Raw genomic sequence first — 72089 nt, forward strand, 5'->3', positions numbered from 1 at the left:
ATATATATATATATATATATATATATATATATATATATATATATACATGTGCGTCTACAAAATGCCATGATTTATATATATATATATATATATATATATATATATATATATATATATATATATATATATATATGGGGTACATCTACAAAGTACCGGACAATAATAAATAAAACACATAAATATATACAAAACTCACAACAGTATCAACTGAGGCGTTAAGAGTACATGATTTCATTACTTCTAGTAATCGTCCAAACAATAGAACAACGCCATATAACTTACTCGTAACATGAACATTCAGTTAGAAGGGGGGCGATAATGCTAACTTTATGATTCCTCGGTAGATACATCATGGATATATATTAATCGGGTCCGATAGATAGTAGGATGTGTGCTTTCCGCTTCGTTTCCTGTTCCTTGTTTTGTTGTGGGCTTAGAGCAGATGCACCCAGTCTACTATCTATTCGATCTTAGCTATATATATTCTGTATACACCAAGTAATCATAAGGGGTATCATGTATAGGTCAGGTCATAACATACAAATTCATTACATCGTTTTCGAGTACAAAAACATACTTTTCAGATAGAACATATAGTAGACTAAACTAGAAACTTATCAGTAGAAGGTTTTAATCCATTTTATTAAACCAGTATAACTTAAAGGACCTTTAGTGGTTAATTCTATAAAACTTTAGTTTATACATCAGGGTTATATATAATTAATATCTGATAGGCAGTTGGATGTGTGCTTTCCGCCTTACTTCATGTTCCTTGTTTGGTTGTGGGCTTAGGGCAGATTCACACAATTAACTACCCGTTTGATATTTGTGACAACCCCTAATATCTCGTCCAGAAAAGATCGATTTAATTTATGCTTTTTAAAATAAAATCAGAGAAATCCTTTTAAAAGATATTGCGGAATTGGTCCCCAATACAAAACATGATAAAAGTTTGTCAAAACCTTTCTTTAAGAAATATATAATTTCATTTCATATCAAAACCTCGGGATGTCATGTTCCGATACAGATCAAAAGCATAAACAAGACATTATAAGCCTTTCAACAGTTATTTACAACTACTGGCCTATAATCCAAAAATCTCTCATCATCCTCCGACTATGCTCGGGGTCCACTACCTGTAACATAAAAAGCTGAGTGGGTCAGGCTTGGGAGCCTGGTGAGCATATAGGGTTTTCAACCCACAATAATAATAAACTTATTAAGTTCATCAATCAACAATAACCCTGATTACCCGTTCCCGTTATTCTCACTTTACGTCCCTAAACACTTATCACAAGGGATCTAGCCTAAATAATATCATCGGGATGGACACTACTGCTAAGGGGACTCCTCAGCCATACATGTCCTAAAGGCAACCGTGAGGGGGATGGAGTACAACAATTGAACACCCAAGTTCATTAACACCTACAGGTTGCAGGCCTGCCAGCGTTCCACTGGACTGTCTAGAAAAGTTTGTGGTCGTCATCCAAACTCCGCTAGATGAATGGATCACAATCACACCGAGGCCTCTCATCATTTTATTTCATCACACATCAACTATCTACCCATGTTTTACCCAACATATTTGTAGATAAAAATACATATACAGTTTAAAACTTGTATAAAACATCTATTCAACAGTCACCTCAATTAAACAATTAATATAATTACATGTAGCACGTATTTTATAGAAAATACTTCATATATAGGTGTAAGATGAAGGTGACTATACACTCACGTGATTTGACGATAATCGGGCAGCACTTCGTTTCCTAAAACGATCGTTTCTAATAAAACCGGGAGTTTTATTGAGAAATCGGGCTCTGCAAGGGTGGGGCTTCGAAACCGAAAAGATAAATTTCTCGGGCTTCTCGGGCATTTCGGGGCGTATTCCGGGTGTTTGGTATAATACCGGGGCTTTGCGGGAAGTTAGAATGAAAGAAATATTGAAAAAGGGGCTAAAAGTGACAATTTTCCAAATATTCCCCGGGAGGTCTCGCACCCTTCTATTTATAGGGGTGAGGCTCCTGATCCAAGGGCTGAGAAGCCTCCACGCGTCAGCAGATCCGGAGCGAGGAGCACATGGGTTGCGCATGCGAGGTCCTGGTGGCAGCTTCTTAGTGGACCGGAGTCTAGGTCCGAGGCTTCGGACGTGGCACTATATGCGAAGCTCGGACACGCGAGAAAGGGGTACGAGGCAGCTTCTGATTGGCCGAGCCTTCGGTCCGAAGAGGGTGCGACACACGTCGACAGGTGGCCTCGGATGACTCAGCAGATCGGACACGCGGCATGCTACGAGCGAGGGTGACGTGGCCGAACACCAGCCATGCAAAATTCCTCGGTTTTAGCATTTTTTTCTCGATTTTTATGCTAAAACTTCTAAAATCCATAACTTTCGCATACGGGCTCCGTGTTTGACGTTCTTTATAGGCACGCGTAGGTAAAATTACGCTCTACAACTTTCGTTCAGACTTCATCGGCTAATTTTGACTTTAATTTTTATATTATTATTTTTAACAGACCGGGACAGGAAATCCGTTAAAAATTCATAACTTCTTCATCCGACGTCCGTTTTCGTCTGTCTTTTTACCATTGTGCTACTATTGACGAGACCTTCGATTCTCGTTTAGGTTGTATCGGCTAAAAATCACTCAATCTAAAATTCGAGTTTTTAGCTGTCTACTGCTAAGCTGGAACTTAGAAAAATCATAACTTCCTCATATGAAGTCAGATTTGGGCGTTCTTTTTATACCTACTCTCGGTTTAACGAACACTACGACTTTCGTTTAGATCACTAAGGCTAAAAAGTAGTTTATCAAAAACTTACTTTTTACGACATTCGGCACCCTGCCGGTTTTGTCGCAAAACTTCGACATGTCATAACTTCTTCGTTATAACTCGGATTTTGGTATTCTTTATATATCCGTAATCCTTGTCACGACCACTACAACTTTCTTAATAGATATCGGCTTTATCTAATATTTATTTTTGACGCTCATTTTTATTCTTAATTAATTAAACCCTAATAATTAAGCATAAAACACATAATTTTCACATAATTCCTTTTCATTTCTTCAAAATGAGTTACAAAGGTTAACCTAGACTATAACGTCAATATTAATGCCTAGCCTAGAAACACGGGTATTACAATTCTCTCCCCCTTATGATGATTTCGTCCCCGGAATCACACATCAGCAAACAAAAACGCATAGCGACTCATCATGTCACTCTCCGTTTCCCAGGTGAGATTTGGCCTATTTGTATGTTTCCATCGCACGAGCACTAAATCGACCATCTTGCGTCGCAACTTCATAGTCTTACGGTCATCGATTGCCTCAGGTTCTTCAATCAACCTCTTGTTTTCATCCAACCTTAATTCAGAAATGAGAATTATGTCGGGCACATCTCCCGTGAACTTTCTCAAATAACACACATGAAAGGTGTTATGAATACCCGCCAGTTCTTCCGGTAATTCTAGCTTGTAAGCTTGATTCCCGATCCTCTGAAGAACTTTAAACGGTCCAATAAACCTTGGACTCAACTTTCCCCTTTTACCAAATATTATAAGACCCTTCCACGGCGAGACTTTAAGTAAAACCGAATCTCCAACTTCGAAGGATATCGGTTGTCTTTTCTTTTCAGCATAACTCTTTTGTCGATCTTGAGCTGCTAACATCCTTTCTCTAATCACTTTTAACTTTTCAGTAGTCTGATGAACTATTTCAGGTCCCATAAACTGCTTTTCCCCAGCTTCCAGCCAACATGACGGCGTTCCACACTTTTCTCCATACAAAGCGTGATAAGGTGCCATCTTGATGCTTGAGTGGAAACTATTATTATAGGAAAATTCTACTAGAGGTAAGTGTTCATCCCAGTTACCTTGGAATTCTAGGGTACATGCTCTCAACATATCCTCCAATGTTTGAATTGTTCGTTCGCTCTGACCATCGGTTTGCGGATGGTAAACTGTACTCAAACACAACTTGGTACCCAATTCCTCTTGTAGACTCCTCCAAAACCTTGAGGTAAAACGGCTGTCACGATCGGATACAATCGTTAACGGAACACCGTGAAGCCTCATAATTTCCTTCACATAAGAATTCGCAATTTTATCCATAGACCATTTATCGTTAGTGGCTATGAAATGCGCACTCTTAGTGAAGCGATCAACGACCACCCAAATCATGTCGTGACCGTTCCTTGTTCTGGGCAGTTTAGTCACAAAATCCATGGTGATGTCTTCCCATTTACCCATGGGTACAGGTAAAGGTTCTAAACTCCCATATGGTTTCTGATGTTATGCCTTAACCCTAGCACAAGTTACACACTCGGCCACATACTTAGCAACATCAACCTTCATCATCGGCCACCAGTAATAGGGTTTTAGATCCCTATACATTTTTGTACTGCCGGGATGAATCGAGTACACAGTTTTGTGAGCTTCTTCCATCAGAAGATCTCTTACTCCTCCCGTCTTAGGTACCCAAATCCTATCTTTGAATACCTTCAGTCCTTGACCTTTTGTATCAAACACTAACGTTTTACCCAAACGTTCCTCCTTCCGGTCATTTTTCTCTAAAGCTTCCTCCTGAGCTTTCTTTATACTTTCCACAATTGTCGAGACAACTTCAATTCTCAACGCTCTTGGCCTTTTCTTTTCAAGATTTACCTTCCGACTGAGAGCATCAGCAACAACATTTGCTTTACCAGGGTGGTAAAGTATCTCACAGTCGTAGTCCTTGAGTAATTCTAGCCAGCGCCGTTGCCTCATGTTCAATTCCTTCTGATTAAAGAGATATTGAAGACTCTTATGATCAGTGAAAAGTTGGCATTTAGTACCATAAAGATAGTGCCTCCATATCTTTAAGGCGGATACTACCGCTGCCAACTCCAGATCATGAGTGGGGTAGTTCTTTTCATGCTCTTTCAATTGCCTCGATGCATACGCGATCACTTTATCCCATTGGGTCAGAACACAACCTAACCCAACTCCAGAGGCATCACTATAAACTGCGAAGTCATCAACTCCTTCAGGTAACGAAAGAATCGGTGCTTCACATAATCTCTTCTTTAACTTTTCAAAGGCTTCCTTATGCTTCTCATTCCACGCATAAGTAGCTCCTTTGTGGGTCAAAGCTGTTAATGGAGTAGCAATCGAAGAAAAGCCTTGGATAAATCGGCGATAATATCCGACTAATCCTAAAAAGCTTCGAATCTCCGTAGGACTTTTTGGTTGTTCCCACTTCATCACAGCTTCAATCTTTGCTGGGTCAACCATTATTCCTTCTTGGTTAACCACATGACCTAAAAATTGGACTTCTTGAATCCAAAATTCACATTTGGAGAACTTTGCATACAGCTTCTCCTTTTTCAGAACTTCTAGCACTTCACGCAGATGCTTTTCACGCTCCTGCTTGCTTTTCGAATAAATCAAGATATCGTCTATGAATACTATCATGGATTTATCAAGGTATGGTTTACAAACCTTGTTCATCAAATCCATGAAAGCTGCTGGGGCATTGGTTAGTCCGAACGACATAACCAAAAATTCATAGTGTCCATATCTTGTTCTGAACGCACTCTTTTCGATATCCTGCTCTCTCACCTTTAGTTGATGGTATCCTGACCTAAGATCGATCGTCGAGAAATAGCTCGAACCTTGCAACTGATCGAACATGTCATCGATCCTCGGCAACGGGTACTTGTTCTTTATTGTTGCTTTATTCAGCTCTCTGTAATCGATGCCCATTCTCATGCTCCCGTCTTTCTTCTTTACAAATAACACAGGGGCTCCCTAGGGTGATGAACTAGGTCGAATGAAACCTTTGTCCAATAACTCCTGAAGTTGTGTCATAAGTTCTTTCATCTCTGTTGGTGCTAATCGATACGGTGCTTTTGCTATCGGCGTCGTTCCTGGTAACAAGTCGATACAAAATTCTACTTGTCGATCAGGGGGCAATCCGGGAAGATCTTCGGGAAAGACTTCCGGATAATCACACACCACCGAAATATTCTGCACCTCCTTCTTTTCCTTCTTAGCATCGATCACGAACGCTAGGTATGATGTACATCCCTTGGCCAAACACTTTCTGGCTTTCATTAGGGAAATGATTCCAAAGTTTACTCTGCGTTTGTCTCCGTACACCATAAACGACTCTTTCCCTGGCGGGTTTACTTTTACTATCTTCTTCCTACACAATATTCCGACATCATTGGCGCTAAGCCAATCCATTCCTAAAACTATGTCGAAACCATTTAACTCGATAGGTAATAATTCCTCGTGGAACTTATTCCCATCCAAGTCAATGAGGATGTTTTTCATACGATGGCTAACAGGTACAAACTTGTCACTAGCAATCTCGACTATTATAGCATTAACTAGTCTATCTACAGGAAAAGCTAGTTTTCTACCAAATTCATGCAAAATAAAGGAGTAATTGGCTCCAGAATCAAACAAAATTTGGGCAGGCAATTCGTTTACGAGAAAGGTACCTGAAGTGACATCGACTTCTTCTTTTGCAGCTTCAAGTGTCATCTGAAAGGCTCTCGCCTTCGGCTTTGGTGGAAAATTGGGCTTTGCTGCATCCTTCCTCTTCGGACAGTCTTTCAAAATATGCCCTTCTTCATGGCACCCAAAACATACCCTCTGGTTGGACGGACACGCGTTGGCAAAATGCCCAGTCTTTCCACATTTGTAGCAAGTCACCCCCTCACTATATTTCCCATAGTGCTTTTTCTTGCACTTCTCACACCATTTCACTTCGCCTCCTCCTCCTCCAAACTTCTTAGACTTTGAAAATTTGCTTTTCTTGTTGGAACCTGAAGTTCCTTCAAAGTTTCTCTTTTCGCCAACTTCTACCCTCTCCAGACCCTTCTCTTTGATCTGAATCTCAACATTCTTAGCAGCCCATATGGCGGCTTTCAAAGTGGTTGCTTGCTTAACCATCGGACCAAAGTCTGCTGGTAATCCGAGGGCAAACTTGTTGACCTTGGAGAGTTCAGTTGGAACTAGATGAGGAACAAGCTTCATCTTTTCCGTAAAACTAACAGCGTATTCAGTAATGCTCATCTTTCCCTTCTTCAAATTCTGGAACTCATTATTAATTTCCAGAAGATCCTGCTCAGAGCAGTATTGCAATTTCAGTTGTACCACAAAGTCTTCCCAAGACATCTTGCTAGCTTCTCCCTTAGGCATCGAATCAGCTAGTAACTTCCACCAGCTCAATACACACGATTTTAACAGAGGAATTGCAAGTGTGGTCTTTTGTTTGTTGCTGCACTCACAACTTTCAAACATCGACTCTATTTCGGAGATCCAATCCATGACTTCCACCGGTGTCGGACTTCCAGATAGACACGGTGGTTTAGATGCCATGAAATCTTTGTATTTTCATCCGCGTCCATCACCTCCTCCATCCTGGTTGTTTTGTCTAACTACCGGTGGGTTGGCTTGACCAAGAGTCCCACTGTAGTTCCCTCCTACTGATTGCCCTTCATTCAATTCGGGCTGTTCAACAGGTATCGTAGTTTCTTCCCTATTCTGTTGTAGTAATCGCCTTGTCTCCTCCATTTGGCGATCTAACATCATCTGCATCATTGCTTGTACCCCAGCCATCGTCATTAGCTCAGGTGCAGCTCCTACAACAAGTACATGCTCAACTACTTGGGGTTGAGGTTGTTGATTCCTGTTTCCGTTTGCATTTGCAACTCCACTACGATTTCTTGCCATTATAATCTATATACCGAATAAGGCGAATTTAGGTCTTTATCCTCGATGGGTATTTAAATTCCCTTATCACTCCGAAACGTTTACATGTTAGTTCTAATATCGTAATTGTACGCTTAGAATCCTACACACATAAGGTTTCCAGATCCGGTCGGCAACAGACCATAAATCCGAACAAATACTGGCATATATGGAAAACATATAGCATTTAGCACATAATAGCATCTTAGGCATCTTTCCTAAAATAAACTAGTGCTCGTGTCTAAAATATGGTAGACACTCATCTCACAATCATCACTTAACATTATAAGTTTAAGTCTAGAAATCCTACAATTTCTTAGTTCGCTTAAACTAATGCTCTGATACCAACTGTGACATCCCCTAATTTCTCGGCCAGAAAAGACCGATTTAATTTAGGCTTTTTAAAATAAAATTAGAGAAATCCTTTTAAAAGATGTTGCGGAATTGGTCCCCAATACAAAACATGATAAAAGCTTGTCAAAACCTTTCTTTAAGAAATATATAATTTCATTTCATATCAAAACCTCAGGATGTCATGTTCCGATACAGATAAGGGGACTCCTCAGCCATACATGTCCTAAAAGCAACCATGAGGGGGATGGAGTACAGCAAATGAACACCCAAGCTCATTAACACCTACAGGTTGCAGGCCTGCCAACGTTCCACTGGACTGTCTAGAAAAGTCCGTGGTCGTCATCCAAAAATCGCTAGATGACTGGATCACAATCACATCGAGGCCTCTCATCATTTTATTTCATCACACATCAACTATCTACCCATGTTTTACCCAACATATTTGTAGATAAAAATACATATACAGTTTAAAACTTGTATAAAACATCTATTCAACAGTCACCTCAATTAAACAATTAATAAAATTATACGTAGCACGTATTTTATAGAAAATACTGCATATCTAGGTGTAAGATGAAGGTGACTATACACTCACATGATTTGATGATAATCGGGCAGCACTTCGTTTCCTAAAACGATCGTTTCTAATAAAACCGGAAGTTTTATTGAGAAACCGGGCTCTGCAAGGGTCGGGCTTCGAAACCGAAAAGATAAATTTCTCGGGCTTCTCGGGCATTTCGGGGCGTATTCCGGGTGTTTGGTATAATACCGGGGCTTTGGGGGAAGTTAGAATGAAAGAAATATTGAAAAAGGGGTTAAAAGTGACAATTTTCCAAATATTCCCTGGGAGGTCTCGCAACCTTCTATTTATAGGGGCGAGGCTCCTGATCCAAGGGCTGAGAAGCCTCCACACGTCAACAGATCCGGAGCGAGGAGCACATGGGTTGCGCATGCGAGGTCCTGGTGGCAGCTTCTTAGTGGACCGGAGTCTAGGTCCGAGGCTTCGGACGTGGCACTATAAGCGAAGCTCGGACACGCGAGAAAGGGGTACGAGGCAGCTTCTGATTGGCCGAGCCTTCGGTCCGAAGAGGGTGCGACACGCGTCGACAGGTGGTCTCGGATGACTCAGCAGATCAGACACGCGGCATGCTGCGAGCGAGGGTGACGTGGCCGAACACCAGCCATGCGAAATTCCTCCGTTTTAGCATTTGTTTCTCGATTTTTGTGCTAAAACTTCTAAAATCCATAACTTTCGCATACGGCCTTCATTTTTGACGTTCTTTATATGCACGCGTAGGTAAAATTACGCTCTACAACTTTCGTTTAGACTTCATCGGCTAATTTTGACTTTACCTTTTATAGTATTATTTTTAACAGACCGGGACAGGAAATCCGTTAAAAATTCATAACTTCTTCATCCGACGTCCGTTTTCGTCTGTCTTTTTACCGTTGTGCTACTATTAACGAGACCTTCGATTCTCGTTTAGGTTGTATCGGCTAAAAATCACTCGATCTAAAATTCGAGTTTTTAGCTGTCTACTGCTGAGCTGGAACTTAGAAAAATCATAACTTCCTCATACGAAGTCAGATTTGGGCATTCTTTTTATACCTACTCTCGGTTTAACAAACACTACGACTTTCGTTTAGATCACTAAGGCTAAAAAGTAGTTTATCAAAAACTCACTTTTTACGACATTCGGCACCGTGCCGGTTTTGTCGCGAAACTTCGATAGGTCATAACTTCTTCGTTATAACTCGGATTTTGGTATTCTTTATATATCCGTAATCCTTGTCATGACCACTACAACTTTCTTAATAGATATCGGCTTTATCTAATATTTATTTTTGACGCTCATTTTTATTCTTAATTAATTAAACCCTAATAATTAAGCATAAAACACATAATTTTCACATAATTCCTTTTCATTTCTTCAAAATGAGTTACAAAGGTTAACCTAGACTATAACGTCAATATTAATGCCTAGCCTAGAAACACGGGCATTTCAATATTAGATTATATATAGCTAGTATAAACTAAGTGATTATAGAAGGAACTATTGTGGTTACCATTTTTACTAAAGGAAATAAGGGTTTTTCTTAACGAATGTTTTCATCAAATAAAGGAACTATTACAGTTAACTCCGTGAGTACCAAATGAATCCATCAGGGTTATGTACAGTAAAGATCTAACGAACAATGGGATGTGTGACTTCCGCCTCATTCCATGTTCCTTGTTTGGTTGTGGGCTTAGGGCAGATTCACACAATCGATTGTCTGTTTACTCTAAATTGTATATAACTTGTATCCATTTAGTACTCATAGAAAGGATTGTAGAGTCATGTTACTTACCATTTATCACATAAGAAAATATAGGATTTTCTGGAGGAACAGACGAACTTTTCTAAAAGAACTTACAACATATTTTACATCACTAAAATACTTATGAACTCACCAGCTTAAATGCTGATCTACTCTTTCAAAATAACTTGTATTCTCAGGAAACTAGTAGACAGGTACGCGCACTGAGATTCAGAAGATGGAGAATAGTAGCTTCATGTCTTGTTTTGTTATTTACTTTTGGAGTTTAACTTTTGTGAATCACATGCTTTGTAAACACTTTAATATTAATGCAATGGTTGTGTGTTACTTTGATCACTATGATACATGTGTTGTGATACTAAACATGACGTCCTCCGCCCCCGAACGTTTCCGTCGTTCCGGTTTGGTGGTGTGACAGATTGGTATCAGAGCATTGTTTATAGTGAACTAAGTATATCGACCTATAAAAGATATACAACTATAAATGCAATGGGGCCGAAGTGCTCTGGATAATAATATATTTTAAAAATATAACAATACTTTATAAAAGTATACATACATGCTTATACACATATACATACTAGAACAAGTATCACAAGAAGAACAGAACAGAAGTATTTAAAGGTTGAACACTGCGGTCAAACCTGGACAGTTATGTAATCATATCTGGGATCAATATAGCCTGATCAACTATATTCATTTGAGATGTGCCCGACATGTTTTTGGGAGTGATGTGGTGTTGCAACAGTCTTAAAATTTACCTAACTCTATGCAAGGGATTTCTAGATCAGTATATAAAGTTAGAATACTATGGGAATATTTTATGATACTACAAGACAACAACAAGTTTAAAACATACCAAGTTCATTACATTAAAATACTATAGGAGTATTTTAGGCACTATAAATAACTTATGTGAGAACTTAAAAGACCCTTCTGGTAGGTCTATGATTCCGGAGTGTATACTTCCAAGGTTTATATAATTGAGATTTTATAGACTTAGAATTTGTGATCTATGCTTCACTACATGTTCCTTGTTTGGTTGTGGTTTTGGAGTAGGATCACTTATTCAAAGGTCTATTTAATCTTAAATTATATACAACTTGTATACATTGCGCAATTATAGGAGGACCCAGTAAGGATCACCCCATAATGTTTCACTTAATCTCATAAATTCTTTAGACACTTCCATTCTCGCACGACAAACCCAGATAGATGTAACCACTTCCTCATATTCGTCAGCAAAAGAGTCAAGGAGGAACAAGAGCAGGTTCATGAGAAGTTTTCAGAGAAGGATCAGCCGAAGAAACAAAACGTCTTATGCGTCACACTAATAAATGATACCCATGAATGACTTAGTGAGCTAGTGAATACACTACTCACACTATGTGTTAGGAATATTTTCTTCTTTTTCATGCAACTAGTATCAGTTATTCTATTTCCAGAGATTCATTCGAGGATAGCCACTTCTGATTCATAAAGTTTATTTTTGTATAGACTCTCTTTATGAATTGTTCCCAGAACCCTATGAAAGTTAGAACCAGATACATTCAGAACTAGGATAACTTAGTCTTTCAGCTTTCGGCTCATATCCACTGCTATTGACTTATTTCCATCTCGTCTTTGTATTCTTTTTAGCAAGATGCCTCCTCGCAGATCAAACAGGCGCACTACTCCGATAACCCCAACTCAAACTCCACAGTTCGATCCTGCTGCTCTCCAAGCAGCGATATCAGCCGCAGTGGCAGCTGCTCTAGCTCACATCAGCGAAAGTGGTACCTACGGAACTGGTAGCGGTACCACTTAACCGACCTCGGAGTTACCCACGGACACCCACGGGATTTTTCGTATAAAGACTTCATGAACTGCAAACCCAAATCCTTTAATGGAATCGGGGCAGTCATTGCTCTGATGCGATGGTTCGAGAAAACAGATTCGGTCTTCGAAATCTGTTTGTGCCCAGAAGGGAGCAAAGTGAAGTTTGCTGCATGCACCTTCTCCGACAGAGCCCTGACATGGTGGAAAAGCCATGTTAAGTCACTGACCCTATCGGTGGCTAACTCAATAGGTTGGGAGAACCTGAAAGATATGATGTTGGAAGAATACTGCCCGAGGGGCGAAGTTCAAAAGCTGGAACAAGAACTATGGGAGCACACCATGGTCGGTTCGGACATAGTGACCTACACTGACAGGTTTAGCGACCTGGCAGCACTATGCCCCGGGATGGTTACCCCGGAAAGTAAGAAGATAGAAAGGTACATCTGGGGTTTATCTACTCCGATTCAAGGAGATGTACTGTCCTCTAACCCAACTCCATTCGATAGTGCCAAACACCTGGCCCAGAGACTCATTGACCATGGAGTCCGCCATGGCGTGGAAGTCCCTGTTTCCGAGCTGTCAAAGGAAGGGGACTATAAACGAAAGTTGGGGAAAAAGAGGAAGGAGCAAACAACACAGGAAACCCTGCATGAGCAAAAAAAGGTTACTGTATACGCCGCCACAACACCTACTACTCCAGCACCTGCCAGTCGATATGTTGGAACTCTCCCAAAGTGTGGAAAGTGCAACTATCACCACACTGGAGTATGTCGGGAAATGCAATGACTGAATTGCCACAGGAAGGGCACACCGCCCGGTTCTGCAGGGCACCTTCACAACCGATCTCCCAAGTCCCCGGAGTAGAAGTAAACCAGGTCTGTTATGGTTGTGGAGAAAAAGGGCACTACAAGAGGGACTGACCGATAGCGAAGAACTCAGGAGCGGATGGACGGATTCTGATGATCACCGCAGGAGAATCTACCCCGGAGTCCCCAGCGACCAGCGGTACGTCTTCGAACTATAAATTACTTTAAAATTTAATTTATATTTATATAAGATTAAAACTTGGGGAAAACAGTTAAAAGTAATTATAATAGTTCACTCATATGAACAAGTCACAACATTCACAAGAGAACTAAATATCCGTTCAGGGAAGCTATGATGGCTTAGTATGTACATCAGGGTTGTGCATTGCTAAGATTTTGCAGACTTAGAGTGAGTGATTCCGCCTTAATTCTTGTTCCTTGTTTGGTTGTGCATTTAGGGCAGAGTTACTCAATCGACCGTCTTATTCATCTTAATTATACATAACTTGTATATGCCAGGAGATCATAGAGGTACCGAGGAGGATCATAATATAAAGTACCGACACTAGTTATCAAAACACTTGCACTATTAGTACTCGCTCATCGCGGTACGATTTATGGAAGTGGTAATATCAAGGAGAAAACAGAAAGCACTAGAACGTTTACACAGAGTACATTGTCGAACACACTCGGGATACACCATCGAATAACAAACGTTTCTTTCAAATCGGCCTAACATTTGTTTCTGTAAAGAGTCTGTTGTCATCATTCGTCATGGATTGGCGTGGTCCTCAGCATACTAAGTTCATATATTTCGAAATTTCATCGCCTTAACCGTCAGATCAACGAAACCCTCGTCATTTCGTTACGACAGCCCGACCCAGACCTTGGAATCGTCTACCACGTATTCTAAACCCTGAAATAATCATTCGAGGAGTACATTGCCCTCCGAAACCTTGCCACCGTATATTCAGCAGACCTTCCCGAACAACCACTCGTCCAACAGATCAAGTTCAAGCACACAGAGGCTAAGGACGAATACAGCCCACCTATCACTAATAAGTGTATACGTGAGGGTGGTATATAATTATGATTATGCAGATTTAGTATGTGTGTTTCCGCCCTATCTCCTGTTCCTTTTTTGGTTGTGGACCAAGGGCAGAGTCGCACATCCGACTGTCTTACTAATCTTAATTATATACGACTTGTATATACGAGGTAATGATAGATGGACCAGGTATGAATCCTATCATGGACATTAGGGCAAAGTTGCTCAGGTCTACGAGTGTGTATTCTGCCAATCAGAGGAGCACAACCCCAGTAGTACTGCTAAGAAAGCTAATTTCTGGACGAAATTCCATCTAACAGGGGGATGATGTGACAACCCAAAATTTTTTGCCTTGTAAGTCCAGCCAATCAATCGAGAGTCAGACTCATTTCTGCTATCTTTTAGCATTGTTTAGGGTCTGTTTGAGTGTTCTAAGCCTAGTACATTCAAGTTTTGGGTTTAGGGATGAGTTAACTTAGGTTCTTCGAGTTGCATTCGAGCCAAACACTCCATCAAGAGGAGTGTACGGCCGCACACATGGGTGTACGGCCGTACACTCAAGATGACGGTAAACTCACCCTCATAAGTAACATATCCCTTCATTTTCTTCATTTCTTACACTATTCACCTCAAGAACTTCCATTCTCTCTTAACTACCATCAAGAACACTCCTTCTAATTCTTCAAAAGTGGTAAGTGATTCTTACATGTTTCTTGATATCTTCCTTAGTTTTGTATCATCTCATGATTCATCCATGAAAACATCTCTTTATGATAGATCTTCAAACCTTCATCCATTTCACCAAGAACACCAAGAACACACACTTGTTCTTGGGCCGTGAACACCCTAAAGACCCTCAAAAGTGTGAATATTCCCTCTATCATCTAGTTAGACATGTTAAACACTTGATTCATAGCCTTGAAACATCATCAAACTCATGAACATCAAGAGTGTACGGCCGTACACTCTATCAATGGTCGTATACCCTTGTTAGGTTCATAACGTAGCGCCTTAAACACTTGCTAGGTACTTGTTATCCATTAGAACTCTTGAACTCTTGAATCCCTATGAATCAAGACCCAAAATGCATCCATCTTGGAGTGTTTACGGCCGTACACACTTGGTGTGGCCGTACACACCTCAAGACCCTCCAAAATGAGAGCTTTGTTCATCCTCTTGTTGTGCATTTGTCACACTAGTTTCCCCATGGATCAAACACCCCTTTTTGCATGTTTTCCATGAGTATACGGCCGTACACTCCATGACCGTACACCCCTTGGCCGTACACACCTTTGTGTGGCCGTAAACCCCCTTTGATCAATCACATGTGATTGTAACACTTTCTATCAAGTGTTTCCTAGTCCTTAAGGGTGTTTCCTTGCATGTTAGTTGTGTAAAACACTAATTACATGCCTATATATGTCATTTAGGACTCGTTTGTGTCTCGGGAATTCATTCGTGGAACTTCTCATCCTTAAACGAATATGCAATTGAATCACCCACATAAGGTGAGTTCATACCCCTATAATCAATCTTTTAAACGTTTTTAATGCTTTTAAGGGGGGGGGGAATACAAGTTGAAAACAATGATAATTGTGTAGATATTTATATGTGTTAAACACCATTTTAAAGGATTTCTTATGCTTTTATAAGTTATCAAATCATTTCAAAAACTCTTTTAAAGTTATGTTACTTTGTTGTTTATAAAACTCTGTTTTCAAAGTACAAAAATAACTCAGTAGATAAATGAGTCTTTTCTTCAAGTCAGTATCAGTTTGTAACAACGTAAATTTTAAAACAATTTTTCATTTTTCATACATGGTAAAACTCATATAATATTCTTAAAATCTCATGTGTCAAATGTCATCATAATAAAACATATCCCAGAATCTCCAAAACATAATCCTCTGCCAGTGTGTGCAAATCATGCCGACGCCTTCCCGCGATCCTCGCTGGTACCTGAAACACATATCACATAACACGGTAAGCATAAACGCTTAGTGAGTTCCCCAAAATACCACATACAACACATAAGCCACTCGAGGCTATAACTCGGTATGACCCTCCGGTCAATGTGTCTCAGCGGGACCCTCCAGTCCCGTAGCTCGTTGGACCCTCAAGTCTGGTCTAGCTTGTTGGACCCTCCGGTCCGGTCTAATCGTTGGACCCTCTGGTCCGGTCTAAATCGTAGGACCCTCTGGTCCGGTCTATATAACACATGGCATACATATATCACAAAGCACATAAACTCAACATACACATAACACATAAGACCCTCCGGTCTGCACATAGCTACCACTCTAGGTAATGTATAGTGAGAAGACTCACCTCGGGAAATCTCGGAAAGTCTCGAACTCGAATATCTGATCTAGTCTCCGCCTAATCACATAAAGCAATTATCTCTAATTAATACGGCTCTCAAAGGATAGACTAATCTCTCCCTATATCCTCTCAGAAGGGGAAATGACCATTTTACCCCTCCAATGGTCCACTGTCCAAAAGTTGACCGAACCCTAAAAGTCAACCCCAGTCAACGGTCCAACTTTGACCAGACTCGTCGAGTGCACTCGGGTGACTCGGCGAGTCCATACGTGTCCTCTGAATCCTCCTAAGGCCTCACTCGACTCGTCGAGTTAACCTTTTTCTCGACGGTTACCACTGATCACGAATCGTGGTGCAACACGATCTGACTCGTCGAGTCCGCTCATGGACTCGGCGAGTTTCATCCATGAGAATGCTCAAACGACCTCCTGAGGTTAGATCTGTTTCTCTAACTTATAGATCTGGCCTTCTAACACCCAATAATCACGTAAAGGTCTGAACTTGGTGTCCATGCATGGCATTTTGGGCATGAAATGCCAAGAACATGATTTAAATGGGGTTTTCACTCATAAATACTATCAAGGCTGAATAAAGCAGGAACCTTTGGGTGATAGAGACCTCCTAAGGTCCAGATCAGGAGTTCAAGCCTCCTCATAAACCCCAAATCCTCAAAGTCCCAAAAAGAAAGGAAAAGAAGCCCTAATCTTCAAGATAAGAGATCTACTCAAATAGAAGGGAAAGGTTCGAACTTGATACCTCTAATAGAAGCTCTTGGACGAATAAGCAGTAGATCTATCAGCCTCTTCTCAATCCTAGCTTGGAATCTTCTTTTCCTTCACCAAAATGCAATCACAAATCTCAAGTAAGGCTCAAGACTCTCTCACAAGCTCAAGGGGCGATTAGGGTTTCTTCTCAGAGAGGTGTGGCCGCAAATAAGGCTATAAGTGCCTTTAAATAAGTCCCAAACCCGGGGATCTAGGGTTTCCACTTACAGCGCCTACTCGGCGAGTCTACTCTTGGACTCGTCGAGTAGTTCATTAAACTCACGTGGTCACCCCGCTTCTACTCGACGAGTTATAGCACCAACTCGCCGAGTAGATCAATGATCCTCAAAAATAAATAATTAAAAATAACATACCTGAAAATCCGGATGTTACACAGTTCAAGTAAACATACTAGTAAACTATAATAGGTATAGTTTAGGGGTTCAGTTCATACTATAGCTAGTACAGGGAGGAACATACTATAACTATAATAGAAGAACAAATCATGATTTACACACTTATACAAATTATTCCCAGTAACCTAGGAAGGGAACGTATCATTAACTCATTGTTCTAAACAAAAGATGATAATAAATGTGGTATAAGGTTATATATATATATATATATATATATATATATATATATGTATATATATATATATATATATATATATATATATATATATGTGTGCATCTACAAAATGCCATGATTTATATATATATGGGGTACATCTACAAAGTACCGGAGTTATATATGGGTTACATCTACAAAGTACCATATTTATTTATAAAAGGGTACATCTATAAAGTACCGGACAATAATAAATAAAACACATAAATATATACAAAACTCACAACAATATCGACTGAGGCGTTAAGAGTACATGATTTCATTACTTCTAGTAGTCGTCCAAACAATAGAACAACGCCACATAACTTACTCGTAACATGAACATTCAGTTAGAAGGGGGCCTATAATGCTAACTTTATGATTCCTCGGTAGATACATCAGGGATATATATTAATCGGGTCTGACAGATAGTAGGATGTGTGCTTTCAGCTTCATTTCCTATTCCTTGTTTGGTTGTGGGCTTAGAGCAGATGCACCCAGTCTACTATCTATTCGATCTTAGCTATATATATTCCGTATACACCAAGTAATCATAAGGGGTACCATATATAGGTCAGGTCATAACATACAAATTCAGTACATCGTTTTCTAGTACAAAAACATACTTTTCAGATAGAACATATAGTAGACTAAACTAGAAACTTATCAGTAGAAGGGTTTAATCCATTTTATTAAACCAGTATAACTTAACGGACCTTTAGTGGTTAATTCTATAATACCTTAGTTTATACATCAGGGTTATATATAATTAATATCCAATAGATAGTTGGATGTGTGCTTTACGCCTTACTTCATGTTCCTTGTTTGGTTGTGGGCTTAGGGCAGATTCACACAATTAACTACCCGTTCGATATTAGATTGTATATAGCTAGTATAAACTAAGTGATTATAGAAGGAACTATTGTGGTTACCATTTTTACTAAAGGAAATAAGGGTTTTTCTTAACGAATGTTTTCATCAAATAAAGGAACTATTACAGTTAACTCTGTGAGTACCAAATGAATCCATCAGGGTTATGTACAGTAAAGATCTAACGAACAATGGGATATGTGACTTCCGCCTCATTCCCTGTTCCTTGTTTGGTTGTGGGCTTAGGGCAGATTCACACAATCGATTGTCTGTTTACTCTAAATTGTATATAACTTGTATCCATTTAGTACTCATAGAAAGGATTGTAGAGTCATGTTACTTACCATTCATCACATAAGAAAATATAGGATTTTCTGGAGGAACAGGCGAACTTTTCTAAAATAACTTACAACATATTTTACATCACTAAAATACTTATGAACTCACCAGCTTAAATGTTGATCTACTCTTTCAAAATAACTTGTATTCTCAGGAAACTAGTAGACAGGTACGCTCGCTAAGATTCAGAAGATGGAGCATAGTAGCTTCATGTCTTGTTTTGTTATTTACTTTTGGAGTTTAACTTTTCTGAATCGCATGCTTTGTAAGCACTTTAATATTAATGCAATGGTTGTGTGTTACTTTGATTACTATGATACATGTGTTGTGATACTAAACATGACGTCCTCCGCCCCCGAACGTTTTCGCCGTTTCGGTTTTGGGGGTGTGACAGTGTATATGCGAACCCTAAAGCTTTGGATCTAGTTTGTCTAATATACATGCAATAATCATCCAAAGCTCATAAACCCTAGATCTAGCATATGATGAACGATATTAACATAAGAATAGGGTTTAGATCTTACCTTGATTTTTATGTAGCAATAACAATCTCAATTCCTTTTGATGTTGACCTTTGAAAGCTTAGTGCCTCAAATGTTGCACCTCTAATGGAGTCACAAACACCATGAACAACAAGATGACCTAGGAGAAGGAGGAGGAGCACCAAAAACATCCAAGAACCCTTAGGGATTACTTCACCATGTTTTTGGGGTCGTAGGGGTTCCTTATATAGGTAGGCTATTAGGGTTTTCAACTAGGAAACCCTAATTTGACTGCTTAGGCCCTAAGCAGCCCATGGACTCCCTCCTTAGAAGCCTTGGACGAATTCTAATGGGTTTCCCCATAGATTTCGTCCACTCCAACTTCTATGGAGTCCACTAGCCCAATATTCAACTATCACACAATTGACAGTTCTAGTCCCCTTTATTTAATCAATGTCTTTTAGCCACATAATTAATTCTTGACTAATATTAATTAAACAATATGATTTCTCTCTTAATATATTATTCATATAATATATTAATAAATCATAATTAATCTTTTTTCTCCTTAGTCCATCCTATCAGTTATCAGTTGCTATGGTAAAGGCAACCCAAAATGACCATGCTCACAATCGGGTCAAGTACATATCAAAATAGTTATGGACTTAGACACCTAATCCAACTATATATATATATATATATATATATATATATATATATATATATATATATATATATATATATATATATAGAGAGAGAGAGAGAGAGAGAGAGTCCGACCAACAAGAAAAATAAAAGGAAATGAGGGGAAGTGTTGTGGTTGTTAAACTTCGACAATCTTTTAGATCCAACGAGAATTAAGCTTAGACGAGCACTGAGGTCCGGTGTCGACATAGGATTTGAGAATCTGGCCGGAGAAAACTAGAAGGAGATGAAGCAAAGGGAAAAGGTGGTAGGATCATCTAATATATATAAATATATAAAAAGATAATAGAAAATTAAAAAGAAATTATTAAGGACAAAATAGTATATATATATATATATATATATATATATATATATATATATATATATATATATATATATTTACTTCTGTCAGGGACCAAATATGCAACAAAAACCTATCGTAAGAACTGTCCGAGTTAAAAAGAACTGTCCGAGTTAAAAAAAAATTATGCAAATTACCTCAAACCATAATGATCATTCGTGTAATTTACTTTAAAATATATAATGTCTTTTTTTTTATCGTTACAGCAAACACGTTTAAAAAAAACTCTCTTTGTCAATGTTCTCAGCCATTCTTTATCCATGTCCGAAAATGGTCTTATCGAAATATCAAATGTCACCCATTTTAATCAAATGTCACATTTTTAGCTCTTATATCGTATCAATTTCCCACTTTCTATATTTCTTTAATTTCTGTAACAGATTGCAGTGAAAAACAAAACATTTTCTCTAAAACAATTGTTACTTGAACTAGGGAAGATTCCCCCCGCATTGCGGGGATTGGAAGGTATTTCTTTGTAAAGTATGTTGTTGATTAAGTGTTTAAAATGGCATGTTGATTAGTGTTACTATCTATGACATATGTTAGGAATTGGAATCTCATCTGTCATTTTGTTCTTGTGTTTTGATTATTTCTAAGCTTTTTCTGCAAAAAAATATCATAAAATTTTACATAAATATATAAAGTTATGATGAAAACTCATTCCATTCTTAAAGGCCGAACCAAACATGGTCGAATACCATTGAATCCAAATAAATACAAGCATGAAGAACAGCAAAACAATGTTGACCTGTGAAAGCAAGCAATGAATCAAGTTCTCTGAGTTTTGACTTCATGTCTTCCACATCATCTGATAATCTCAGCTCTTATGTATGCTTCCTTGATAAAGAATGTTCATTCTTCATTGCCTGTAGACAAACACCCTTTCTACTTTTCGACACCTCTATGCCCTCCTCAACCTTGCATAAGTGTCAATATAGCCGAATATTAATTATCAACATCATTTTTCTATGGATAAAAATTATGAAATTAAAACACAACTGAAAGCTCCAGAGAGAAGTCAAATTTATACAAAATTTTGTCAATATATATAATGATTGAATTTGTAATTATTTATTTCAATATATATACAATGAAGGTAGTTTGGTCAAAATTATTATACATATTAATTTCCATATAATCTAGTCAATAATGAATACCTTTACACCTGTGGGCACCACCCACTTGTTTTTTGGACCGGCTGCTCCACCGGTTGCAGTTTCATGCGTTCTCTGCTATCTAAAAGATAGCTAAGGCAATAACAATACACATAAAAGTAAATTAATTACTGAAATGGTTATTGGGTGAAACCGGTCATTTTTTGCTAATGTTGTTGGTTTCCTTGTTAAAAATGCATATAACCACAAGGATAGATGATGTAAATTCAAAACTTAACTGTACCTTTCATTGCATTGATGAATAAACAATTGAAACCAACTGGAGAATAAAATTGGTTATCTTGTTGGTTTTGGAGCAACCACAAACATACCCTGATCAATAATGAGAAGCATGTTTTTAAAATTGGTCAATTTAGGTTACTATATATTATTGAATAATGATTGGTCATGTACTAACCTTGGCAAAATTGATGTGCTATGGGGAAAAGATTTCAACACCAGTGCCCAAGTCGTATAACACATCAGGTAGATATTAAAAATAGTATGTTGATGTTAAATATTTGATAGTTATATAGAAGAACAAAGAACAAAAAGAATGATAGTGAAAAGTATATTACAAAGTAGAAACTCAATATTCTCCACCATTTGGTTTCTGCATCCATGAGTACATTCTCCTTCTTACAACACCCGATGATTAAATCATTGAAAATATCATGGTCCAACTCAATCTCAATACTCTCCATCAAAAATCCCACTTACCATCATATAAAATGTCTTCGCAGTAGGAGAAACACCTATGTGAAGCATTTCATCGAATACTTGGAATGCACTCTCCATCCTACCTGCTTTATAGTAGTTGTAAATGATTGAATTTCTTCAGAAAAAGAAGATTAAAATGAAGATGTAGCTTTGATTAATAATCATGTAAAAACCTATACAGAATAACCAAGTTGAAGTTAGAATCACCTGCTTTGATTGATAGAGGAGACATGAAACGGAGGTTTATGGAGAGAATCAAAATCCCTAGGAAGTATCGACATCTGAAAATTACAGACTTCACCGGAGACGACAAATTGAGAATCGCAGACAACACCCAAATATTGAGGTGTCAACGAAGTGGCAGTGACGGAGAGTATTCATACCAATCTCTCTTTCTCCATCCATCTACAATCAATTTCATCTGCAGGGAAGAAAAACACCGGTTAAAAATACACACAACAAATTTTGGCCTATGCTGATGTGGTGTGACAACAAAGACAGCCTGGTGTAGTGCTGCGATGGTGGTCGAAGAGAAAGCAGGATTGAGCACAGTTAGAGGTAGGGTTGGTGCTAGGGCAAAGACATACCTGAAGTCTTTTTGTAACAACCGGAAGCATAAGCAAGCAAAAGCAAATACCTAAAATCGAAAATGGAGAAGAACTTTCATCCAAGACGTCGTCGGTGGAGAAAAGTCGAAGGCGACGATGGGAAATCGAGTAGTTGTACAAGAGACGGGTCTATCAAAAGAAAAATGGAGCAGATGGAAATTAGAGTTTTAGAAATAGCTTAGATTGACATACCTGGTTTTGGGATTTCCTTTCGTGAAGGGCTACTACAGCATCGATGATATACGTCGGAGTTAATAGAGAAACGAAACAGTGGTGAGTGGCCGACGGGACAGAAGGAGAATGAAGGAGGAGAGAAGAGAGATAAGGAATAGGTCGTTTGTCGGAAAAAGGGAAGGCTTTCTTTCAAAGAAGTAATTGCAGATTGCTAGAATCGGCGGTGAAGGCCGGTGACGACCTGTAATCGCCGTTCATCTTCGTCGACAACCTCATGCCAAAAAAATGAAGATGGAGAATGTTCGACTGCTGTATTAGTTAAACAGATGAGGCGGTGGATATTGTAATTAGAGGAGAAAGGCGGTGATTCAGAGCAATGACCAAATTGCCAACTTCCAAAATTGGTGTGGCTAAATTCTGAAGTGACAAAAACGGAAGAATTAAAAGTGAACAAAAGACAAAGCTGTGTGGCAAAATTCGAAAAGCCAAAACTTCACTGTAGATAAGGCTCCCTAAAATTCATGTTATATATAATTACATACTTGTTTTTGAAATTTTAGAATATTCAAAATGTCTAATGTTATTCGTTTTTCATTCAAACGACATATTTTAAGCTCTTGTATCATATCTAGTTCTCATTTGTTATCATTATTTAACTTTTTGATAAATTTCAAAAAAAACTAATCATTTCTTGAAATTCCATAATAGTTTTTTTTTTCCGAGAAACCAAAATTTTATGTTTGGAATTTCATTTTGGGATGTAATTTTTTCTAAGAAAAAATATTTCTAATGTAACAAAAAAGTTAGTATGGATTATGGAATGTTTGAAACCGTCCATCTCGGAGAAAGATATATTTTTTCAAAAAACAAAATATTTGATAATTCCGATTAAGTATTTTATTTTTTATGATCACTTCTATCTATATATCAAATTTCAATGTGAAATCTTTATTCCTTATATTTTGACAGCATATTCAATTAATTTATAATATTTTCTTTTAACAATTAAACCCAAAAAACATGCAATTGTTTACACATTTGGAGATTCCTTATATTTTGACAGCGTATTCAATTAATTTATAATATTTTCTTTTAACAATTAAATCCAAAAAACATGCAATTGTTTACACATTTGGGATGTTATCCCGATCAACAAGTCACCAACCGATTATGATAGAAAATAAGGATTTTTTCATAAATATAATCAAAATTTAAAAGTATTTTTAATCTTGTTTTTATTATAGTAATTATGTTTAAACTCGTAGAAACTACGGTTCATAATTTTAAATAGAATCATAATTTTGATTGACAAGTGATATTATCTTATTTATCTTTTCGATAAATTAAAAATAAAAATATTCTAAAAGTTATAAAAGATTTCTTCAAAAAAAAAAGAATAAAAAACATTGTCAAACAAATACCTACTTTGTAGAAAGTTATAAAAACAATAATTTTGAAGAAAAAAATAGACTTCCACAAAAAAATTACAAAAACAATTATTTTCAGAATGAATATTCTTTGCCAGATAATATCATAAGAATAAATTAAGATTATATAATTTGTCCGACAGAAAAATATATTAAGATAATAAAATAATATTAAATAAAAATACATTTTTTTTTCTAAATATACCTTTCAATTTTGACCGTATATATAAAAAGGCCCTTATATATTATCTCTGACTGATTGTTGATTTGTTACCGGATAAAAACTCATATGTATAAATAGTTATAAGTTTTTTAGGATTAATTGTGAAAAACAATATTACGAAATGAAATTAAAATATAAAGACCGTTTTGAAGATTTTCCTATTTTCAAATACTAAGGTTGCGTTTAGTTACGGAAAAACAATTTTCATTTTCTGTTTTTCGTTTTCCCTTTTCAGTTTTCGTTTTCCGTTTTCGGTTTTCATTGGAAAATTTAGAAAACGCGTTTAGTTAAAACTTATTCAATTTTCATTTTCAGTTTTAGAAAATTAGAAAACGTGTTTAGATGTGTATTTTTCTATCGGTTTTCATTTTTAGAAAACGGTAGCGGTGGTAGGGTGGGCGTGGGGACGGTGGCGGTGGTGGGGGCAGCGGCAGGGGACATGCGGTGGTGGTGGCGACAGCAATTGTGGTGGTGGTGGTGATGGCGGCGGCGGTGGTGGTGATGGTGATGGTAGGTCGGTGATTGTGGTAGTGGTGTTGGGTGGGTGTGGGGTGGGGGTGGGTGTAAGTTTGTGGGTGTGTTTGTTGGGGTTGGTCTGTGTGTGTATGTTTGTTTGTAGGTGTGTGTGTTTGTGGGGGTGGGGTGGGTGTGGGTGTGGGTGTGTGTGTGTTTGTGAGGGTTGGTATGTGTGTGTTTGTTTGTGGGTGTGGGTGTGGGTGTGGGGGTTGGTGTGTGTGTGTGTGTGTGTTTGTTTGTGGGTGTGGGGGTTGGTGTGTGTGTGTGTGTGTGTGTTTGTGGGTGTGTGTGTGTGCGTTTGTGAGGGTTGGTGTGTGTGTGTTTGTAGGGGTTGGTGTCTGTGTTTGTAGGTGTGTGTGTGTGTGTGTTTGTGGGGGTTGGTGTGTGTGTGTGTGTGTGTGGGTGTGGGTGTGTTTGTGGGGGTTGGTGTGTGTGTGTGTGTTTGTGGGTGTGTGTGTGTGTGTGTTTTAGGGTTGGTGTGTGCGTGTGTGTGTGAGGGTGGGCTTGAGAGTGAGTGTAAGTAGGTAGGTAGGGGTGTGGTGGGTTGGGGGTGTTAAGGTGAGGGTAGGTAGAAGTGGATGGGGTGGGAGTGAGTGTTTATATTTTAGAAAAATTTTGGAATTAGAAAAATGCGGAAAACAATGATTATCGGTTTTCCAAAATTTTCCAACTTCTTTGTAATTTTAGAAAAAGAAAAATTTTCATTTTCCGTGAAAAATTTAGAAAAATAGACGAACTAAACGCGTTTTTAAAATTCTCATTTTTCTTGGAAATTTTTTCCGGAAAACGGTCCATTTTTCCGCAACTAAACGCACCCTAAAATTTTTGAACTCTAACAAAAAATTGTTGGTCTATCGGCATCAGATCTTGATGGATATATGACCATTTACTAAAAGTTGATGTTCAAGTATTGTTGCGGATATATGATCTAAATTTAAAAGTAAAATAATGTGTGCCTATACAAAAGTGTTCTAATGAATAAATTAAAATGGAGATATTTCATTCAAATAATATTAATCTTATAAAATACTAATTAAATGGCAAAAACTTTATAAGAACTTACGAAATGCTCTATATAAAAGCAATTCTTTTTTGGACAGCCAGGGATCCGACCCCTCAAAACGCCGAAATCCCGCCTATAAATGCCTAACGAATCTCCATTTTTTCCGGAGAAGAAAAGTCATTGAGCGCCGTTTGCGTCTTATTTCCTAAAACCCCTTCTATTTATTTTCACAAACAAAATCAACGCTACTATTACTATGTGTCCAACCGGAACTTCCCTATCCCTATGGCCGGCGAGGAATATCTCAGACCTACGCTCTGCATTTGAGGTCCTCGACACCGATCATGACGGAAAGATCAGCCGTGAAGATCTGAAAACATCTTATGCAGACGCCGACGACGAGGTCATCGCTACGATGATGACGGTTGCTGATTCTAATAAGGACGGTTACGTTGAGTACGATGAGTTTGAGAAAGTGTTGAAAAGTGATTACAGCGGCAGCGGCGGCGTGATGGCGGATGTGTTTAAGTCTATGGACAGAGACGGTGACGGAAAGGTAGGGTACGGAGATCTTACGAGTTATCTCAGTTCGGCGGGATTTGAGGTTAATGACGATGAAATTAAAGCGATGCTTGGATTGGGCGGAATAGACGGTGGTGCCGACGGTGTAACGTTCGACGAATTTCTCAAGATATTGGCGGTTTGATAAATTCTATTGAGAAAGATGTCGATGGTGCCTATTTTCTTTGTAAATCAAATTGAAACTAGTCGAATTTTAATGTGGTAAATCTGAAATCATCAACTGAATTTGATTTTTTTTCAACTGCGGTTTATATTTTTGTTGTTTTTTTTTTCATAACGATTGAAAGCTATTATATCAATTTGACAATTTGTATGAGAATCAGTTCCAAAGTAAGCTTATAATTTAGGCAACAAAGCCATACCAATTATTCGAAAATGCAGAAATAAGATATCGGTCAAACTAATTTCTAACGGTTCTATGGTAAAGGTATCATAAAATAAACGACAAAAGAATACATGCTTTTACTTTGGGAAGTGATTTCCATTGTACGTTCTTAGTTTTATTTTAAATTGACTATCACATTTTTCAATTTCATTCGTTAATTAGTTTTCAAAAATATAAAACAAGTTTGGGTTTAGCTTAATTTGCTAAAGTTTTGGTTGATTAGGCAGAGGGGAGGAGCTTCTAAGTTCGAATACTCTTCCCCTCTTTTTCTAACATTTATATTATTTTATGACAAATTACAAAAATAGTTCCTGTGGTTTACCAAATAATACGAATTCAGTCCTTTTATGTTTGAAAAGACGAAAATGCCCTTACAAATTCAGTTTTTAACGGCTGAATACTAACGAAGTTAGTAAAAAGGATAGACATTATCCTACGTAAAATATGGTTTGTTAAATTAGGCAACTCGATTTTCAACCCATTCAAATCTTAAACCCTCAATTTTCAACCATAAATACCATCATCCTTATTCATTCATCACACCATTCAAATCTTCTTAATTCAATTTTCTTAACTTTCTTATTTTTCATCTTATTGTAAACATCATCACTAAAAATGACTCGTGTTTGGTCTCCTGAAGAAGAGATGTTACTCGCTCATTCATGGATTGATGTAACAGAATATCCAATCCACATTAGCGACAATCTGCATAGTTTTTGGGGGAGAGTCCCTGAAACATACAATAGTCAAGCCCCTGTTCCTCGAAGTAAAGATCAACTATTCTCCAAATGGAGACATGCAAATGTAGTACCAACTCATTTTAACAATGTGTTTCTGTGACAACCCGAAATTTCTAACTTGTGTAAACATTCAAATTTATCAGTGTTAGACTCATTTTGCTTCCAGTTATCACTGTTTGGAACCTGTTTTGAGTATTCTAACTCTAGTGAATCAAAGGAATTAGTATTTGGAAGTGTCAGTTTAAATTCTAAACTACCTAGCAACCGTAAACCTCCTCAAAAAGGAGTTTACGGTCGAGACCTTGAGTTTACGGTCAGGGTAACCGTAAACTCCTCCATATATATATATATATAATGGTTGATCATTTCAGCCATTTTTTTTTCATTTTTTAAGCATAGGAGCCGATTTCTCTCTCAAAAATCATAAGATTTTGCTTCCAAATCTTCAAACAAGTAAGTGACTCCTTCCTTTGGGGTGTTAATCCTTCCTAAATCCATGTTTCACTCTTGATTCATCCAAGGATTTCATCTTTTATCTAGATCATCAAAGATCCTCAAGAACACGGTTGTGTTTTGGACCGAAAACACCTTCTTTGCCTTCAAAAACCGTAAGTATCATCTTCCCCTTCATGAATCGAGTTAAAATCCTTCATTTTGGACTTAAGATCATCACTCTTTGCTTGAACAAAAGATTTTACGGCCCTATGAATCTTCATAGACCGTAAACCCTTATAAAGGGTGTTCTTATAGCCTTTACCCTTCCTAAGGCTAAGCATGGTCCCTAGAATCCGATGCCTTTGAATGAAGCCCTTGAAAACCATCATTTGTGCAAGATTGATGAGTTTACGGTTGAATCTCCTTAGACCGTGAACTCCATGACCGTAAGGTCATTGGACCGTAAACACTAAGACCGTAAACACCTAAGACCGTGAACACTTGGACCGTGAACTCCAATGGTCATACCTCTTTGACCGTAAACTCTATAGGGTGGCCATATACCCTAGTTATGCAATCATATGTGATTGTATCGCATAAATCTTAGAGTTTCCTAGCCAATAAGGGTGTTACCCTTATTATTTAGTCGTCTATGCACTAAATTCATACACATACATGTCTATATGTGTCTATTAGGATCATTGTGTGCTCAAGGTTACACCTGACACTCTGCACTCCTCTTCCAACCACACGTCAGAACCACTCACTACAGGTGAGTTCATACCCCTACATTTTCCGTGTTTTTAATGTTTTTAGGGGGGGGGGGGGGGAATACAAGCCAAACTCAAAGTATTTTATTAAGTTTTAAACTTATTAATACAATTCAACGATTTCCATGTTTAATAAAATATTCCGATATTTTATCCCTTTTATATTATGTCGAGCATAAGGGAAGCTTTTATTTTGGCAATCTACTTCATGGTTTTCAGAAAGGTTTTTTACAAAACATTTTCCATATCAACTCTAATAAACTATAATGGGTATAGTTTGGGATAACCCTCTAGGCAGCTCTTACCAATTCAGATTTCATAAATGAATATATGTAAACAATGACAGATTTAGTTTATGTTATATATTTTGTAAGGAGTATAAAATACAAATTATTTAAGGATGATTATTGTTTTATATTGTTTTTAGCACGTAAACTAGATTATACAGAATTGTGAGGCTCTACTTCAATAATGTACTCTTAGGTGTACAGTGATAAATCCTTTTAGTATAACCAGAGTCTCCTGGAGGGAGAGCGTGAGATTTGTGAATAGATCTATTCGGGACTGACAATCCCACACCTGAAGTGCTAGCTACAGTTAGGCGGGCACGCCTGGGGTGAACAAATGTCATTTAGCTTAACGCCTGAAGAACGTTATTAAGGTCTCTCGGTCATATCAAGTATGGTTATACGACTCGCAAATAAGTATAAACTAACTTTGGTTTACGGACTCTAATATTTATTTGTTTTATTTTGAGTAATAAAACTACTTTTATATATGCTAATAGTAATCGGGGATTTCTAAACTGGCATCTCTACCTCTAGGACAGATAACCTGCTTTTAGGGAAAATATAGGATTCTCCCAGGATAACACTGACATTTCTAAAACTGATGGTTTATTTTCTACTAATGGACGTTCGTATTCATTCCATGACTCCTTGGATTGTGCGTATTTAGTACGAACCGGGAAGTCATGGAAGGAATAGGTTTTTCAAACATGCTTTCATAAGAAAATATAGGATTTTCTTGAGAAACACTCTTCAAAAGAATCAAAGAACATTTTTCCACCAAAACTAAATGCTTATGAACTCACCAGCTTTATACTAATATTCTTTCAAAACTGCTTGTATTCTCAGGGAATTAGTAGACAGGTACTTCCAAGAATTTGGAGAAGTCGGAGCGTTAGAGTCACGTCTTTCCATTTTACTTTTGATATGAACAAAACTATGTATTCAACAATGTAAACCTTTTTCATATATGTGTATTCAATGTCTGGTTATGTTTACTATGCTTGCTATGATACAATTGTTGTGATACTACGCATGACGTCAACCACCCCCGAACGTTTCCGCCGTTCCGGTTTAGGGGTGTGACAGATTGGTATCAGAGCAGTTGTTTATAGCGAACTAAGTATACCGAACCTTACATGGTATACAACTATAAATACTAAGGGGCCTAAGTGCTCTAAACTAAAGGTATACTTTCAAAAATATAAGTATTTTTATAACAAAGTATATAAGTATACCCGAGTACCAGAATCCGTGTCATAAGTAGAACAAAACAAAAGTATTTGGATGTTGGACATCACGGTTAAACCTGGGCAGTTATGTAATCATGTCTAGGATCAATATAGCATGATCAACTATATTTACTCGACACATGACCAACATGTGCATGGGAGTGACTGTGGTGTTGCAGCAAGCCTAAAACTTACCTAGATACCAGAGGATTTCTAGAGCCAAACATAAGGATTAAAATACTATAGGAGTATTTTAGGATGCTATAACGACTAAGACGGAAACTTACCAAGAATCTATTATTCAAAGATCAATCATGTAGCTATAATACATTGGAAGTATTATAGGATTCGATGCCTATTAACTATTCCTTTACCATCACCTCACGTAGATAGCATGGCTGGATTCCATCTTCCTGGCGACCCGTACTTTCCCAACCAAGGAGATGATGGATGGATCGAGCCAGAGCCAGAAGGAAACCATGAAATTCCATTGGATGATGACTTCGCTGAACCATTTCCTGAAGAGACTGACTTAGAACCCGAAGTCGAGAACATACCTCAAGTAACCCCAATACCAAATCCTAACCCTCGAGTTGGATTCCAAGGTCCAACGCCTATGTGGGTCGGGAGTTTGAATAGGTGGAGCCACGAGCAAGACCAACCCCTCCCATACAACGAAAACCGCAACTTCTACAATCTGAACGAAGGAGGACCCGCAGACAAGGCTCTTCCAATCTTGATATGTCGTGTGGCTCGCAATGTGGAGCTAGGTATGGCAACCCTTCAGCGAACTGTGGAGCTCGAAGCAGATTCGGACACCATCACAGATAGCATTCGTCGCCTCGAGATTGCTCATGCGAGAGCTGCAAGGCACAATGAAGCTCTGCAACGAGAGTTAGCTACGACCCAAGCCAAAGTCACAGAGCTCCGAGCACGCCAGTCAGGGTACGAGAGACGTCTGCTTGGTGTGGAACGCCAGCTGGCCGAATTAAGGTTTCACTTGAGGAGTACCCGTCGCTGATAAAGGAATACTCTACTCGTTCTTCCTTTTTGGTCTAAGGAATAACTTTCATGTTTATGTTCTGAGTAGCCCTTTTCCGTAGACATTTTTTTTCTAGATTCTATTCTGTGAGGATAATTTAGACCTATTCTTAGGTCGAGGGTTCCGAAATATGTAATATCAGTTTCAGCTGTGATGGCAACAATCACATTTCGATTAAAGATTATCATTGTCAAAGTATATCTTAGATCGGTAACACGCAAATTAAGCAAATTTATCAAAGTCCTACCGCTCTTTGTCTTTAAAGCATGTATTATAGGAGGTACTCTTACCTGAGACGATCATCCCTTTTTCCCCATCAATTTCATATCAGTCTCCATGAAAAGCTTCGATGTCCTAATCGGCATGGGACGATTGAGCCTCCCATCGTGCCGATGTCCCTTGATTCGAGAAAGCGATTCGTCTCAACCATTCCTCCGACACGATCCTCACTAGTTTCAGTGATAAGACTGTTCGAACCTTCGTATCATTTCCTGCGCCAAAGCCCAGAAGTGTCGGCGAAAGGGATGCTATACAATCCTGGCTCATGTTCAAGACCTCGAGAGCATCTCCGAAGTCTGCAACTTTCCCGATGTCATTCTCAAAGACATTCCAGGGATTCCTCCCGAGCGTCAAGTTGAATCCCGAATCGACTTGACTCCCGGAGCTACCCTTATAGCTAACCCTTCATATCATCTAGAGCCGGCAAAAGTGTGAGAGTTATCCAGCCATCTCAATGAACTGAGCAACATGTGAACTTTGTTGTGTTCAAATCTTTTTCTATTCTTGCTAGGCCACATCATGGGGATGTGGGTCGAATCAATGAGAGTCAGATAGCAAAATGGGAAATCTTAATGCATAGATAAACCTTTAGGATACATCCTGAGGCAGTCGCTGTTGCTCACAAACTTCCTTTCTTGACATGTAGCAGAATCATGCCTCCGAAGCCTGACCCACTCAGCTTTTTATATTACAGGTAGTGGACCCCGAGCATAGTCGGATGATGATGAGTGATATTTGGATTATAGGCCAGTAGTTGTAAATAACTGTTGTAAGGCTTATAATGTCTTGTTTATGCTTTTGATCTGTATCGGAACATGACATCCCGAGGTTTGATATGAAATGAAAATATACATTTCTTAAAGAAAGGTTTTGATAAACTTTTATCATGTTTTGTTTTGGGAACAAATTCCGCAACATCTTTTAAAAGGATTATTCTGATTTTATTTTAAAAAGCATAAAATAAATCGGTCTTTTCTGGCCGAGAAATTAGGGGATGTCACAGTTGGTATCAGAGCATTAGTTTAAGCGAACTAAGTATCACACCCCCAAACCGGAACGGCGGAAACGTTCGGGGGTGGAGGACGTCATGTTTAACATCACAACCAATGAATAATAGGAAACATAGCAACACAACCAATACAGTGGATACATATATAAGTAAAATGTTTACATCAGTTTGAATTCTTGTTTTAGGTACATCAAAAGTATGTAAAGTAATAACATAAGACTCTTTATTGCTCCAGCTTCTCAAATTCCAGCAGGTACCTGTCTACTGATTTCCTGAGAATACAAGCAGTTTTGAAAGAATATCAACATAAAGTTGGTGAGTTCATAAACATTTAGTTTTTGTGGAAAATGTTTCTTTAATCCTTTTTGAAAAGTGTTTCTCAAGAAAATCCTATATTTTCTTATGAAAAGCAATTTTGAAAGAGTATCTGTTGGTAGAAAGTAACCCATCAGTTTAAGAAATGCTAGTGTTATCCTGGGAAAATCCTATATTTTCCCTAAAAACAAGTTATTCGTTCTAGAGGTAGAGACGTCAGTTTAGAAACCCCTGATTACTATCAGTATGTTTAAAAGTAGTTTTATTATTCAAAATAAAACAATGAAGAGTAGAGTCCGTAAACCAAAGTTAGTTTATACTTATTTGTGAGTCGTATAACCATACTTGATATGACCTAGAGACCTTTATAACGTTCTTCAGGCGTTAAGTTAAATGACATTTGTTCACCCCAGGCGTGCCCGCCTAACTGTAGCTAGCAGTTCAGGTGTGGGATTGTCAGTCCCGAATAGATCTATTCACAAATCTCACGCTCTCCCTCCAGGAGACTCTGGTTATACTATGATAGGATTTAGTTCAGTACACTAAAGGGTATTGTATTGAAGTAGAGCCTCATAATTATGTATAATCTAGTTTACTAGCGAGAAACATATAAAACAATAATTAACCTTGAATAATAGTACTTTATACTCCTGAGAAAATATATAACATAAACTAAATCGGCCATAGTTTATATATATATTCATCCATGAAATCTGATTTGGTAGAAACTGCCCAGAGGGTTATCCCAAACTATACCCATTATAGTTTACTAGTGTTGTTATGGAAAATCTTTTGTAAAACCTTTCTGAAAGCTATGAAGTGAGATTTCCAAAATAACTATTACAAAAGGGATAAAATATCTGAGTAAGTTATTAAACATGGAAATCGTTGAGTTGTATTAATAAGTTTAAAACTTAATAAAATACTTTGAGTTTGGCTTGTATTCCCCCCCCCCCTAAAAACATTAAAAACACAAATGAATATAATTAGTGTTTACACAACTATTCAAGTGAGTGAAACACCTTAGGGGCTAGGAAACACTCATATAGAAGTGTTATAACCACAAAGGATTGCATCTAAGGAGTTTAAGGCCACCCTATTGTGTTTACGGTCAGGTGCTGACGGCCACCAGGGTTTACGGCTAGGTGTTCACGGCCACCAGGGTTTACGGCCAGGTGTTCACGGCCACCAGGGTTTACGACCATGCGTTCACGGCCACAAGAGTTTACGGCCGTAAACTCATGATGATTTGTGCTCGAAAGGGTGTTGTTAAGGTCTTACAGTCCACAAGGAAGTGTTCTAGCCTTAAGTCCAAGCCTTAGGAAGAGTTACGACCCCATTTGCACCTCTAATAAGGGTTTACGGCCAAGGGAGATGCTCTTGGCCGTAAACTCACTTTGAACAGTGTTCTTGGATGAATTCAAGGTGCTAATCATGGTTTCATACTAGATATCAAGTATAAGGAAGTCATACTTACGACTTGAAGGCAAGAAAGGGTGTTTTCAGCCCAAAACACCTAAGTGTTCTTGATGTTCTTGAGAATCTTCGAAGATCTAGACTCAAAGATGAAATCCATGGATGAAATCAATGATGATTCATGGAGAAGAGAAGTATTAACACTTATATGGAAGGATTTACTTACATTATGAGAGTTTTTGAAGCAAAATCCTATGATTTCTTGAGAGAGTTTTCGAGTTCCAAACCTTAGAAAGGAAAGAGTGCAGAAAATGAACCAAACATCCTACTTATAGGTGGAGTTTACGGCCATCAGAGTTTACGGCCAACATGGGTTTACGGCCACCATGAGTTTACGGCCGTAAACTCATGGGTCCTGGCCGTAAACTCCTCACTTGAGGGTTTATGGCTTGATTGATGGTTTAGAACTTTAGTTGATCCATTCTAACACTTGGTCCCTTGATGTACTAAGCTTAGAACGCTCAAAAAGACTCTAAACTCATGGGTCCTGGCCGTAAACTCCGGGTTGTCACATCATCCCCCCGTTAGAGGGAATTTCGTCCCAAAATTCAAGGATAGAGTACAATCATGAATTTGGAAAGAGGTGAGGGTACTTCTGCCTCATTGAATCCTCGTGCTAGCAAGTGAATTCAAGACCTCGCTTGGCATTCCAGCGAACCTTCACTATCGGGATGCGGCTCTGCTTCGTACGCTTGACTTCCCGGTCCATGATTTCAACAGGTTCTTCCACAAAGTGTAGACTCTCTTCCAATTCGATCTCGTCGAGAGGAATCACAAATGTCTCATCGGACAGACATTTCTTGAGGTTCGACACGTGGAAGACGAGATGGATGTTGCTGAGCTCTCGGGGTAACTGTAGTTTGTATGCTACGGGACCGATCCTAGCAAGGATCTCAAACGGTCCAATGTACCTTGGGTTTAGCTTTCCACGTTTTCCGAAACGTATCATGCCTTTCCAGGGTGAGACCTTCAATAGGATGCGGTCACCCACCTGAAATTCCAAGGGTTTTCGTCTCTTATCGGCGTAGCTCTTTTGTCTATCTCGCGAGGCTTTCAGTCGTTCCCGGATTTGTATAATCTTTTCAGTTGTCTCTCGGATGATCTCAGGACCAGCGAGAGTACTGTCGGGGACTTGACCCCTGGCTAGTTGCGTGTCACCCGCTTCAGCCCAGCATAGAGGGGATCTGCACTTACGGCCATAGAGGGCTTCAAACGACGCAACCTTGATGCTGGTATGGTAGCTGTTGTTGTAGGAAAACTCGACTAGAGGAAGGTGAGCGTCCCATGACGTGCCAAAGTCAATGACACAGGCTCTGAACATATCTTCCAATGTCTAGATTGTTCTCTCACTCTGTCCATCTGTCTGTGGATGGTAAGCCGTGCTCATATCCAACTTAGTTCCAAGAGCCTTCTGTAGCGATTGCCAAAATCTCGAGGTGAACCGGCTATCTCGGTCGGAGATAATGGATACAGGTACCCCATGAAGGCAAACTACTTCTTGAATGTAGATCTGAGTGAGTCTCTCCATCTTGAAATTTTCTTTGATTGGCAGGAAGTGGGCGGATTTAGTCAGTCGATCGACAATTACCCAGATGGTGTCGTGCCCACTCGGAGATCTGGGTAACTTAGTGATAAAATCCATTGTTACCCTTTCCCACTTCCACTTAGGTATTTCTGGCTGCTGAAGTAAACCTGAGGGCTTTTGATATTCCATCTTCACCTTGGCGCAAGTCAAACACTTGCCCACGAAGGTTGCAATTTCCGCTTTCATGTTTGGCCACCAGTAGAGTTGTTTGAGATCCAGGTACATCTTATCTAAACCTGGGTGAACGGTGTATTTAGTCTTGTGAGCTTCATGCATGAGAACCTCTCTGTACCCGCCGAACTTTGGGTTCCAGATCCGGTTCATAAAATAGTACACTCCGTCTTCCTTGATTTCCAAGTTCTTGTCCATTCCCCGCAAGGCTTCATCCGCCACTTTCTCTGGTTTCAAGGCTTCCAGCTGAGCCTCTCTGATTTGCGCAGATAAATGGGAATGAATAGTCATCGTTAATGCTTTCACCTTTCGCCCTGAATGCTCCTTCCGACTGAGGGCATCTGCTACCACGCTGGCCTTGACGGGATGGTAGCGAATTTTGCACTCGTAGTCACTGAGTAACTCTACCCATCGTCGTTGCCTCATGTTTAGCTCCTTCTGATCGAAGATGTGCTGCAAGCTCTTATGGTCGGTGAAGATAGTGCACTTGGTTCCATAGAGATAATGTCTCCAGATCTTTAATGCAAAGACCACTGCTCCCAATTCCAGGTCGTGCGTTGTGTAGTTGACTTCGTGTGCTTTCAGCTGTCTCGAGGCATAAGCAATAACTTTTCCTCGCTGCATGAACACACAGCCTAAGCCCTGATTGGATGCATCACAGTAGACAACGAAGTCCTCCGTCCCTTCGGGCAGAGACAAGATAGGTGTGCTGCATAGGGCCCGCTTCAACGTTTGGAACGCAATGTCTTGCTTTTCACTCCAACTGAAAGGTATGCCTTTCTGAGTCAGATTGGTTAAGGGTTTGGCAATTCTAGAGAAATTCTGGATAAATCTGCGATAATAACCAGCAAGACCCAAGAATTGACGGATTTCTGTGGGCGTCTTCGGTGCAGACCAATTCTCAATCGCTTTGATTTTAGAAGGGTCCACGTGTATGCCTTCCTTGCTAACCACGTGACCAAGGAAAGTTACCTTCCTGATCCAGAACTCACACTTTGAGAATTTTGCATATTGTTTCTCCGCCCTTAATGTTTCGAGTACCTGCCTCAAGTGTTGCTTATGATAATCCTCGCTCCGCGAATAAACAAGTATGTCATCAATGAACATAATCACGAACTTGTCTAGGAAAAGGCGGCACACCCGATTCATCAGGTCCATGAATACTTCCGGTGCGTTGGTTAGACCAAAGGGCATTACTACGAACTCATAGTGTCCGTAACGAGTTCGGAATGATGTCTTGGGAACATCATTCTCATGAACTCGTAACTGATGGTACCCTGATCTTAGGTCTATCTTGGAGAAATAACTGGCTCCCTGAAGTTGATCGAAGAAGTCGTCGATTCTGGGTAGGGGTAACGGTTCTTGATGGTAAGCTTGTTCAGCTCTCGGTAGTCGATGCACATCCGAAATGATCCATCTTTCTTCTTTACGAATAAAATCGGGGCTCCCCAGGGTGAGGAACTCGGTCTTATGAATCCTTTGTTGATCAGCTCATTGAGCTGGCTGGAAAATTCTTGCATTTCTGCAGGCTCTAAACGATAGGGAGATTTAGCTACAGGAGTAGCTCCAGGAATTAGATCGATACGGAACTCGACTTGACGCCCGGGAGGAATTCCTGGGAGATCTTCGGGGAAAACATCAGGAAAGTTACAGACTTCGGGGATGCTCTCGAGGTCTTTAACTTTTTTGCGTCTCGTCGACAACATGAGCTAGGAATGCATGGCACTCCTTCTGCAGATACTTCTGGGCCTTGATGCATGAAATGATATGAAGGCTCGAACTGAGTTTATCACCGAAAATCGTGAGGGCTTCGCCAGAGGGAAGATTGAGATGGATAGCCTTCTCGTAGAAAAGGATATCAGCACGATTGGGGCTTAACCAATCCATGCCGATAATGACATCGAAACTCTTAATGGATATCGGCATAAGGTTGATGGAAAAGGAATGACCGTCTAGAGTAAGAGTACAACCTATGAATATATCGTTAGTGCTCTCCTTCTTTCCGTTAGCCATCTCGACGGTAAATGTTTCGGTTAGAGGTTGGGATTTACATTTGATTAGATGTTTGAATGCATGACTAACAAAACTCCTCTCCGCACCAGAATCGAAGAGAATGCATGCATAAGAGTTGTCAAGGAGGAACGTACCCGAAACAATGGTAGGATCAACGACTGCTTCCTCTTGGCCCATCGCCAGCACTCTTCCTGTATTGCCGCCCGTTGTCGCTTTGGGGCAGTTTCTTTTGAAATGCCCAACTTCTCCACATCTATAGCAGGCTTGGCTGGCACCCGCTCCAGGAGTCTGGTTGGTTGGTTGGGTTGGTGCTCTACAGTATCGGGGCGTGTGTCCCTTCCTTCCATAGTTGTTGCAATTCAAATCACGGCAAGGTCCGTGATGATGAAAGGTACACTTGTTTCACAGAGGTAGTTTCCCTGAATAACCACAAGTAGCAGCTTGGGTGGTTGGCACAGCAGTGGGAGCAGCAGTAGGAGTAGTAGCAGCGTGGACTGCCACTGTTTGTTGCTTCTTGGAGGGTTCCTGAGGAGACTGGCCCTTGCGTTTGTTCCAAAATTTCTTCTTATTCTCACCACTCTCCTTTTGTGGCTCGGCGACCGCTGATGCCTCATCCAGATCGATCCCATGGTCGATCAGAGTCTGTGCCAGATCCTTGGCGCTCTCAAACATGGCCGGTCTAGCAACCAAGACATTTCCTTTGGTTGGTTGTGTCAGTCCCCAGATGTACCTCTCGATTTTCTTGCTTTCCGGGGTGACCATTTCCGGACAGAGGAGAGCCAGATCACAGAATCTAGCGGTGTAGGCTGCGATGTCGGAACCCTTCATCTTCAAGTTCCAGAGTTCGTGTTCCAACTTTTGCACTTCGCCCCTCGGGCAGTATTCTGCAAGCATGAGCTCCTTCAGTCTTTCCCAACCCATGGAATTAGCCACTGGCAGGGTTAGGGTTTTGACTCGACCATTCCACCAGGTCAAGGCTCTGTCGGTGAAGGTGCAGGCGGCGAACTTCACCTTGTTGGCTTCGGAACAGGCGTAAATTTCGAAGATGGATTCAATCTTCTCGAACCATCGAGTTAGAGTGATAACACCTCCATTTCCGTCGAAGGGCTTGGGTTTCGCTGTCATGAAGTCCTTGTAGGAACACTCCTTTTGATGTCCCTGACTTCCGTCTTGCCGTTGGGGGTCGGTTCCACCTCTGGCCCCACCAGAGTTCACTTGTGCCATTGCTGTGGTTACAGCGGCGGTAACTGCTGCCTGGAACATGACGGGGTCGAACTGAGGGGGTGGTGGTGGTGGTGGAGTGTCGTCGTTTCTTCTAATGGGTCTTGGTCGGGGAGGCATCTTGTTCTAGAAACAATCAGGAGGAAGAGGATGGTAAGTCCTCAAGATATATGAAATAAAATATATCTCATCCTGATAATAAAAGTGTTCTACCAAGCAATAAGCACAGAAAATTTACTAATGTAAATAAATTATCGCTTAAGGAAGAAGAGGTAGTAACACTTGGAATGAATCTATATACGGAATTTGGCTCTAGCTAAAATACTCCTATAGTATTTTATGATGAATGTTTTTGGTAAGTTTTAGGCCTGCTGTAACACCACAATCACTCCCAAGCACATGTTGGTCATGTCTTGACTGAATATAGTTGATCAGGCTATATTCACCCTAGACATGATTACATAACTTCCCAGGTTTAACCGCAGCGTCCCAACATGAAAATACTTTTGTTTTGTTCTATCTATGACTCTGGTTCTGTTATGCATGCATACTAGTATACTTGTTACAAAATACTTTTATATTTCGAAAATATACTTTTAGTTTGGAGCACTTAGGCCCCTTAGTTTTTATAGTTGTATACCATGTAAGGTTCGGTATACTTAGTTCGCTATAAACAAGGGCTCTGATACCAATCTGTCACACCCCCAAACCGGAACGGCGGAAACGTTCGGGGGCGGAGGACGTCATGTTTAGCATCACAACCAACGAATAATAGGAAACACAGCAATACAACCAATACAGTGGATACATATATAAGTAAAATGTTTACATCAGTTTGAATTCTTGTTTTAGGTACATCAAAAGTATGTAACGTAATAACATAAGACTCTTATTGCTCCAGCTTCTCAAATTCCAGCAGGTACCTGTCTACTGATTTCCTGAGAATACAAGTAATTTTGAAAGAATATCAGCATAAAGCTGGTGAGTTCATAAACATTTAGTTTTTGTGGAAAATGTTTCTTCAAACCTTTTTGAAAAGTGTTTCTCAAGAAAATCCTATATTTTCTTATGAAAAGCACTTTTGAAAGAGTATATGTTGGTAGAAAGTAACCCATCAGTTTTAGAAATGCCAGTGTTATCCTGGGAAAATCCTATATTTTCCCTAAAAACAAGTTATCCGTTCTAGAGGTAGAGACATCAGTTTAGAAACCCATGATTAATATCATTATGTTTAAAAGTAGTTTTATTATTCAAAATAAAACAATGAAGAGTAGAGTCTGTAAACCAAAGTTAGTTTATACTTATTTGCGAGTCGTATAACCATACTTGATATGACCTAGAGACCTTTATAACGTTCTTCAGGCGTTAAGTTAAATGATATTTGTTCACCCTATGCGTGCCCGCCTAACTGTAGCTAGCAGTTTAGGTCTGGGATTGTCAGTCCTGAATAGATCTATTCACAAATCTCACGCTCTCCCTCCAGGAGACTCTGGTTATACTATGATAGGATTTAGTTCAGTACACTAAAGGGTACTGTATTGAAGTAGAGCCTCATAATTATGTATAATCTAGTTTACTAGCGAGAAACAGTATAAAACAATAATTAACCTTGAATAATAGTACTTTATACTCCTGAGAAAATATATAAGATAAATTAAATCGGCCATAGTTTATATATATTCATCCATGAAATCTAATTTGGTAGAAACTGCTGTCACACCTCAAAACCGGAACGACGGAAACGTTCTGGGGTGGAGGACGTCATGTTTAGTATCACAAGACATGCATTATAGTAAGCAAAGTAATGAACAACCATTTCATTAGAAAGAAAGTGTTTACAAGGTGTGTGTTCACAAAACATAGAATACATAAGCAAATAACAAACAAGACTTGAAGCTATACTGCTCCATCTTCTGAATTCCCAGCACGAGTACCTGTCTACTAGGCTCCTGAGAATACAAGTTATTTGAAAGAGTTGATCAGCAATTAAGCTGGTGAGTTCATAAGATTTTAGTGATGTAAGTAAGTTGTAAAATGTTGTGGTAAACTGCTGTTGAAAATGTAGTTGAAAAATGTAGTTGAAAAGTGTAGTGAGTTGTAAGTTCTGTTTAGAAAACTTCGCATGTTCCTCTTAGGAAATCCTATATTTCCTACCTTGATGAAAGATACGTAAAAATGATCCTGCAATCCCTTCTATGAGTACTAAATGGATACAAGTGATATAAAACTCAGAGTAAACAAGCAATCGACTGTGGGCATCTGCCCTAAGCTCTCAACCAATTAAGGAACAGGGAGTAAGGCGGATAGCACACATCCCATTGTTTGTTAGATCATTGTTGTATATAACTCTGGCGTGTTCACTTGTTACTCATGGAGTTAATTGTAATGGTTTCTTTATATTTGATGAAAAGATTCTTTAAGGAAAACTCTTATTTCTTATAATAAAATGGTGACCACAGTGATTACTTCTATAATCACTTAGTTTATACTGACTATATATGATCTGATATCGGATAGAGAGTTAATTGGGTGAATCTGACCTAAGCCCACAACCAAACAAGGAACAGGAAGTAAGGCGGAAAGCACACATCCAACTATCTATTGGATATTAATGATATATAACGGTGATGTATAAACTAAAATATTATGGAGTTAATCACCTAAGGTCCTTTAAGTTTATACTGGTTTAATAAAATGGATTAAACCCTTAGCCGGTAAGTTTCTAGTTTTTGTATACCAAAAGTTCTGACTTGGAAAGTATGTTCTGTACTAGAAAACTGTGCATTGATTCTGTGTCCTATGACTTGACCCATACCTGGTACCCTTATGATGACTCAATGTATACTGGACATATATATCTAGAATCGAATAAATAATAGGCTGGGTGAATCTGCTCCAAGCCCACAACCAAACAAGGAACAGGAAATGAAGCGGAGAGCACACATCCTATTACCTGTCGGATCCTATTGATATATATGTATCCTTTGATGTATACATTAAGGAATCATAAGGTTAGCATTATGGTCCTTTCTACTAAACTTAGCCTTCTACCAAGGCATCAAATGTTATGCATGTATGTTTCTTGTATGAGTGTGTATTTTCCCGAGTGAAACTATCATTCACAAAATATAGTTTATACATTAATGAATATGTGAGAAGATCACAAAGTAAATGTAATAGGGAAAATAATGTTTTGCCTCAGCAGTGACACTGCTGGCTATAAAGTAATAAAAATACCGACTCCAGGTAGTATTAAATGTACAATACACCTCGGGGAGTCGTTTTGTAATAAAATACAGACTCCAGGTAGTATTAAATGGACAATACACCTCGGGGAGTCGTTTTGTAATAAAATACAGACTCCAGGTAGTATTAAATGAACAATACACCTAGGGGAGTCTAAAGTAGCCTTTAATCCCAAAATGGTAAATTAAAGGTTTTAATGTGAACTTGTATGTAACTAGGAAGATATTTTATTATATTTTATCACCTCGTGTCTGCTAACCCAGATACGTGTAATTGTACTAAAGTTAACGCAAACCGGAAAGATATATTTTACGTGCTTTTCCCTGGTACTTAGTGTGGTGTGCTTTTCCCTGGTACTTAGTATGCTTTTCCCTGGTACTTAGTGTACTTTTCCCTGGTACTTAGTGTGCTGTGCTTTTCCCTGGTACTTGGTGTGCTTTTTCCCTGGTACTTAGTGTGCTTTTTCCATGGTACTTAGTGTGGTGTGTTTCTCTCTATACTAGTTATAGTATGTTTCCCCTTTTGTACTTATTATAGTATGTTCTCTTCTGTACTTGTTATAGTATGTTCTCTTCTGTACTTGTTATAGTATGTTCTCTTCTGTACATGTTATAGTATGTATGCTCTGTTTGTTTCTCAACATAGTATGCTTTGACTCATGTATGAACTGACTCTAAACTATACCTATTATAGTTTACTAGTAATGTACTTGAATTGTTGTGGAAAAGACTCATTTTACCTCAAAGTTGTGCTGGTACTTTAAAAACGGAGTTTTGTTAAACTATAAAGTAACATAACTTGAAAAGAGTCTTTGAGATGTTTTGACAACTTATAAATGACATAAGTAATCCTTTTGAAACTGTTTATAACAAACAATTACACAATTAACATTGTGTTCAACTTGTATTTCCCCCCTTAAAACATTTAAAACAGTTAAAAGATTCATTACGGGGTATGAACTCACGTGATGTGGGTGATTCAACGAACACGCGTGTAAGGATGAGAAGTTCCACGAATGAAGTCTCGAGACTTAACGAGTCCTAAATGACATATAATGGCATATATTGACATAAATATAGTGTTTAGAAGCAACCAAATGCAAGGAAACACCTTACGGGACTGGGAAACACTTTGTCCAAGTGTTGGAATCACATGTGATTCAATTTAAGGGAGTGTACGGCCACTTTGAGGAGTGTGCGGCCATGGGTGTGCGGCCGCACACTCATGGTAAAGAGTGCACAAAACGTTTTCCAAATGGTAGGGAGGCTTGTAGGACTGATGCTCATCAAGTGTTGAAGCTAGAAAGGCACTTTGGAGGCCCTAAAGCACTAAACAAAAGGGGTGTACAGCCACATGGAGTGTGTGCGGCCGCACACTCCTTGATGAACATGATTTGGACATTTTCTAAGGCTCATATCTAGTAAGTAACAAGCTTAGGGAATGGTACTCACAATATGGAAGCCTTTAGGGGTGTTTTGAGGGTGTTTGAGGGGTGTACGGCCACATGAGTGTGTGCGGCCGCACACACCATATGTTCTTGAGTTCCGGGCATTTTCAAGGGCTTAAACTAGTGTTCTTAACAAGATTTAAGCATAAGGGAAGAGTACTTACGATCCGGAAGCTCGAGAAGGCCCAAAATCGCCAAGAAAAAGTGTGTGTTCTTGGTGTTCTTGGTGAAATGGATGAAGATTTGAAGATCTAGTCAAAACATGATTTCCAATGGATGAAATCAAAGAGTGTTACTAGTTTGGAAGGATTAACAACAAATCAAGTGAAGAACACTTACATTCTTGAAGATCTAGGCTGAAAATCGGATGATAGTTGCGAGAATAATCGAGTTCTAAGCCTTGGAGAGTGAAAAGGGATGAATAAAGGCTAAACCCCTCCTTTGTACACGTGAGTGTGCTGCCAGGAGAGGGGTGTGCGGCCACACACCCAGTGTGCGGCCGTACACTCCTGATATTGGAGTGTAAGGCTCAATTTTGGTGCTAGAAGTTTACGCGATCCATTTCTATGCTCAATGCTGGAATGTACTGAGCTTTGAACCTTTAAATGGACTCTAACGAGGCTAAATGATAGTAGAAATGAGTCTGACATTCAGCAGAGTTGACTGGCTGGGCTTTGCAAGGAAAGAATTATAAAAATTTTCGGGTTGTCACATCATCCCCCCGTAAGATGGAATTTCGTCCCGAAATTAGCCTTCTTACAGTACTACTGGGGTTGCGCTCCTCTGATTTGCAGAATACCTACTCGTAGACCTGACAACTTTGCCCTGGTGTTCCTGATAGGATTCGTACTTGGTCCATCTATCATTACTTCGTGTATACAAGTCGCATATAATTAGGATTAGTAAGACTGTCGGATGTGCGACTCTACCCCAGGTCCACAACCAAACAAGGAACAGGAGATAGGGCGGAAGCACACATACTAAATCTGCGTAATCATAATCATATACCACCCTTGCGTATACCCTGGATAGTGATAGGTGGATTGTATTCGTCCACAACCTCTCTGCTCGAACTTGGGTCTGTTGGACGAGTGGTATTTCGTGATGGTCTGCGGACATCCGACGATAAGACTTCGGAGGACAAAGTACTCTTCGCATGAGTACTTCAGGGTTTAGAATACGAAAGATAAAACTTAGGTTTAGGTCGGACTGTTGATACGAATGACGGAAGTTTCGAGAGCTTGACGATCGAGGCGGTAGAAACATATGAACTTAGTATGGTGAGGGCCACGCCAATTCATGACGAATGATAGCAACAGACTCTTTACTGAATAGGGTTTGGCAAATTTGAAAGAAAAGTATGTTATACGATGATGTATGTCACACCCCCAAACCAAGGATGGCGGAAACGTCTGGGGGTGGAGGACTTCATGTAAAGTATCACAATAACGATTATAATATTGCTCAAAGTAAATACAACCATCATAAATATAACTGAAAAGGTTACACCATAGTATATGATTACATGTTTCAAAATCAATTACATTATGATGACAAAATAAACTGTTTGACGCTTTAACGTCCCATCCTCAAAGTGCTGATGTTTTCCTGTTTCACTGATTTCCTGAGAATACAAGTAGTTTTGAAAAGTGTCAACAATTAAGTTGGTGAGTTCATAAGAGTTTTGTTGGAGAAAGAAACCGTTTTCCTTGAAAAAGCGACAAAGTATGTTTCCAGAAAATCCAATATTTTCTTTATAAAAGTTATGTAGTCCTAAATCCCAGGACCGAAAATGTGTGTGTGTGTTTTGTACTTAATATGTTCATACTAGTAAGGTGTTTCCAAAGAAAATCCGATATTTTCCTTAAAGAGTGAATCGTAAGTTTCTATATTAATAAATAGTGCATGCTAGAATTTCCTATAGTTTCCTTCTATAATCTCTAAGTGTGTATAAGTTGTATAAAATTTAAGTTAAATAAACCGTTGAATATAATGGGTCTGCCCTATGTCCACAACCAACCAAGGAACAGGAGATGAGGCGGGCCCACCAATTCTAAGTCGATCATGACTAAATTCTATATAACTCTAGCATATACACTTAATAATTATGGCTGAAAACTAACAATGCTAGATAGAATGTAGTCTTAAAACCAAAGACCGAGACTATGCTTATCATAATTCATCAAGTAGTGGTAGTGGACATAAACTATACATATCATAATTCACCAAATAGTGGTAGTGATAGTGCTCATGAATTATGCATATTATAGTTTATCAAATAGTGGTAGTGGGAGTGAACATAAACTATACATATCATAATTCACCGAATAGTGGTAGCGATAGTGAACATGAGTTATGCATAGTATAGTTTATCAAATAGTGGTAGTGATAGTGAACATAAACTATACCTAGTATAGTTTATCATATTGTTTGTAATGTAATGCAACCTAACTATACCTACTATAGTTAGCGTATTTGTTGGTAGTGTACACTTATTATAGTTTATTACAATTACTTGTAGTAGTGGCAACCTTGGTATACGATTCATACCTTCAAGATAAGGTAAATAATATGTATTATCATTCACATGTATTCAATTAGTACTATTCTTGTCATGGCTTACTAAACGTTTGTATGTAACGGATGTACACTTTGTTTATGACAATTTATCATTTCACCATACTTAATATAGTAAAAAACCCATTTGTTTTCTGATGTATGTCTACATACCAAGGCAAAATGACATATAATGTAATAATATATAATCACATAATGATACACACCTTGCTCAACAAATTACAAGGTGTGAATGAAATTGATGGCATTTTTCTAGTGATAACATTTCTATTCCTGTGCTTAGAAAATTTATAGAAAAATCATCAAAGGTCGAAATCATAATCCGTAAATTCTGAGAGTTTAGAAAATTTGTCTAGTTTGTTCATAAATTTTCTCATGATTTTTAGTGACTTCCAACTTGTGTGAAAAAGTCCATAATCACAGACTGGTCCGGATTTGTTCTTGAAATGATAGGTAGTTTTGTAAAAATCACCATAAATCGTAGAAAAATCGTATGGAGATGTGCAAATAGTCATTATAAAGGTATGAACCTGAACTATTTGCACCGAATACAGTTTTGAAAACTAAAATGTTTAAGTTGACCAAAACAGTCTGTGAATGGAGTTAAAATTTTCTGATGAAGGCTGTTAAGTGAGTTTAGTTGTGTTCTTAGTGTTTTAACTTGTATCCCCCCCCCCCCCCCCTTAAAACTTAAGAAAACATGAAAAGATAGGGGTATGAACTCACCTTGAGTGTTTTCAGTAGATGGATGATGGGGAAAAGAAGTGTTCAACTCAAGAACACTTGGGAGATGCTTTGAAGATTTGAAGATCTAACACAAATGTGATGGAATTTGTGTAAGCAATCTATGATTTGGGAAAAAGAAAGTGAAATAATCATAAGAAGAATGAATTATACTTACCAAGAGTGGAAGAGAGCTTGAAAAATGCCTTGGAAATCTCGAAATTGAGAGAGAGAGTTTGAGAGAAAAGATGTGTTTGATCTTTGGTGGAATGTGTGAAAAGGAGAGAAGTGTGAGGAAAGAGGGGGTTTTCCAACCCTTAGAACATGGGAATGGCTGGGAAATGAGTGGGAAAGTACATTGGAGTGACTAGGGATGGTGGGGAGGAGTGGCTGGTCATAGAGTGGGTGTGGGGGTGGTTGCTTGTGTCATAAACTAAAGTAAAGTCAACACTCCACCTCAATTATTCACCCACTAGATTTTATTCTTAAATAAAGATTTCCATAAAAATATGTTTAAATTATGAATATTTAGGGTCTTATATATTAAAATATGATTTCTGGAGAAAATCCCGTGTTAAAATAATTAAAAACGGGCTTAAAACGGAGTCGGGGTCGAAAACCGGGTGAAAATCGCAAAATCCGAAGTCAGGAGGGTGACTCCGGCCTTAACTGCCTTGGATCCGAAGTGAAGGCCTGGTCGCGGGTGCGGATTCGAAGAGGAAAGGGGGCAGCGATCCGAGTAGGAGGGTTGCGGTCGGTGGCTGCGGCTAGGTGGCTGGGTTGCGGTCGGTGGCTGCGGCTTGCTGGCTGCGGCTAGGTGGCTGCGGCTAGGTGGCTGCGGCTCCTCCAGGAGACTCCGGTTCAAGGAGGGTTTGATCCCTATAGAGGGACTCCGGCCCTAAGAGGCTATTTTCCAAGGTATCTTCCCGTTTCGCATGGTTTTTCACCAAGTCAAGTGTCGGGATGCCCCAAATGATTACAAAAAGATCAAAAGAGGTTTTGAGAGAGATTTGGGAGAGATTTGTCATACTTGGAGAGATTTGGCATACTTAGAGAGATTTGGGAGAGATTTCTCATTCAGAGAGATATTTGGGAGAGATTTCACATACTTGGAGAGATTTGGGAGAGATTTGACATTCTTGGAGAGATTTCTCATTCAGAGAGATATTTGGGAGATATTTCAAATACTTGGAGAGATTTGGGAGAGATTTGACATTATTGGAGAGATTTCTCATACAGAGAGAGATTTGGGAGAGATTTCAAATTCTTGGAGAGATTTGGGAGAGATTTGACATTCTTGGAGAGATTTCTCATACAGAGAGAGATTTGGGAGAGATTTCACATTCTTGGAGAGATTTGGGAGAGATTTGACATTCTTGGAGAGATTTCTCATACAGAGAGAGATTTGGGAGAGATTTCACCTTCTTGGAGAGATTTCTCTTACTTAGAGAGTTTTGGGAGAGTTAGAGTGAAAGAGATTTGGAGAGACTTCTTTTGTGACCTTTTTGAGTGTTTGGCTTTGTAACGCAAGGTTTGTAAACCTCGTTAAGCCATGTTTTAGTGACCAACACACTCCCGATGAGTGTGCAATAGTGTTTTATCGCTTTGGTTCATCGTTTACCGCATTTAAGGCTTAGGAACTTTAAACACACGAACTTTCCAAATGATGTTTTCTTATTAACATAGCGAGTTGTACAGTAATTACATAATGTAAACCCTAATACGCAAGGGCTAATTGAGTCGACCGGTTTGACTTGTTGACTTTAGTTGACTTTGACTTGGCTAAAAATTGACGGTTGTCACATCATCCCCCCGTTAGAAAGAATTTCGTCCCGAAATTAGTGTTTCGAGTGGGACTTCAAGAATTCGGAGGAAATATGGGGGAAACTTTTCGTAGTACAAGAAATTGATTATGGTGAGGAACAACCCGCCTGATGTCACATGACGACCTTGGAATTTCTTATTGTAACTTGAGCTGAGTCGATTTAAAAGGAGTTATTGTTTTGGAATGATAGTGTATTCAATGTGTGCCTTTATGCTCTTCGCTCTATACTTGGTATTACTAGTTCGAATATTTTATAATGTAGTTAGCGAGTTCCAGCATTGCGAATGTTTCAACAATTTGTGATGAAATTTGTATTACAAGCCCTACCAGTTCTTTTATAATCGCTTGGTGTAAACTAGTCGTATATCATTAAGATTGCAAAGGCATTCGAATGGGTGACCCCGCCTTAAGCCCACAACCAAACAAGGAACAGGGAATGAGGCGGAATTAGATATTCTAAGTCCATAGAATCTTAATGATATATGACCATAATGTTTACTCTAGCCATCATAGATTCACTAGTTAAAAACCCTGCGTTTTTATATAGATGATAAGACTTATTTGGGTTTTGCCGTGTTCTCGATATTCATGGTTGATATACTTGAATCGATGCTAGTTTTAGTAATAAAAAGGAATTTAGAATTTAAATGTCGATGTTAGAAGCACGTACTGATATTTACGGGAGGTTCCGGGGTGGTCTCTCCTGTGGTGATCGCAAGCACCCTTCCACCATCATCGGCATTCCTTGTCCTTGGACAGTCTCTCTTGAAGTGTCCCGTTTCACCGCATTCGTAACAAGCTGGGCTTGCTCCAATGTCGGGGACCTGGTTGATGGGTTGTGCTGGTGCCTTACAGAAACGGGTAGTATGTCCCTTCCCGTTGCAATTTATGCAATATAACACCCGGCAAGCCCCAGTGTGATGGAAGCTACACTTGTTGCATTTCGGAAGAGTTCCAGCATAGCGATTTATGGGTGCTGGCGCGGCGTGGGTTGTGGCAGCATGAACAGCAACGATCTGTTGCTTCTTAGTGAAGTCCTGGGCTGGTTGGTCCTTCTTGTTGTCGCAGAACTTCCTTTTGTTGTTTCCTCCTCTTGCTTGATCAGGGGTGGTTGTCGCAGTGTCATGGCTGGCACGATAGTCGATGAGTTGTTGTGCCAATTCCTTGGCACTCTCAAAGGTAGTTGATCTTGAGGCCAACACGCTATCTTGAATTTGGGAGGACAATCCCCAGAGGTATCGCTCCAACTTTTTGTCTTCCGGGGTGACCATAGCGGGACAAAGGAGTGCTAGATCACAGAATCGGGCGGTATAAGTTGCAAGGTCAGAGCCTGTCATCTTAAGATCCCACAGTTCTTGCTCCAGCTTTTGCACTTCGCCTCTTAGGCAATATTCCTTCAGCATCATTGTCTTTAAGTCCTCCCATCTTAACGAGTTAGCCACTGCAAGCGTTAATGTCTTAACGTGGTTTTTCCACCAAGTGAGGGCCCGGCCAGAGAAAGTGTAAGTTGCAAATTTGACCTTGTTTGCTTCGGGGCATGCACAAATTTCAAAGACCGTTTCGGTCTTTTCGAACCATTGCATCAAGGTGATGACGCCCCCGCTTCCATCGAAAGTATCGGGTTTGGCACTAGTGAAGTCTTTGTACGAACATTCCCTCGTACGTCCCGTACTGTCCCCGTGGTTAGAGTTTGTGGATCCAGATCCAGCACCACCGGTACCATTCGTACCAATTTGCGATATCGCGACAGTTACGGCTGCTGTTACGGCAGCTTGGAACATAACAGGATCATATTGGGGAGGCGGCGGTGGTGGATTTGTTTGCGTTCCGCTAGTGCGTCTAACAGACCTTCGAGGCGGCATCTTTCTGTTATAGAATTTCAAAGACGTATTTAGTAATGGTTATTAGTTTTTAAGTATAGTATTTCCCGATTCTTCGAATGTGGAAAACAATTCATACCAGAGGTCTATATAAAGTAAACTTATGAATTTAGTAGAAATGACTCGATTATAATCTTGTGATTTGTTCCATGCCCGATCCACCCCTAAGATCACCCAATGTATACCAGTTGTGTGCCATTAAGGTCCGCTAGGCCGTTAAACTTAATGAGTCTGCTCTAAGCCCACAACCAAACAAGGAACAGGACCTAAGGCGGACTTACCATTTCTAAGCCGATCGTCTCTTAATTACACATAACTTTGAGGTATACATTGAGTAATCTTAGAGTTACCATAAGCAAATCGTTTGTAATAACAGGTTATGATATATGTGGTAAACTCCCAATGAAATAAAATGCTTGCCAACTTTTATTGATATCTTCCAGTTATACTCTTACCGTTTATATATACACGTATAAATTTCGTACTTTACAGAACTATTCTCGGTGTTTCTGCTAACGTCACGGAGACGGAGTTATGGCGGTGGGTAGAAGTAGGTTTTGTACGGGCGTTAAGATTTACCCATCACGTTGCTCGTGCGAGAATAGGGGTAGAAGAGATAATTAATAGGCGCCTAATCCTATAATTACTTATAGGGGTGATCCTTATTAGTCACGTCTATAATCACGTAGTGCATACCAGTTATACATAATCTGAGATAGAATAGACCTTCGAATAAATAACTCTACTCTAAGTCCACAACCAAACAAGGAACAGGAAGTAGAGCAATAGTCATAGATTCTGAGTCTATAATATCTTTAATTATGTATAACCTTGGCGTATGCACTCAGTCATTATAGACCTACTAATAGGGGTCTTTAGTTTTCACGTAAGTTGGTTATAGTATCACAAAATACTCCTATAGTATTTGAATGTTTGATCTATGTTTTTCAACGTTCGTTTGTAGATGGAATTGGTAAGTTTTTAGACTTGTTGCAACGCCACAACCATTCTCGGGCATATGCTAATCACTTCTGGGTTAGACATAGTTGATCAGGCTATGTCATCCCCAGACCTGACCATACATCCCCAAGCCTACTTGTGCCATTCAACAATCACAACTTTTGTTTTGTTCTAGAATGATGTTGACCTTAATATGTATGCATGCATGTATACTTTTAACAAGAAACTATTTATTTCTAAAAGTATAGTCATTTGAAAATGTTACATCAGAGACCTTAGTCCCAATGCATTTATAGTTTGTATATCTTATGTGGTTCGATATACTTAGTTCACTATAAACAATGCTCTTATAGCAATCTGTCACACCCCCAAACCAAGGATGGCGGAAACGTCCGGGGGTGGAGGACTTCATGTAAAGTATCACAACAACGAGTATAATAGTGCTCAAAGTAAATACAACCATCATAAATATAATTGAAAAGGTTACACCATAGTATATGATTACATGTTTCAAAATCAATTACATTATGATGACAAAATAAACTGTTTGACGCTTTAACGTCCCATCCTCAAAGTGCTGATGTTTTCCTGTTTCACTGATTTCCTGAGAATACAAGTAGTTTTGAAAAGTGTCAACAATTAAGTTGGTGAGTTCATAAGAGTTTTGTTGGAGAAAGAAACCGTTTTCCTTGAAAAAGCGACAAAGTATGTTTCCAGAAAATCCAATATTTTCTTTATAAAAGTTATGTAGTCCTAAATCCCAGGACCGAAAATGTGTGTGCGTGTGTTTTGTACTTAATATGTTCATACTAGTAAGGTGTTTCCAAAGAAAATCCGATATTTTCCTTAAGGAGTGAATCGTAAGTTTCTATATTAATAAATAGTGCATGCTAGAATTTCCTATAGTTTCCTTCTATAATCTCTAAGTGTGTATAAGTTGTATAAAATTTAAGTTAAATAAACCGTTGAATATAATAGGTCTGCCCTAGGTCCACAACCAAACAAGGAACAGGAGATGAGGCGGGCCCACCAATTCTAAGTCGATCATGACTAAATTCTATATAACTTTAGCATATACACTTAATAATTATGGCTGAAAACTAACAATGCTAGATAGAATGTAGTCTTAAAACCAAAGACCGAGACTATGCTTATCATAATTCATCAAGTAGTGGTAGTGGACATAAACTATACATATCATAATTCACCAAATAGTGGTAGTGATAGTGCTCATGAATTATGCATATTATAGTTTATCAAATAGTGGTAGTGGGAGTGAACATAAACTATACATATCATAATTCACCGAATAGTGGTAGCGATAGTGAACATGAATTATGCATAGTATAGTTTATCAAATAGTGGTAGTGATAGTGAACATAAACTATACCTATTATAGTTTATCATATTGTTTGTAATGTAATGCAACCTAACTATACCTACTATAGTTAGCGTATTTGTTGGTAGTGTACACTTATTATAGTTTATTATAATTATTTGTAGTAGTGGCAACCTTGGTATACGATTCATACCTTCAAGATAAGGTAAATAATATGTATTATCATTCACATGTATTCAATTAGTACTATTCTTGTCATGGCGTACTAAACGTTTGTATGTAACGGATGTAAACTTTGTTTATGACAATTTATCATTTCACCATACTTAATATAGTAAAAAACCCATTTGTTTTCTGATGTATGTCTACATACCAAGGCAAAATGACATATAATGTAATAATATATAATCACATAATGATACACACCTTGCTCAACAAATTACAAGGTGTGAATGAAATTGATGGCATTTTTCTAGTGATAACATTTCTATTCCTGTTCTTAGATAATTTATAGAAAAATCATCAAAGGTCGAAATCATAATCCGTAAATTCTGAGAGTTTAGAAAATTTGTCTAGTTTGTTCATAAATTTTCTCATGATTTTTAGTGACTTCCAACTTGTGTGAAAAAGTCCATAATCACAGACTGGTCCGGATTTGTTCTTGAAATGATAGGCAGTTTTGTAAAAATCACCATAAATCGTAGAAAAATCGTATGGAGATGTGCAAATAGTCATTATAAAGGTATGAACCTGAACTATTTGCACCGAATACAGTTTTGAAAACTAAGATGTTTAAGTTGACCAAAACAGTCCGTGAATGGAGTTAAACTTTTCTGATGAAGGCTGTTAAGTGAGTTTAGTTGTGTTCTTAGTGTTTTAACTTGTATCCCCCCCCCCCCCTTAAAACTTAAGAAAACATGAAAAGATAGGGGTATGAACTCACCTTGAGTGTTTTCAGTAGATGGATGATGGGGAAAAGAAGTGTTCAACTCAAGAACACTTGGGAGATGCTTTGAAGATTTGAAGATCTAACACAAATGTGATGGAATTTGTGTAAGCAATCTATGATTTGGGAAAAAGAAAGTGAAATAATCATAAGAAGAATGAATTATACTTACCAAGAGTGGAAGAGATCTTGAAAAATGCCTTGGAAATCTTGAAATTGAGAGAGAGAGTTTGAGAGAAAAGATGTGTTTGATCTTTGGTGGAAGGTGTGAAAAGGAGAGAAGTGTGAGGAAAGAGGGGGTTTTCCAACCCTTAGAACGTGGGAATGGCTGGGAAATGAGTGGCAAAGTACATTGGAGTGACTAGGGATGGTGGGGAGGAGTGGCTGGTCATAGAGTGGGTGTGGGGGTGGTTGCTTGTGTCATAAACTAAGGTAAAGTCAACACTCCACCTCAATTATTCACCCACTAGATTTTATTCTTAAATAAAGATTTCCATAAAAATATGTTTAAATTATGAATATTTAGGGTCTTATATATTAAAATATGATTTCTGGAGAAAATCCCGTGTTAAAATAATTAAAAACGGGCTTAAAACGGAGTCGGGGTCGAAAACCGGGTGAAAATCGCAAAATCCGAAGTCAGGAGGGTGACTCCGGCCTTAACTGCCTTGGATCCGAAGTGAAGGCCTGGTCGCGGGTGCCGATTCGAAGAGGAAAGGGGGCAGCGATCCGAGTAGGAGGGTTGCGGTCGGTGGCTGCGGCTCGCCGGCTGCGGCTTGTTGGCTGTGGCTAGGTGGCTGCGGCTCCTCCAGGAGATTCCGGTTCAAGGAGGGTTTGATCCCTATAGAGGGACTCCGGCCCTAAGAGGCTATTTTCCAAGGTATCTTCCCGTTTCGCATGGTTTTTCACCAAGTCAAGTGTCGGGATGCCCCAAATGATTACAAAAAGATCAAAAGAGGTTTTGAGAGAGATTTGGGAGAGATTTGTCATACTTGGAGAGATTTGGCATACTTAGAGAGATTTGGGAGAGATTTCACATACTTGGAGAGATTTCTCATTCAGAGAGATATTTGGGAGAGATTTCACATACTTGGAGAGATTTGGGAGAGATTTCTCATTCAGAGAGATATTTGGGAGATATTTCACATACTTGGAGAGATTTGGGAGAGATTTGATATTATTTGAGAGATTTCTCATACAGAGAGAGATTTGGGAGAGATTTTACATTCTTGGAGAGATTTGGGAGAGATTTGACATTCTTGGAGAGATTTCTCATACAGAGAGAGATTTGGGAGAGATTTCACATTCTTGGAGAGATTTGGGAGAGATTTGACATTCTTGGAGACATTTCTCATACAGAGAGAGATTTGGGAGAGATTTCACCTTCTTGGAGAGATTTCTCTTACTTAGAGAGTTTTGGGAGAGTTAGAGTGAAAGAGATTTGGAGAGACTTCTTTTGTGACCTTTTTGAGTGTTTGGCTTTGTAACGCAAGGTTTGTAAACCTCGTTAAGCCATGTTTTAGTGACCAACACACTCCCGATGAGTGTGCAATAGTGTTTTATCGCTTTGATTCATCGTTTACCGCATTTAAGGCTTAGGAACTTTAAACACACGAACTTTCCAAATGATGTTTTCTTATTAACATAGCGAGTTGTACAGTAATTACATAATGTAAACCCTAATACGCAAGGGCTAATTGAGTCGACCGGTTTGACTTGTTGACTTTAGTTGACTTTGACTTGGCTAAAAATTGACGGTTGTCACAATGTATCCCTAGCGTGCTCGAAAATGTACCCTTTGGGCGTTCGACCGTGTACTCTTAGTGCGTTCGAAAATGTACTTGTAGTGTGTTCGAAAATGTACTTCTAGTGGGTTTGAAAATGTACTTCTAGTGTGTTCGAAAATGTACTTCTAGTGTGTTCGAAAATGTACTTCTAGTGGGTTCGAAAATGTACTTCTAGTGTGTTCGAAAATGTACTCTTTGTAAATGTTCTAGTGCTTTCTGTTTTCCCCTTGATGTTAACACTTCTACGTAACGTACCGCAATGTGCGCATACATACAAATGAAAGTGTTTTTGATAACTGGTGATGATACTTTATATCACGATCCTCCTCGGTACCACTACGATCGCCTGTCATATACAAGTTATGAATAATTAAGATGACTAAGACGGTCGACTGAGTAACTCTGCCTCAAATCCACAACCAAACAAGGAACAGGAATTAAGGCGGAATTACTCACTCTAAGTCTGCAACATCTTAGTTATGCACAACCCTGATGTATATGTTCAGCCATCATAGCTTCTCCAAACGGATCCTTTAGTTCTTTTGAATACTGTGACTTGTTCCTATGAGTGAGTTATTATAATTACTTTTAGGTGTTATCCCCAAGTTTTAATCTTATATAAATATAAATTAATTTTCAAAGCAATTACTAGGTTGAAAACGTACCGCTGCTCGAAGGCGACTCCGAGGTCGATTCCCCTGCGGTGATCATCAGAATCCGTCCATCCGCTCTTGAGTTCTTTGTTATCAGGCAGTCCTCCTGGTAGTGTCCAGTCTTACCATAGCCATAGCAGGCTTGGTTTTCTTCAACTCCGGGGACTTGGGAGATCGGTTGAGCCGGTGCCCTGCAGAAACGGACTGTGTGTCCTTTTCTGTGGCAGTTCAGACACTACATTTTCCGGCATACTCCGGTGTGGTGATAGTTGCACTTTCCACACTTCGGAAGAATTCCAGCATATCGACTGGCAGGTGCTGGAGTAGCAGGTTTTGTGGCGGTGTACATAGTACTCGTTCGTTCCTCCTGCGGGGTGTTCTGTGTTGTTCGCTTCTTCTTCCCCTTGTTCCCCGACTTCTGTCCATAGTCCTCTTCCCTCGATGGCGCAGGAACCGAGACTTCTACGGCATGGTGGACTTCATGGTCGATGAGTCGCTGAGCCAAGTGCTTAGCACTATCGAATGTGGTCGGGTTAGAAGACAATAGATTTCCTTGGGTCGGGGCAGTCAGACCCCAGACGTATCTTTCTATCTTCTTGCTCTCCAGGGTAACCATCCCGGGGCATAGTGCTGCCAAGTCACTAAACCTGTCAGTGTAGGCCACTATGTCTGAGCCAACCATCCTGAGCTCCCATAGCTCTTGTTCCAGCTTTTGTACTTCGCCCCTTGAGCAGTACTGTCTTGTCATCCTTTCCTTCAAGTTTTCCCAGCCCATAGAGTTTGCCACTGTTAGAGTCAGTGACTTAACATGGCCATTCTACCATGTTAGGGCTCTTCCGAAGAAGGTGCAGGCAGCAAACTTCACTTTACTCCCTGCGGGGCACGAACAGATCTCGAAAATCGACTCTGTTCTCTCGAACCATTGCGTCAGAGTGATGACTCCACCATTTCCGTCGAAGGAACTGGGTTTGCATTTCATGAAGTCTTTATACGAACATTCCCTTGGGTGTTCGTGGGTATCTCCGTGGTTGTTTAGGTGAGCACCGCCACCAGATCCACTGATACAACTTGCACGAATTTGGGTTAGGGCGGCTATCATTGCTGCTGTTACCGCTGCCTGAAAAGCAGCTAGGTCGAACTGTGACGGGGGTAGTGGCGGTTGAGTTGGAGTTATCGGAATAGTGCGTCTGTTCGATTTCCGAGGAGGCATCTTTGCTAAAAGAATACAAAGATGAGATAGAATAAGTCTATAGCAGTGGACACAAGCCGAAAGCTGAAAAGACAAGGTTATTCCAGTTCTGGGTGTATCGGGTTCTGACTTCCACAGGGTACTAGAAACAATTCATAAAAGAGTCTATACCAAATAAACTCTATGAATTTGAAATGGCTATCCTCGAATGAATATCTGTTACCTGAATAACTGTTACCAGCTGCATGTAAGAAAATAATCCTAACACATAGTGTGAGCAGTGTTTCCACTCGCTCATTAAGTTAGCAAGATTATTATTTATTAGTGTGACGTGTCAGACGTTTTGGTTACTTTGGTTGATCCCTCTTTGAAAACTTCTCACGAACTTGCTCTTGTTCCTCCTAAACTCTTCTGTTGTCTACTATGAGGAAGTGGTTACATATATCTGGGTTTGTCGTGCGAGAACGGATGTGACTAAAGAATCTACGAGGTTCAAGGTAACTTTATGGGGTGATCCTTACAGAGTCCTCCTATAATTGCACAATGTACAGAAGTTGTATATAACTTAAGATTAAATAGACCTTCGAATAAGTGATCCTGCTCCAAAACCACAACCAAACAAGGAACAGGTAGTGGAGCGTAGATCACAAATTCTAAGTCTATAAAATCTCAATTATATATAACCTTGGAAGTATACATTGTAAGATTATAGACCTATCTGTAAGGGACTTTTAAGTTATCACATAAGTTATTTGTATAGTGCCTAAAATACTCCTATAGTATTTTAATGTAATGTACTTAGTATGTTTCAAGCTTGTCATCGTGTTATAGTGTCATAGAATACTCCTATAGTATTCTAACTCAAATGTACTTGTTCTAGTATTCTCTTGACTTAGTATTCGGTAAGTTCTAAGACTGTTGCAACACCACATCACTCCCAAACACATGTCGGTCACATCTCAAATGAATATAGTTGATCAGGCTATATTGATCCTAGCTATGATTACATAACTGTTCAGGTTTGACGACAGTGTTCAACCTTTAAATACTTTTAGTTCTGTTCTTCTTGTGATACTTGGTCTAGTATGTACATGTATAAGCAAGTAGGTATATTTTTATAACTTATCGTTATACTCTTAAACTATACCATTATCCAGAGCACTTAAGCCCCATTGTATTTATAGTTGTATATTTTTTATCGGTTGATATACTTAGTTCACTATAAACAATGCTCTGATACCAATCTGTCACACCCCAAAACCGGAACGGCGGAAACGTTCTACGGTGGAGGACGTCATGTTTAGTATCACAAGACATGCATTATGGTAAGCAAAGTAATGAACAACCATTTCATTAGAAAGAAAGTGTTTACAAGGTGTGTGTTCACAAAACATAGAATACATAAGCAAATAACAAACAAGACTTGAAGCTATACTGCTCCATCTTCTGAATTCCCAGCACAAGTACATGTCTACTAGGCTCCTGAGAATACAAGTTATTTGAAAGAGTTGATCAGCAATTAAGCTGGTGAGTTCATAAGATTTTAGTGATGTAAGTAAGTTGTAAAATGTTGTGGTAAACTGCGGTTGAAAATGTAGTTGAAAAATGTAGTTGAAAAGTGTAGTGAGTTGTAAGTTCTGTTTAGAAAACTTCGCATGTTCCTCTTAGGAAATCCTATATTTCCTACCTTGATGAAAGATACGTAAAAATGATCCTGCAATCCCTTCTATGAGTACTAAATGGATACAAGTGATATAAAACTCAGAGTAAACAAGCAATCGACTGTGGGCATCTGCCCTAAGCTCTCAACCAATTAAGGAACAGGGAGTAAGGCGGATAGCACACATCCCATTGTTTGTTAGATCATTGTTGTATATAACTCTGGCGTGTTCACTTGTTACTCATGGAGTTAATTGTAATGGTTTCTTTATATTTGATGAAAAGATTCTTTAAGCAAAACTCTTATTTCTTATAATAAAATGGTGACCACAGTGATTACTTCTATAATCACTTAGTTTATACTGACTATATATGATCTGATATCGGATAGAGAGTTAATTGGGTGAATCTGCCCTAAGCCCACAACCAAACAAGGAACAGGAAGTAAGGCGGAAAGCACACATCCAACTATCTATTGGATATCAATGATATATAACCGTGATGTATAAACTAAAATATTATGGAGTTAATCACCTAAGGTCCTTTAAGTTTATACTGGTTTAAATAAAATGGATTAAACCCTTAGCTGGTAAGTTTCTAGTTTTTGTATACCAAAAGTTCTAACTTGGAAAGTATGTTCTGTACTAGAAAACTGTGTATTGACTCTGTGTCCTATGACTTGACCCATACCTGGTACCCTTATGATGACTCAATATATACTGGACATATATATCTAGAATCGAATATATAATAGGCTGGGTGAATCTGCTCCAAGCCCACAACCAAACAAGGAACAAGAAATGAAGCGGAGAGCACGCATCCTATTACCTGTCGGATCCTATTGATATATATGTATCCTTTGATGTATACATTAAGGAATCATAAGGTTAGCATTATGGTCCTTTCTACTAAACGTAGCCTTCTACCAAGGCATCAAATGTTATGCATGTATGTTTCTTGTATGAGTGTGTATTTTCCCGAGTGAAACTATCATTAACAAAATATAGTTTATACATTAATGAATATATGAGAAGATCACAAAGCAAATGTAATAGGGAAAATAATGTTTTGCCTCAGCAGTGACACTGCTGGCTATAAAGTAATAAAAATACCGACTCCAGGTAGTATTAAATGTACAATACACCTCGGGGAGTCGTTTTGTAATAAAATACAGACTCCAGGTAGTATTAAATGGACAATACACCTCGGGGAGTCGTTTTGTAATAAAATACAGACTCCAGGTAGTATTAAATGGACAATACACCTCGGGGAGTCTAAAGTAGCCTTTAATCCCAAAATGGTAAATTAAAGGTTTTAATGTGGACTTGTATGTAACTAGGAAGATATTTTATTATATTTTATCACCTCGTGTCTGCTAACCCAGATACGTGTAATCGTACTAAAGTTAACGCAAACCGGAAAGATATATTTTACGTGCTTTTCCCTGGTACTTAGTGTGGTGTGCTTTTCCCTGGTACTTAGTATGCTTTTCCCTGGTACTTAGTGTGCTGTGCTTTTCCCTGGTACTTGGTGTGCTTTTTCCCTGGTACTTAGTGTGCTTTTTCCCTGGTACTTAGTGTGGTATGTTTCTCTCTATACTAGTTATAGTATGTTTCCCCTTTTGTACTTATTATAGTATGTTCTCTTCTGTACTTGTTATAGTATGTTCTCTTCTGTACTTGTTATAGTATGTATGCTCTGTTTGTTTCTCATCATAGTATGCTTTGACTCATGTATGAACTGACTCTAAACTATACCTATTATAGTTTACTAGTAATGTACTTCAACTGTTGTGGAAAAGACTCATTTACCTCAAACTTATGCTGGTACTTTAAAAACGGAGTTTTGTTAAACTATAAAGTAACATAACTTGAAAAGAGTCTTTGAGATGTTTTGAAAACTTATAAATGACATAAGTAATCCTTTTGAAAATGTTTATAACAAACAATTACACAATTAACATTGTGTTCAACTTGTATTCCCCCCTTAAAACATTTAAAACAGTTAAAAGATTCATTACGGGGTATGAACTCACCTGATGTGGGTGATTCAACGAACATGCGTGTAAGGATGAGAAGTTCCACGAATGAAGTCCCGAGACTTAACGAGTCCTAAATGACATATAATGGCATATGTTGACATAAATATAGTGTTTAGAAGCAACCAAATGCAAGGAAACACCTTACGGGACTAGGAAACAATTTGTCCAAGTGTTGGAATCACATGTGATTCAATTTAAGGGAGTATACGGCCACTTTGAGGAGTGTGCGGTCATGGGTGTGCGGCCAGGGGAGTGTGCGGCTGCACACTCATGGTAAAGAGTGAACAAAACGTTTTCCAAATGGTAGGGAGGCTTGTAGGACCGATGCTCATCAAGTGTTGAAACTAGTAAGGCACTTTGGAGGCCCTAAAGCACTAAACAAAGGGGTGTACGGACACATGGAGTGTGTGCGGCCGCACAATGCTTGATGAGCATGGTTTGGACGTTTTCTAAGGCTCATATCTGGTAAGTAACAATCTTAGGCAATGGTACTCACAATATGGAAGAAGGCCCAAAATCGCCAAGAACAAGTGTGTGTTCTTGGTGAAATGGATGAAGATTTGAATATCTAGTCAAAACATGATTTCCAATGGATGAAATCAAATAGTTTTACTAGTTTGGAAGGATTAACAACAAATCAAGTGAAGAACACTTACATTCTTGAAGATCTAGGCTGAAAATCGGATGATAGTTGAGAGAAAAATCGAGTTCTAAGCCTTGGAGAGTGAAAAAGGATGAATGAAGGCTAAACCCCTCCTTTGTACACGTGAGTGTGCTGCCAGGAGAGGGGTGTGTGGCCACACACCCAGTGTGCGGCCGTACACTCCTGATGTTGGAGTGTAAGGCTCGATTTTGGTGCTAGAAGTTTACGCGATCCATTTCTATGCTCAATGTTGGAATGTACTGAGCTTTGAACCTTTAAACAGACTCTAAACGAGGCTAAATGATAGCAGAAATGAGTCTGACATTCAGCAGAGTTGACTGGCTGGACTTTGCAAGGCAAAAATTATAAAAATTTCCGGGTTGTCACAACTGCCTAGAGGGTTATCCCAAACTATACCCATTATAGTTTACTAGTGTTGTTATGGAAAATGTTTTGTAAAACCTTTCTGAAAGCTATGAAGTGAGATTTCCAAAATAACAATTTCCCCTTATGCTCAACATATTACAAAAGGGATAAAATATCTGAGTAAGTTATTAAACATGGAAATCGTTGAGTTGTATTAATAAGTTTAAAACTTAATAAAATACTTTGAGTTTGGCTTGTATCCCCCCCCCCTGAAAACATTAAAAACATGGAAAATGTAGGGGTATGAACTCACCTTCAGTGAGTAGTTTGGATGAAAGAGTGGTATAGGATGCTAGATGCCAAGTGGAAACTTGAGCACACACACATATCCTAATAAGCATACAAGGACACAAATGAATATAATTAGTGTTTACACAACTAATCAAGTGAGTGAAACACCTTAAGGGCTAGGAAACACTCATATAGAAGTGTTATAACCACAAAGGATTGCATCTATGGAATTTAAGGCCACCCTATTGTGTTTACGGTCAGGTGCTCATGGCCACCAGGGTTTATGGCCAGGTGTTCACGGCCACCAGGGTTTACGGCCAGGTGTTCACGGCCACCCGGGTTTACGGCCATGAGTTCAGGGCCACAAGAGTTTACGGTCGTAAACTCATGATGATTTGTACTCGAAAGGGTGTTGTTAAGGTCTTACAGTCCACAAGGAAGTGTTCTAGCCTTAGGAAGAGTTACGACCCCATTTGCATCTCTAATAAGGGTTTACGGACAAGGGTGATGCTCTTGGCCGTAAACTCACTTTGAACAGTGTTCTTGGATGAATTCAAGGTGCTAATCATGGTTTTATACTAGATATCAAGTATAAGGAAGTCATACTTACGATTTGAAGGAAAGAAAGGGTGTTTTCAGCCCAAAACACCTAAGTGTTCTTGATGTTCTTGAGAATCTTCGAAGATCTAGACTCAAAGATGAAATCCATGGATGAAATCAATGATGATTCATGGAGAAGAGAAGTATTAACACTTAGATGGAAGGATTTACTTACATTATGAGAGTTTTTGAAGCAAAATCCTATGATTTCTTGAGAGAGTTTTCGAGTTCCAAACCTTAGAAAGGAAAGAGTGCAGAAAATGAACCAAACATCCTACTTATAGGTGGAGTTTACCACCATCAGAGTTTACGGCCAGCATGGGTTTACCGCCACCATGAGTTTACGGCCGTAAACTCATGGGTCCTGGCCGTAAACTCCTCACTTGAGGGTTTATGGCTTGATTGATGGTTTGGAATTTTAGTTGATCCATTCTAACACTTGGTCCCTTGATGTACTAAGCTTAGAACGCTCAAACAGACTCTAAATAGTGCAAGAATTCGATAAAACAAGCTTAGCATTGATAAAGTTGACTAAATGTACAAGGTAGAAGTTCCGGGTTGTCACACTAAAAAATTGTAGGATTTCTAGACTTAAACTTAGAATGCTAAGTGATGATTGTGAGATGAGTGTCTACCATATTTTAGACACGAGCACTAGTTTATTTTAGGAAAGATGCCTAAAATGCTTTTATGTGCTAAATGCTATATGTTTGCCATATATGCCATTATTTGTTCGGATCTATGGTCTGTTGCCGACCGGATATGGAAACCTTATGTGTGTAGGATTCTAAACGTATGACTACGATATTAGAACTAACATATAAACGTTTCGGAGTAATAACGAACATTTAACGTCTATCGAACATAAAGATCTAAAATCACCTACGACTGGTGTATAGATCGAAATGGCGAGTACGCAAAGTGAATTCAGAAACGATAATCCGCAGCCTGAGCCAGTCACGATGGCTGGGGTTCAGGCAATGGTGCGTACGATGTTGGATCAACAGATGGAAGAAACAAAACGTTTACTTCAACAACGTAAGGATGAACTTACTGTGCCAATACGTTAGACATCTGTTCTTGAGGCAACTATCCGGGTTGTTAAGTCTATTGAAGAAATGATCAATGACAGGACCGCCAACAAGGTTGACGTTGGCAAGAAGAGGAAATTTGAGGGGTCTTCAAGGCCCAACAAGAGCAACATATTCTCAAAGTCCGGCAAAAGAGGAGGTAAAGGAAAATGGTGCGGGAAGTGCGAAAATAAACACTTTGGGAATTTTGGCGGGAAGGTGAAGTGCTTTAGGTGTGGTGAAATTGGGCATTACGCCAATGAGTGTACGATTCCCAAGGGGGTGTGTTACATATGTAAGGAATAAGGCCATATTTCTAAGGACTGTCCGAAGAAAAATGAAGTAACAAGGCCATGCGCACCGCCAACGCCAAGGGAATTTCAGAATATCCTTGACAAAGCAAATAACAACGCTAGGAATTAGAAGTAAAGACTTGATACCCGAAGATCAAGTTATGAAGTAGTAATGTGAATAGTAACAAGTGGTTTAGCCTATTAGAGGCATAGTATAGGGTAAACTTGAACCTCTGTGTAATCGTTTCAAGGAAATAATATAAACCCTGGTTTTGTCATCTGATGAATCGAATGACTATGTGAAATTCTTGTATGGTGATTTGGAGAACTGCGAGACAATACTTGGGACGAGTATGAGTAGGTGTGAATGGTAGTAGAGGCCTATACTACCGGAAGCACAGGACTCGTACTTAGATCAAGGAAAGTCACAAGGTTACCAAGGAGCTATTAATTGATTCCGTCTTGTTCTAGTCTGTCGTTACCATCGTTTCGGTAATGACTAAGAAGATGATTGTTATTCCGACCTTAGAGGTCATATCAAATCGAGTCCGACTAAGATGAGTATGTCACATGGTTCAGAGAACCAAATTCGATGTAGCATTTGACTTAAGCCAGAAGATTGAAGTGAAAGATGATCAAAGCGATCAATAGAAGTATCGCACTCATTGTTAAAGAAGTTGGTAGTTAGAAATGATACATGTTGAACTGTGATTGTATCACATTAGAACATGACCCATCGGTCTGTTACAATAAATGAAGGAAAGTACTTATTCTAAGAAGAAGAAGGAGTCCTCAATAAGGATTTATTTTGTAACTCGGAGGTTACAATTGAAAGTCCTACGAAGATCTGAAGCTTTTTAGGATTAGCTGGATATTACCGAAGGTTTATCCAAGGCTTTTCTTCGATCGCGACTCCATTGACAGCTTTGACCCACAAAGGAGCTGTTTATACTTGGAATGAAAAGCATAAGGAAGCTTTTGAGAAGTTAAAGAAGAAGTTGTGTGAAGCACCGATTCTTTCGTTACCTGAAGGAGTTGATGACTTCACAGTTTATAGTGATGCCTCTAGAGTTGGGTTAGGTTGTGTTCTGACCCAAAGGGATAAAGTGATAGTGTATGCATCGAGGCAATTGAAAGAGCATGAAAAGAACTACCTCGCTCATGATCTGGAGTTGGCAGCGGTAGTATTCGCCTTAAAGATATGGAAGTACTATCTTTATGGCATTAAATGAAAACTTTCATTGATCATAAGAGTCTTCAATATCCCTTTAATCAGAAGGAATTGAACATGAGGCAACGATGCTGGCTAGAGTTACTCAAGGACTACGACTGTGAGATGTTTTACCACCCTGGTAAAGCAAATGTTGTTGCTGATGCTCTCAGTCGGAAGGTAAATCTTGAAAAGAAAAGGCCAAGAGCGTTGAGAATTGAAGTTGTCTCGATAATTGTGGAAGGTATAGAGAAAGCTCAAGAGGAAGATTTAGAGAAAAATGACCGAAAGGAAGAACGTTTGGGATAAAACGTTGGTGTTTGATACAAACGGTCAAGGACTGAAGGTATTCAAAGATAGGATTTGGGTACCTAAGATGGGAGGAGTAAGAGATCTTCTGATGGAAGAAGCTTACAAGATCATGTACTCGATTCATCCCGGCAGTACAAAAATGTATAGGGATCTAAAACCCTATTACTGGTGGCCTACGATGAAGCTCGATGTTGCTAAGTATGTGGCCGAGTGTGTAACGTGTGCTAGGGTTAAGGCACAACATCACAAACTGTATGGGAGTTTAGAACCTTTGCATGTACCCATGGGTAAATGGGAAGACATCTCCATGGATTTTGTGACTAAACTGCCCAGAACAAGGAATGGTCACGACATGATTTGGGTGGTCGTTGATCGCTTCATTAAGAGTGCGCATTTCATAGTAGCCAACGAGAAATGGTCTATGGATAAATTTGCGAATTGTTGAGAGAAAAACTTAGAGACACACTTGAACAAATGTTAGAACAAGTAGATTGCGGAATAGTTAATCTCAAAGGATCTAAAAGCTCAACAATAATATAAATAAGTTATAGTTAGATAGTTAAAGAGTTAGTTGCGGAAAAGTAAAGAAATAGAAATGACAATCAATTGTTATATCAAGTATACACTTAAGTTGATTCATAATGAGGAATGCATTCAAACCAAGTTAATAAGGAAGATCAAACTTAGTGATTAAGTCACAGAAGACTTGCTCCGAAGAGAGATTATATTCAGATGAATTCTGGTAAGTAGAAAGAGATGAGTAATGGAGAGATAGAAAAGATAACTTCAGAAATGTGTATTCAGATAGAATGCATAAGTTATCCGTATCAAATACAAGAGAATGAGCTCTTATTTATAGAGACTCATGAAGAACACTAGATTACATCTCTATGAGTAGCCATGCAAGGCATACTGGTCCATAGAGTGTATTACAATAAAGACAAGTAAAGTAATCTAGCTAAATTGACTGCGGAAGATTGACTCCGGTTGCGGTTGCGGTTGCTGATGAACAAGATGACTGCGGGTGCTGAACCGTTGCAGTAGCAGAAATGGTTGCGGTAGCTGAAGTTCAAGAGGGTCACTTTTATGATTCAACAATTTCCTCCTAAGTAACCTATTTAACTTCGGTTCAGCTATCAAGTTTGAGAAACTTGATCAGGATCCACCAAAACTTCCTGATGTTTTCCAGCCAATTGATCCTTCTTAAGATCTCGAATTTGACTTATGCGGTAGTATGCTTCGATCTTTCAACTCCGACTCTGCAGATGTCAAGCTGCTTTCTTGTGAGGCGATGCATGGCAGTCATAGGAATGAAATATTTGACTTTGTCAGTCTTCCTTTTGAATATGACTCCAAGTTCAGGAAAGTTTGTTGCGCCTAAGGATCTTTCTTGAAAGCCTTCGGTAGTCATTGGCGCAGGTTCAAGAGGTGGGAGGTCAAACTTCTTGAGGATGGTGGGGTAGATATCCGCATCTATCTTGGCAAAGTCGCAGACAGTTTCCTTCAGAAAAGTGTTGGCCTTTTCAAGCGCAATCTTCATTTTGGGGTGCTTTTCTGATTTGTTTTGAAACACCTTGGCAATGAGGAAGATTTCTTCCGGATTCATGCAAGGGAAGTCTGCCTGGGTGCGGACGTAGTCATGCTTCCTTCTCGTGAGGGTGTACTGGATGTAGTCAGCCTTCATGAACTTCCGGACTTTGTAGTTCTTGACTGCGGATGGTCTATCGTTAGACCATATATTTTCAATGGAGGAGGCATGTTTAGCGTGAAAAAGACTAAGTCTCTCAAACTCCATTGGCAGTCTCTTGTGGTCAGGAAGGCTGCGGTCGAATTGCTCAAATACTGTGAAGAATTTGGCATTTGGTGAAATTGGTACATCCCAGTAACCGTCCGAGGGGGGTTCAGCATAGGTAAGGTGGGGTCGGTAGTCTTCATCCAGTAGCCTGCAGTGCGGATTGATCCAAGAATTTATCAACGATTCATCCATCATGGTATCAAAACCACATCCTCTCCAGATAAGCTCTGCAAGTTTGGCTGCCTTCCAGTCGTGTTTCCTTTGGGCGGTGGCAGGGGAGTCTGTTGAGCTTGGAGATGACATGTTCTCCGCAAGGTTTTTGAAGTGAGGAGGAGTCTCTGGCTTGTTGGGAGTGAACTCTTTTTGAGGTGAAGTGTGAGGAGATGGAGTATGTTGAGATGGTTGCGGTGAAGGCTGCGGTGTGGGAATTTTTTCTGTGATGATGGGAGGGCTCTGATGTTGAGAGATGGATTGCTCAGAGTGATGAACTTCTTCTTCTTCTTCACTTCCCCCTCTTGAGGGATGCAACGGAGGAGCTTCCTCAAGCCATTGTTTAAGTCCATCAACCTTGGCATAGACTTCTTGGAATTGAGCTTTGAGGGCTTCTGCCAATTGTTGATTGTTGGGAATGGAGGAGCTGAAGAGAAGTTTGTGGATTTCTTTTGTGAGCTGGAGGATCTCGGGACCATGGAAGTTGGAGGACAGGGATTTCTGCAGTCTCTTAATTGTGGCTTGAAGAACAGAGATAGTGGACTCATAAGCAGTGTGAGTCTCATCTATCAATTTCTTAGACTGAGTGGCTTGATCCGCGATGGCCGCTTGGAGATCCGTTTTGATTGCTGTCACCTCAGTGATGAGGCGTTCCGCTGCAGCCATAAATTCCTTGTGGTCGGCCTTGCGGTTGTTGTCAAGGGACCGGATCCCCATCTCCACTTTGAGAGAAATTCTCTCTGAAGCCATTCGTTCCCTTGTTTCCAGACGTTCAATACGTTCGATCAGGGACTGCGGTCTCGGGGTGTCTTCTTGTTGCGGTTGTGTTGGCTTGACCGCAGCTAGGATCTGATCAACTTTGGCTTGTAAGCTCATGAACTCCTTCCTGGTGACAACATTCTTCTTCTTTTTCTTCTTTTCTTTTGGCTTGGAAGTTGAATGTTGAGAACCGCTGGATTCCTCTTCCTCATCAAACATCATGAGGTCATCATCAGAAGGGCTGGGCTTGTTGACTTCCTGTATGTCGTCATCATCAAGACCGAAGGTGGGAGCTGAACTGAGTTCGATTGCGGTTCCTTCGTCTTGTGATCCATGGACTGATGGAGTGGGAGTTGGATTGGGAGTTGGAGTTACTCTGGAGGTACCTGCAGCTGCACCTGTTGCTTGAGCTTTACAGATCGTTTCAGCCATTTCGTCCATCCAGTCTTGAACTTTGAGAATGGTGGCTATGGTATTGGCATTATTGATTGCGCCTGCCCAATACCGTGTCACGGACTGGATTTCTTGCTCCTTTTGTTGTTGCTGCTTGATCTGTTGTTCCTTGCGGGCTTGGAATGCCCTTCTGAAGGCAGCATATTTCTTTTTGTCTGACTCGGTTACAGGTGTGTATTGTAACCATCATTCATTAGATTCTTCTCCGTCAAATCCTTGGAAACACACCAAAGTGTCCTTCGGGTTCACGGATCCTTGCACGTTTGAGCTCACCGTGCCTAAACCACCTGCTGCGGATGTAAGCAGAGTAGGATTTCCTGAGCTTCCTCGGTCTCCTTGACCCGTGGTCAAGTGTGGCCTCGGCTCAGTTCTGGCATGGGCGGAAGAAGTGCCCTGCGGTTGGGAAGGTGTTTGAAGTGTTTGAATGACGTTCGAAAGGATGGAGCGCAACTCCTTGGGTGAAAAGAAATGCAGTCGGGAAGCCCTGGAGACCTTAGGGCGTGCACCAGTATCATCCCCTTGGGAGTGAACTGGGGGGGGGGGGAGTCTCCACGATGTTGTGAATCAGACTCACTTTCTGAGTCTGATTGGAAAATGATTGTGGTGTTGAATGGGTCTGCGGCCACCCCAAGGACTACTGGAGCCTTTTGAGAGGCTTCAGCATCGGTCCAGTCACACATTTGGTCAGGGGAATCGGTTTTTCTTTTCTTAAGGATAGCAATTGGTTGCCTATCCTCATCAGAATCACTGCTAGATGGGAATGGGGTAAGTTTGGTTTTTCGTTTCTTCGTGGGTGCGGTTCGTTTGGGAGCATCTTTCTTGGGTGTCCTTTGTCTCTTCTTGGTTGCCAACTGCTTTCTTCTTTGAGAAAGATTGGAGAGTGTAGAGGCAGAAGGGACTGCGGTACCTTCAGGGTTAATGACTGCGGATGTAAGAGGCGGGGTAGAAGGGTATGGGGCAATATATGTGATCTGAGACATCAGCAGTCTCAAGACCAAGTGTAGAAAGAATGTGGGTAGGGAGTCTACGGATAGGTCCAAAAACAGTTTGATCAGAAGAAGGATTGTACCTTTTGAGATCCTTAGTGACAAAGAAGTTGATGTCACTGCCCATATCAATTCCAGCATCCACATGCAGGTCTGAGATGCAGAGTGACCAGAATCGTGCAAATGTGAGCTCGGTTGAGTTCTCCCTTGGGCTTTCTTTGGGAATGTATTGAAGGAAATCGTCCCATAGGATCTGCCCGTAGTTTACGTCGTGTCCGGTGAATATGCTCCACACCAATTCCAATAGCTTGAGTCCCATGTTGTCTATGCCTCCGGTTCTGCCGGATAGACAGCGGATGACAAAATGACACACAAACTGCCATACCGCAGGCAGCTGATTTTTCTTGAATTCACCAATCCCTCGAATTGGTTTCTGATACCCCATTTAGTAGAGTGCAGAGGTAATGTCCGCCATTGAAGGAGAAAAGATCTTGATGGATGGATGAAGCAGAAGGTTTATAGCAGTGAGAAACTTTTCTTTGGACAATATGACCAAAGAATCGTTTATTAGGTTGAGATGAACTTCTTGGGGGTTTTCGTTTGGGCGGTAAGCAGACAATGCACATTTGAAGAGGGTAGAAACTGGAACAACATCTGTAAATGCGTCAAAGGGACCAAAGAGTGGATGGTTCTTCAGAAATTTGATCATAAGCTTGGTTGGAGCACTGTATGAAGAATGATCTTCAAACACTGCTCGGAAATTGCTTGACGCGATTGTTGGAGAGTCGGAACCGGTGGGATTCGCTGAGCCTGAAGCCTTGGATTGCTTCTTTGATGCACCTGATTTCACCATTGTTGGAGTTTGAGAGAAAAAGTAGAAAACAGAGTTCTTGAAGTTTTTTTTTTAGAGGGAATGGTCGATGTTCAGAAAGCGTA

At 39.5% G+C, this 72089-nt stretch overlaps 1 long non-coding RNA gene and 1 pseudogene across 1 annotated transcript; one reads left to right on the top strand and one right to left on the bottom strand.

The window, feature by feature from the left end:
* Positions 1 to 21193: 21193 nt before the first annotated feature.
* LOC145118556 (uncharacterized) lies at positions 21194 to 22602 on the bottom strand. Its single transcript, XR_013713353.1, has 4 exons — positions 22099 to 22602; positions 21925 to 22013; positions 21684 to 21773; positions 21194 to 21443 (listed from the first exon to the last, which is right to left on the bottom strand). It is a non-coding gene; the product is annotated as an uncharacterized LOC145118556 (long non-coding RNA).
* Positions 22603 to 26451: 3849 nt separating this feature from the next.
* Positions 26452 to 27174, top strand: LOC145120248 (calcium-binding protein CP1 pseudogene; annotated as a pseudogene).
* Positions 27175 to 72089: the final 44915 nt, after the last annotated feature.

The sequence above is a fragment of the Lactuca virosa genome, chromosome 6 (genome assembly GCF_052849685.1).
Source record: "Lactuca virosa cultivar CGN04683 chromosome 6, Lactuca_virosa_CGN04683_v6, whole genome shotgun sequence".
NCBI classification, from domain to species: Eukaryota; Viridiplantae; Streptophyta; class Magnoliopsida; order Asterales; family Asteraceae; genus Lactuca; species Lactuca virosa.